We start from the raw sequence: 72,089 nt of genomic DNA on the forward strand, positions 1-72,089 counted from the left end.
AAATATTACTGTGTCCATCAGTTATTAGATATATCAAACTGAAATGGCTGCTGCAAACACCAAAATATTTAGAACTAAAAATGATTAAGATTAATAGGGGTGCCCAAACTTTTTCATAGGACTGTATATATATATATATATATATATATATATATATATATATATATATATATATATATATATATCAGAGTTGGAGCCCTGGTTTTCTCATACAGAGGCTAAAACACAGGCTTCCCTTCAAACAGCTTTCCTTAAAGTACACCTGTCATTTTGTAAAACATTTGGCACATCATATTGACATAAAAAAAGTTTAGATCACTGAAGGTCCACCCCCACACCAATGGCTAAAACAAAGGAATCAATGTATTCAGACTTCGCTACATCCTCAACGGTCCTAGATGCTTTAGTGTCCTCCTCCACTGCCCAAGTGGAAGGCATTACCGCATACAAATGCATATCAGTACCCTCAATGGTCACAGGAATTTACCTGGGTCTCACATACATCACCGGTAACATCCCAAGTCCTTTCCTGTAAGCAATGTGCTGGGGAACAGTATGTTTTGTTTTGTGTATACATTTCTCAGCAGATAACTATTGTCTGCTGAGGGTTATTTCAGAGTTCTGGTTACTGGGCTGGATTTTTAGGAATGACAGGTAGGTTGGTAGTGGGACCTGTCATTCCACCCCCCTCCAGTCCACACTTTGGGGATGTTCTGGCAGTGACTCCGCTGCAGAGAGTCTGCTCATCAAGGAGGCTTAAGAAGTCAGCTCCAGCAGCAAACTTGGGGCAGAGATTGGCTGGAGAGCCACAGAGAGAGGTCATATTTGTGGAGCTGTGTCTTGAATGATTCAACTGGCTTTTGGATTTCTGTTATTCTAGGTGAGGTAACCTATTCTATGTTTAGTTAGAGCCTAGCCGGGCAGGTATTTATTTTTGTATTGTTTCTCTTTGTTGCTGCACTACCTTTTTGAGTGAAAATAAACTCTACCTTTGTTTTGGACCAGACCTGGGCAAAGTCCGGCCCCCGGGCCATATCCGGCCCTCTGACTGATTCAGTCCGGCCCGCACAGCTTTGACTAGGGAGGCGTGTCTAGGGGGGGCGTGTCTAGGGGGCGTGTCTTAGTGCCGGCCGAAGATGGAGATGTGGAGCATGTCAAAGTACTGAGAGATGTAAGGTGAGCTGCAGGGTGGAGAGAGAGAAGAGAGAGTGTGTGTGTGTGTCTATATATGTGTCTGTCTATGTCTGTCTGTCTATCTGTATGTGTGTGTCTCAGCAACCTAGGGGCAGAGATGGAAGGGGAATGTTATACTAGGGCAGAGATGGCAGATGGAGGGGGGGACATGAAACTGGGGGGGACATGAAACTGGGGGGGACATGAAACTGGGGGGGACATGAGACTGGGGGAGAGATGGAGGGGGGGCATGAAATGGGGAAAATAAAGGGGGATATGAAACTGAGGGAGAAATGGAGGGGGGGACATGAAACTGGGGGTAGATGAAGAGGGCACTTAGACTGGGGGGACATTAAACCGTGAAGGAAGCTGTAGGGGGACCTGTCTGCCTCTAGTTGCCCCCAGTTTAATGTCACCCTCCATCTAACCTTACGGTTTAATGTCTGCTTCCCGATTTTAATGTCCCCCTCTAGTTGCCCCCAGTTTCATGTTCCGCTCCAGCTGTCAATTTATTGCCCCCCTCCAACTACCCCCACTGTTCAATGTCCCCCTCCAGCTGCTCCAGTTTCATGTCCCCTCTAGTTTCCCCCAGTTTATACTGGTGCACCAGGTGAGGGACTTAATACTGTGGGGCAGTTGGAAGGGAACATTATAATGTGGGGGCATATAATGTACGGGTGACTGTAGGAGGATTGTACTGTGTGGGGGCACATGGAAAGATGATTGGGAATGGGCGGAGTCAACGTAGAAATGGGTGGAGCTAAATTTGCCGTGGCGCGGCCCTCTAGCATAGTTTCAATTTCTTATGCGGCCCCATGGCAAAATTAATTGCCCATCCCTGTTTTGGACTAAAGAATCTGGACTTTTGTGTCTATGCCACCCCACCTAGCAACCCCAGACCCTGACAAGATATATATATATATATATATATATATATATATATATATATATATATACACCTTCCCTGACCTCCTGCCCCAGTTCTGAATTTCCTGGACAACCCCTTTAAAGGGAATCAGTGAACAGGAAAATCTGTATCAAACTGTTGACAGCATCTTGTAGGTGGGCTTCTACGCTGCACTGCATTGTAGCTCCATTTTCATGAAAATTGTTTATTTATTCTTATTTAAATTACCTGAAGGGGCTTTAGGACATTTCTTCTCCTGCTGAGGCCTCACTCTCTCCTCTAGATAACCTGCTCTAACTGCTGCTCGACACTGCCCCTTATTACTTGTGTGTACCTGCCTTCATCACATACAGTATGGCTGTATAGCAAATGATATACAATGTTCTTTAAACAGGACCTGTTACCAAGTAGAAAATGCTAAATAACCTGCATTATTTCATTCTTGACTTTCCACTTGACGATTTGGCATTTTCCTATTTTAATATGCGTCCAACCATTCAAAAGATGCGGCTCCTGGAATATTACATGTAAACTAGCTCTGATTTTCCAAGTGGGCGGTAACCTTATATCTATAAGAAAAAAAAGGGTCCCATCCACATGGAATAGCAAAGGTAGTTTACATAATGTAAGATCTTTTAGGGGCCGTATCTTTTGAACAGGTGGACATATTTTAAAAAGAAAAACACCAAATTGCCGAGGGAAAGGTAAGAATCAAATAACGTATGGCATTTTGCATTTTCTATTTGGAGACAGGTCCTCTGTAACTAAAAGTGTATGCCTTTCCATTAAAACATCCTTTTCATGGTGTATATGGCATGGCAGGTTATATGTTGTTTATTTTATACCTATAATAGGGAAGCATAATATTAACAATTTACACTAATGTTCATACTGCATGTTGTGACTAGAAATGAGCGACTTGATTCGTACTGATCTGCGATCGACCCAAAATATTTCAAATTGTTTTTTTTTTTTTTTTTTAAGAAACTGAACAAAAGGAGATTTGTCTGAGGTGAACTTGAATGGCTGCCGCCTTCACTTCAGACCTGAGTAATAGGTGGAGACCTTTTCTTACTTCTTTTGGGCCTCCTATGACATCATTATAACATTAGCCCAGGCTCACCGCTTTGATGTTACTGATTTTGTTTCTACAGTATTTACTTTGAGTCAGTATGATCACAGCAATACTAGCGAAATGCCACAAGAAAAATGGCCGTTTACACAGTAAGAGGCCATTTTCTTGTGGCCTGTGGGCATGCGCAGTCGGCTCTGCCCGATGCCTACAAGTTTGACTGCCTGTGCCAAAAGAAGACACATGAAGAGAACGTTCCTGAAGAAGATGGATGCGTCGCTGGAGAGAGTTCTCTTGCAGCATTGGGGATGCCTCCAGTGCTGTTAGAGCACTGGGGCCCGCCCCCAGTGCTGCAAGAGAACTCATTTGCATACCGAAGAAAAGCGGGATTTCTACGGAACGGCGGCTCGGAGAAGACAGCTAAAGGTAAGAGAAGAATAGCCTTTCTTAAGGCTATTCCTACGTGTCAACCAGAAAAAATTGTGTTTTAATGAAAGGATCCCTTTAAATTCTGCCACTGGCAGAATCTAATAGGCTACATTCAGATGGTTATTAAAGGGCTTTCAACAGGCCGCTTGTCATCATAACAACACATTCGCAACCCGTCTGACTGGTGGGTTTCAGACAAACATACAAACCCCTTAGATGTTGCAGTCACTATCGCCAGGAACACCAAAGTTAAGTGGTCACAATCGCTATGCCTATTGCCCATTACAGCTGAAATCCTTTGCTGATGTTCTGGCTCAGCTCCTAAGCAGGCCGCATCATGCTATAATCATATGACAAATAGTGCAAACCATTACCCATCCTTAATTCAATAGTATGTCACAGGGCAGGAAATGGTTAATGTATCGTACATTCTTCTTACACTTCCTTATCCACTATTTTTGTTTTTTCAAAAGTTTCAGAGCAGTTCCACTGAAGCAGAACTGTTTTCTCAGCTTCCTGACATTTGAAGATGGATGGGCAGTTTTCCCAGTTAGTCCACTAAGGATTGAACCTTCTTTAAGACGTGTGATTATTTCACATTGCTGCAAAATTAATGGGGTCAGATGTTACCAAATATTTGCTAGAACATCTTGTCATGTCCACAATGCAGATTTGGAAGCATACATTAGTTGTCCACAGGTTATTTCTTTTAGTTAACAACAGAAATGAACAGGTAAATGGAAAATGAGGATTTTTTTCCTCTAAACATGGAGACTAAACAGAACGGAATGTATACATGTTTTCCCCCTTTTTATTCCTGTATTGTTTACTGCCAAGATGATGAATTGTTGGTGCTTTATTCATATGTAGACAGGTATTTATATAGTCCTCAAAGTCCCTCATGTGCTCATCCAGTCAAAAATAAAATAAAAAATTCTATATATATATATATATATATATATATATATATAGAGGCCGTCACACAGCCAATTTGAAGAACAGATTTTCTACCTTACCTTTGGTTTACATGACCGAGTTTCACCACTGAATCAAGTCTTACCCTTGAATGGGCAATGCAGTAATTGCACAATTGTATAGCAAATCCAAAATCATTTTATTGACGGTGTTGTCTCTTGTCTCAAATTTATTTTTTTACCGATAACCTAGTCAAAGTATAAGTTACCAGATCAGCTGTCTCGGGAGGGCCAGGAGCTATAGCAAAGGATGGGAAGAAATAGAGTAGTACAACATCACTGTCCACTGTATAGCGGTCCTATTATTTAAATAGAAGAACCTGCACGTCCTCTTCTATAGCCTCTGGCATCCATACATTGCCAGAGGCTGAGGATAAATCATCAATATAAAAAATATAAATAAATAAATTTAGAGTTAGACAACTCCTTTAAGTTTCAATTTTTTTGTATCCACTTCAGAAGTGACGTACAACTAGTTAAATGATTTAAAAAATTATGCCACTTGTCTTCAACTTTCTTTCGCATGGCATGTTTAGAGCTGAGATTTGGCTATAAAAACACTGCCAAGACACAGAAGTCTATGATAAAAAAAAAAAAGCTGCATGTGAAAAAAATCCAACAGTCTTGGATTATCTTCAAATGTTACATCACAGTCACAAGATGTCACAAATCCCTTTCAAAATTTTGTAATATGCCATATGTCACCGTATAGCCCTAGCCTAAGGCTGCAACTTGCATTTGATATGTTTCTAACTTGACTGCGTTTCTACAGCCAAATCACAACTCTAAAAAGTTGCACCCCAGTGAGTTCCTGACAAGTGGAACAGCATGTGACTGTGTAGCCCAAGCCTAATTATAATAAAAGAAGCAGTGTAGAAGACTTGGTCTTCTATATGAGACTTGGAGAGACCTTTGAGACACAAATCATTTCATCTGTGACAATCTCACCATTCACCTCTTTCAACTACACAATGTAATACAAATCACATTTGAGCCGCCATGCCATATTCAATGTCTTTTAACTTGGTCCCTTTACACAGTAGCCAAAAACACCAACAGTTAACATTACTTAACTTCAAGAAAAAATAATTCCCTATGAGAATCTGAAAATTATAAAAAAAATAAAATAAAACTTTAACAGTACATAAATCTGAAAGCATTATACACAACATAGACATGGACTTCTCTTATGCCTAACCAAGGGGATACTAGTTATGTGTGCTGGACAATAGTGTATAGGTTTAGTGTTCCCTACCCCTCTGATCAGCGCTGCACCTCTAATGAGGCGAGGTGAGGCGGCCGCATCGGGTGGCGGACCAGAGGAGGGCGGCAGCCCGAGCGATTTTTTTTACGTCTGGGCATTACCATATAGACCGAAGGCTTATAGGATTAACATCGGATCCCGGAGAGGTAACACTATTTATTATGTTCCCTCATCTCCCCTGGGGCTCCGATTATTATACTCAGGGATCTGAAAAGACCCCTGAGTATAATAATAGTTCATGGGTGGGTAACTGTGGGGCATAATAGAGCTTGAAGGGTCCACTGTGGCCCCTGTAACCTCTATTATGCCCCACAGTGGCCCCCCTGCAACCTCTATTATGCCGCACAGTCTATTGTGCCACTGTGGGGCATAATATAAGCTGCAGGGGACGCAGTGGGATATACAGTGTGTATATATATATATATATATATATATATATATATATATATATATTTAGGGGTTGAGTGCGTGGAGAAGTGAGTAGACAAAGATGTCTGTGTTTCAAACTTTACAGAGTCAAGTCACAGCTGGAAGAAGTGGTCATGGCGGTCCAAAGGGAAGAGACGGGAAATGTGGGAAGACGTCTCCTGTGAGTATTACTGCGCAAAATATTACTGCATTGTATTTATTGTAATGTTACCGCTAACACCCCTTCCCCCCTCACTGTCAGAGGCGGACAATCAAAAGATGAACCACCCCCCCCCCGGACTCAGTACGTGGGGAAGGGGGGCGTCTTTTGATCGTCCGCCTCAGGCAGCAGAGAGGCAAGGTTCTCCACTGCCTCTGATAAAGGTAAAAATAGTATCCTACCCTATGCAGAAAGATATCCCAGTACATATGGCTCTCACACTGTAAGATATTAGGAAACAGCTACATAACCAAAACCATTGTGGGCACAGTACTGCCAATCCCATTATGCGCGGATCATCACAGTAAGGAAATATGCAGATGACCAGTATGATCAGTATAATGGTCACATCTTCAACCATAAGAGAGTATAAATCAAGTTTTATTGGTTAAACCTCCCAATGCTAAAAAAAAGTTTTCAGAAGTTAAAAAAAAAAATCTGAATTGACTGTTCCAATTTATTATGCTCAACGGAGATTCTAAGCATTTTATAGGTTGTAAAGAACTGAAAATGGTCATTTGTTCAATTTGCAGCATTAAGAGGTCACATTTACTGAAAGCAAAAGCTCTTTCAATTAAAGACATCTTAACAGACCAAGTTACATGTTAACATAGGATGCCCTTCTTTGACATCACCTTCACAATTCTTGCATCCATTAAAAATTGAGTTTTTGGATAGTTTCTGGTTAAATATCTTTGGAGGATGCCAGAATAGTCTCCCAGAGGCTGTTTTTATGTGAACTGTCTCCTTCTCTCATAGATGTTTTACTTGAGGATACTCCAAGGTTCTCAATAGGGTTGAGGTCAAGGGAGGATGGTGGCCACATCATGAGTTTCTCTTCTTTTATGCCCATAGCAACCAATGACTCAGAGGTATTCTATGCAGCATGCAAAGGTGCACAGCCATGCGTGAAGATGATTTTACTACAGAAGGCACAGTTCTTCTTTTTGTACCATGGAAGAAAGTGGTCAGTCAGAAACTCTAAATACTTTGCAGAGGCCTTTCTCCTAAAGGAGACTTACAGCTCTATAGCCAGAATTCCAGCCCCAAATATGGCTTTGCCTCCTCCTTACTGACATCGCAGCCTTGTTGGGACATGGTGGCTTTCACTACTTCATCCATCTGGACCATAAAGGGTTGCACGGTACTCATCAGAAAGACAGTTTTAAAAATTAGTCTTCATGTATATCTGGGCCCACTGCAACCCTCGTTCTTTAATAGTGGCTAAATAGTAGGTTTATCTACAACTGCAAGCCTCTGGTGGAGCCTATATCTTGAGGTTTGTGGAACTTGAGAGGCACCAGCAGCTTCACATACCTGTTTGCTGCTTTGTAATGACATTTTAGCAGCTGCCCTCTTAATCCAATCAATTTGTCTGGCAGAAAACTTCCTCATTATGCCTTTATCTGCACGAACCCAACTGTGCTCTGAATTTGTCACAAATCTCTACACAGTACAACAATCACGCTTAAGTTTTCATGAAATATCTAACGTTTTCATACCTTGTCCAAGGGATTGTACTATTTGATGCTTTTTGGCAGTACAGAGATCCTCCCCCCCCCCCCCCATATTGCTTGAAACTAGGTCAAAAAGGTCAACCACTCCAGCTGTAGTACAGTTAACAGTCTATTAGTGAAACACCTGTCCCATGGTAATACTTGTAAACTCCTTCCAAGTGTTGCATCTACCACATCTAAACAAACTCACAGAATGACTGTCAAGCCACATACCTGGCCCAATATAGGTTCTATGTAACTATGGATCAGTCTGTCCTGAATTTTCTTACCCAGTCATTAAATGGTCTAGAAGACAACAGAGGAATGGTGTGTTAGAACCTGCTTGGCCTGTCTAGAATCAAAAGCACCTAGCTTAGTCTCACCTTTCTTTGCATGCATATTTATTTTTAGATGTACGAAGAGAAATTCTCAGTGACCTTTGCCCTCTTGTATGCATTTCTGACTATTTGAGAATTTAGAAGTATTACCATGAGATGTGTACCGCTCTAGAGACTTTGTCAACTGTACTACAGCTGGAGTGGTTAACCTTTTGACCAGGCTAGAATTCAGGCTATTGAATGTCCCTTTACACAAATTGCTTATGTATTGAATGTCCCTGCCAAAAAAGGAGGGGACTGGGACAACTTGATACTGAAGAAGGAGGACCAATGAATCTATAGATTAAGGATAGTCAGTCCAGAAGGGCTCAATGAACATATGGACTCTTCATGTTTTAGGGACTATTCTGTATGCCTTTTGCATGCTTTGTCTGATTGGTCCCATAGAAGTCCCTGACCATTCTGTATCCTTATGTGTCGTGGAATCCAGTTTTTACCATGTAAGCATTTAGTTAGCTGTTTGGGAATTATTTTTTTAATCTTGTATGATGAGCTTGTGTTATGGTTGACATGAATGATCCCTCGCATTGTAAGAGGAATGTTATGAATTGCTGTACCCACAATTAGTTGTGATCAACAGACTAATCAGTAATGACTGTTTTTAGTACAGAGTACATAATGTTTTTCTGACTTTTTCATATAGTTATTAGATCAGCACTTTTTTCTAACGGTATTCTCTGACTTTCAGGATCCTGGATTGGGAAGCAATAGTGCTCTGTAATCGAGATAGCATAATCTCTTATTCTATCAGTGTCTTGATATAAAACAGATGTCTGATTTTTGATACCACAATGTGTTTTTTTTTTTTTTTTATATCCCTCCACTGTACTGCTCTAGTGTATCTTTATGTAATTGAGCCATGTGGGCCTTTTCACAGCTGGTGTTCTTAGTTCCTGTGACAGTAGATAACACCCTTGATTCCTCATTGGCTGGTACAGTCATGTGATCATGAAGCAGCTAGTGACGCCCGATATCATGTGATGACAGGTTATGACCTGGCACGGTGCAATGGGCTAGGTCAGAATCAGCTAGAGGGGCTTGTTAGGAATTTAAGTGTGGCATGTTCCAGTGTTATCAAGTGCAGCCATGCTGCGTTACAGACGTGCACTGCCATTGAGAATAAATAGCAGTCTTCACTGCTTAATCTACATTGAACACCTGATATTTAATCTATTTAAAGAAACACATTAGGTCCTTTTATTTTGGTCTGGAGACTAAGCACTATGAGTTCACAGTGTTATTTCTCCTGGCACTTTCAGTGGGAATCTTTGGGGTCTTATCCTGTTGGTGTGGCAATAGGCCAGCAACCTCGGGGTTCCCATCTTAACATTTATTTCCTTACTGTGACGATGCATGCATATAAGGGTTAGCAGCACTATGCCTGCAATGTTTTAAGTAGCCGTTTCCCTTCAGATAAATCCTGACACCAATATCTTAAAGCGAGAGTCACTTGTATTTATTCCTCTGGTTTATATAGATGGCGGGATATCTTTCTGCTCAGGGTAGGATATGGTTGCTTTTATATTTATTGATTAAAGGTTAACATTTACCTTTCTTTATTTGATTTTTCTCGAATTCTCTCACAGTGAATTTTGGTAGCTCGACTACTACTTAAATGGCTGACAGCCATAGGCAAACAGAAGCAACAGAACTGCTTATTAAAAAAACTCATATGCAAGTAAATATGTAACATTCTGTAGCATCCCATTCTAAAATATCAATAACAATGATATATAAAAAACAAATAAAATTTATTTCCCCGACTCCAGCTTCACCCAAACAGGCACTGACTGACTCCCCAGTCCTGGAAGTTACAGTTCAGAAAAGCCTCCAACTACAAGTGGTTTGTGCGGGGTGACCCTAGATAGAAGGACCAACACAGTGAAAAGAAGGATCCATTACACAAAGGCGTATGACATTTCTGTGGAGTAGTCCCTCCCAGCAGCAGATGCTTGAAAACAATCTTTGTTTTGGAGCTCAGTATGAACCATTATTGCTAGAGAAGAATTTCCATAAAGCTTAGGTCAGAGATCAAAATGCATCTGAAGACAATTTATACCAATGTATATTACATCAGTAGTACATTTGACAAAGATTATTTTTTGTTGCAGACTCCGCGCTGTCATGAACATGTAAAACATTACAAAGGCCTAAGGGTATAGGACCCTGGGTTCTGTAACAACAGATATAGTAAGAAAAGGATGCATTTACCAATATGTATACTTTACAAAATAAAATAGAAAATATGTGACTAAAAACAAGCAAAAGGGTTTCAACTTCTTCATTTGGCATATCAAAAAAAAAAAATAAACTAATACTTTTACTATACATTAAACAGCCATAAATCAAGAAATAAGAAATGGCAGAACAGTTCTTTGCAACAGTTTTAGAGCTGACTATACATAGTCATTAAGAAACACAAACTTCTGGCTGTTTATTTGCAACAGTAAGTTTGCAGTCATCCGTCTTCTCCTGACTTAAGCCAGTCCTCTTTTTGAAAAGACGCAAGCTCAGCCTTAGCAGTTCACTGTCCACAAGTGGAGGATTCGTGTAAGTCTGCTTCACAGTGCCCTGGAGAAATAAGGATTTCCACTTTAACAAGGTGTATAATAAGCAGTAATGTAAAAGATACCTTATCATTTTAAAAATCTATGCAGGTCAGAAGTAGTGATCAGTGCGGTGCCATATGGCCACTCTATACTGTGTGCAGAAGTGCTCAGGGTCGGTCCTGCTCACCTGAGAGCAGGCTGTATGGGATATATACTCATATGCTCTATGAGCTTGTACACCGCATGTCAAGAAGAACTGAACAAAAGAGACTCATGCTCAACTGAGTGCTTCAGCCACCTCATTTTAGTAACTGGTGAGTAACAAAGGGGTGCAAGTACTTTCTATAAGCCTGGTCAACCACTTAGCCCTCGTTCACATTTGTGTTTGGATTCCGTCTGGGGAAGTCCGCATGAGGACCTTCCCCCCCCAAACGGAATACTGAACGCAACTGCAAGTGGTGTGCCAGTGAAAGCACACGGACCCCATAGACTATAATGGGGTCCATGTGCTTGCCACTAGATCACCGCAGGGATCATGCGGACAGGAAAGTAGTTCACAATCTACTTTCCTGCCCAGGTGATTCATGCAGGCAGCGCGCGGCAAGCACACAGACCCCATTATAGTCTATGGGGTCCGTGTGCTTTCACTGCACAGTACTTGCAGTTGCGTTCTGTATTCCGTTTGGTGGGTCCCCATGCGGACTCCCCAAACAGAATACCGAACACAGATGTGAATGAAGGGTTGCTCTGCTCTCCAGAAGCTCTGACATGTTAGCATTTTGCAAATGAATTTTTTTTTTTTTTTTTAAACCTCTCAACACAAAGAATAGAAAGGGATAATCTAATGTCACAAACCATTTCATAAATAAACCAAGGATCATTGAGAACTAGCAACTAGGGTGCACCATGGATCTCAGATTGTCACTGCTTACCTTCTCATTTTGTACTAGTTGCTTGCGAATGACCAGATCCCGTCGAGAACACAAAGCTTTACAACAAGGTCCAAGGTTACTTAGCAAGCCAGCTCGCTCTTGCCTCCTCAACAGTGCAGACATGTTGAGAGCCCCCAGTTCATGCTCGAATAGGTTTTCAGCTTCTAAAGAACAAATTTATAAATCAGTGACATACACATAAAAAAAATAACTAAAAAAAAAATCAGATATATTGAAGCTATTCTTTAATATGTTGAGCTATGATTTGCTCAGATTAAATTAACCATTGGAAGACATTAAACTGCAAGCTCTGTGATCAATAGTCGATACAGTGTATGATGCGAGAACCATACAATTATTCGGCACAATTTCAAGTGCAGTTACAAGATCTATAAAAGGACTTTATTTTGTGGAATCTTTTTTGCATATACACCTTAAAGACTCACTTAAAAAGGTCTTCTACATAAGTTGCCTAGACAACACTCCGGTCGTCAAGATCCTCTATGAATGGGGCGAATGAATAGCAACTTCAAAGAAAACTACAAACAGTAGAAAAAGCAGCTACCGCAGCTCAGTCATGGAAAGTCATGTTCAGGAAACTACTATTTTGCTTGACAGACTATAAAAAGTGATATTGTCCAGAGAATTAAGTAAACTCTGTGTTGAAGGCTTAACTGACCCATACGGTTCACCCTTTGACAAGTAAAACATATAAAGATTTGCTGCACAAAGAGCTTGTCAACAACTAAAGGCCAGAACGCAAAATGTCAATAAGTCTTACTAAACCGTTAAGGTCAACACCTTGGGGTTAACTCCTCTTTACATACTTAAAAATCCCCAGGTCTACGCACAGTACCACCATTTCCTTCTATTTATCTGAATTCTATACCCTAAATCAAGCATGTGTCCACCTAAGGCTGAGGCCCCACGTTGCGGAAACTCAGCTTTTAGTTGCAGATTTTGCTGTGTTTTTTTGAGCCAAAGTCAGGAATGGATTGAGCAGAAGATAGAAGTACAAGAACTTCATATATATTTCCCATTCCTTTTGTAGTCATTCTTGGCTTTGGCTCAAAAAAATCTGCGTTTCCGTGGAGTCTTTTTTTTTTTTTTAATGTAGATTGTAGACCCCATATAGGGATCACAATGTACATTTGTTTTTGCTATGAGTATGTCTTTTGTAAAATGGGAGGAAATCAACACAAACACGGGGAGAACATACAAACTCCTTGCAGATGTTGTTCCTGGCGGGATTTGAACCCAGGACACCAGCGCTGCAAGGCTGCAGTGCTAACCACTGAGCCACCGTGTTGACCCCGATCAGGAGTCATTTTTGTGTAACCCTTCCCAATTTCATGAGAACAGTTCAGTTCACACATCATTTGAGTGTTTGGAAGGATCTGTGAAAATGGCTAAAAATAGCACGTGACTTGTATTTTGACAACGGACAGTCACAATAACGGTCATGTGAGTAGCCCCCGTTCACTGACATTAGATGTAATGCTGCCATGTGATTTCCGTAACACCCCCCCCCCCCCAAAAAAAAAAAAAAAAAAAAAAAACAGATGTCACTCAGCCATTAATAACTGTTGTATGAATGTAGCTGAACTGTGAAGTTTTGTGATCCTGTGGGGAGTAATGAGAAATAGCCTGTACAAATCTGTGTTTCACTTACATGAAAGTACCCGTGACCCCAGAATTGAATACAGTTAAGGTGGTGAGACACAAGTTACCTGATGCAGTTATACAGAAAGCACCAGCTAATAAGCTAATATCTGCTGGATATAAGTACTGACCATGGGGTAATGGCAAAATCACACAGTCGGTAACTAAATACAATTGTAAGTATAGCTTAACTTAGAGAAGTGAAAGCACCAGTGATCTCGGAATGGATGTGGCTACAACTGCATCAGGCACCAGGTAAGTCACCTCGCTTATAACTGCATTTGGAACACTGGATGGCATCACCCTTAGTATAGCAGACACAGGTATGGCACTCTTTTAGTAAGAAAGCAGCCATGTTTTTGACCACCATAAATCTGTTAATTATTTGTAGAATCTTTAGAGATGTCACGTGTTGTAATCTGAAAGCTGCAGATGGGAGAAAAGACTACAATGTCATTACAACTTGGCCTATAGATGTACCGTTTACAGCAAAACGTATCGGTTTAGTCAAAATCATAACACTGGCATATGTCACAATTGTTTGTGTAAAATGTAGGGGTTGTATAAAATATACATATTACAACCTTTTTACACGCTTCCCAGAAAAGGGAAATCACCTACCATTAGGCTTTTCTATTGCTTGCTGGCAAGTGTCTTTAACCTTGCTAAATAGATCAGGTCCTGCCAATCGCTTAGAAATACCAACGCGCAGCAAAACAGCAGCAGGTGTAAATTTTAACAGAGCAGCACCAGATTCTCGCGGTTCCTTTGGCTGCTTGGGCATTAAACTAGACCAGTCCACATCAATCACATCCAGAGGATCTGCAGGGAAAAAAAAAAGAAAAAAAAGAAAAGAAAATTTATAAACAGCCTACAGCATAATGAAAAATACAAAGTTTTCATGACTACGATTTTTATCATTCTAGAGTGCCTTTCTGAAACAGACTCTGCAAACATGAACAAGGAGAGTAACATCACCGGAGTCCTGAATTATGACCACATATACTCACAACTGAAGTTATCACTGACGTATCACTAACCAAACTGTGCTAATCTAGATGTATCTAGACTAGGACACTAGTACCTATTGGGGGGAACATCCAGCCAGAAAAGAAATAGGTAAGCATTTTCACAAACCTGTTTTTAGTTATTTAAAGAGGACTTTTTATCACTTGGGGCACATGCGGTTTTATATACTGCTAGAAAGCTGACACTGTGCTGAATTCAGTGCACTGTCGGCTTTCACTATCTGTGCCCCAGGTGAACAGCTATCGGTGCCAGTACCGTAACTCTTCACTGTCAGAAGGGCGTTCCTGCCTGACTGAACGCCTCCTCTCTCTCCTCACAATATTCGTCCATAGAAGAGTACTGGAGGAGGCGTTCCCCCCCTTCCCCCCGCACAGCGCTATAGACACTGCTGTGAGGAAGAGCGTTCCTGACTGACTGCCAGTAATGCCCTTCTGATGGTAAAGAGCTACGGTACCGGCACTGATAGTTCTTCACCTGGGGCACAGAACATGAAAGCTGAAATTCAGCGCACTGTCGACTCCCTATCGGTATATAAAACCGCATGTGCCCCAGGTGATGAAAGGTCCTCTTTAAAAAAAGGTAATATCAGTTTTATGGCTGCCTTCAATGGGCTAAAAATGTAATAAGCCTAACTAACACAGCTACATTTATACAGTCACAGCATTACTAACAGCCCTTTGAAGCCAACCATAAGGCCAATGTGGTCCTTGGCGGAAAAGCACTTGACACCCCTGATCTAATGCATAAAAGCAGATGGGCTACAGTAAACAAACTGACACTGCTTTCATATGTGGTACGGTGGTGTGAAGGTCATGCACAATAAATCATCCCAATTGTATAGTCGACTGAACTGCCTAATCTCTTTGTAATAAGACACTTTACAACAGGGCTGTGGAGTCAGTAGGCCAAACCACAGACTTGAACTCCTATTTTAGCACAGTCTGACTCCTGTTCCGAATAAACGGCTGACAGCCATGGCCAGAAGCAGTAAAGATCCTCTAATTCATTAAAAAGCAAGCGATTGAATTCCTGTGAAAACAAATATGCAACAAACTATACATCTCATTATACAATATTAATAAATGTATGATTAAAAATTATCATTTTCTTTCCGAGCCAGAGTCTATGCATCTTCAACTCTACAGCCCCGCTTTACAAAGAGTGCATTACAGTATCTCACTCAGCTGATCACATACTTTCTAATACCAGAGCAGATAGTCAGTCACATAGATTACTATACAAGAGTCAATGACAGATCCTTACCAGACATCTTTTCATCATCATGCTGATCTTCCTTCTTTTCTGCATCATCTGCTAGAATCTCTTCCAGCTCTCCATCACTGATGGGCTCATACTCCTCTCCAGCCACAGAATCCCCTGACTGGTCATCGTCGATCTTGGAATACTCTTCATCAGCACCTACAGAGACATTTCAACCAACCTTACTCAAAAAATGTCATATACTCTGACACGCACCACATAATCGATATTACTTCTGGGCAGGCAAAGTTTACAAGGCTAAATGAATAAAATCTATGACTATATAGCGCCTGCTGTACTATTCTCCAGTGCTGGATACCAAACAATAGGAGCACTTTGGATTCAAGACACACATTTATACCACTGTACAGGAGCCAACAACTAAAAGCTTATGGCGATTCTCAATTTTAATCTCAAAATTCTTGTTTTTATGTAAGGAAACTAAAAATTCAATGACCTGGCACAGCATGATGCAGGCTCTACCACCCAACTATTGCCTACAGCGGAGAAACTGATGATCATAGTTTGCATTGGGAGGAGATAAAAGCTATTTTAGGATAGTGTGGACATACACGCACATGAGGATACTAAACTCATTGAAAAGGTGCTGGGCAAGCATGCGTCCCTCTGTTCACTTGTATAGGAGCTACAGAGATGCTGCCTGCAAGAGGTGGCACCTGAATCTATCAGAAATTTATAGCATATCCTATGGATGTAATTCTGAGATAGAAACGTCTCTAAACTTATAAATCAAAATACAGCAAAGACCCACAAGACAACTAGTAGTTTGTACTTTAGCATACCATCAAAGCTCTCAGCCTTTTCTGTTTTGCGACTACTGACAAGATCTTGGAGATTTTCTGGATCTTTTTCTGCTCTTTCCAGGGTAGAAGCGTTCCGACTTGTGGAGTCATAACTCTTTTCCCCTTCTCTCTCCTTTGTATCATTACGTTTTTGGTCGGCTACAGAGGAGACATCAGGAATTCGACCTCTCTCTTTCTCTGCATTATCAGGAATTAATTTCTCTCTTTCAAGGTCTCTCCTCCGGTCTCTTTCGCGCAGTCGTTCTCGCTCTCGATTTCTTGGCCATTCTTTATCAGCGTCTCTGTCCCAATCTCTCTGCCTTGTATCCCGCCTATCACGGTCTCTTTCCTTTTCACGATCTCTTTCCCGATCATGTTCGTACCTCTCTCTTTCAGGTGCTCTCTCTCGGCTGTCAAATGACCCAGACCTGGAATGAACTTGGCGGTCAGAATCAGGTGAACTTCTTCTTGAACTGTGACTTCTGGAGTCCCTACGATCTGTAGAGAAAGGAAATTTGGAAATTACATTAATGAAATATAGCGCTTGCCCAAGATATGTACTACGCTTTACAAGTACTCAGACAGTGGAGGTGTCTTACAAGAAACAACAGGAGTGTGAATGAATAAATTCTCTAGATAAAGCCATTTTTTTCTTAATTGTTTAAACTTTAACATTTCACATTACCCATCACCAGATTTTCAACACAAGTGGGAAAGGAACAGGACAGGAGCAAGAATTGCATAAGAAACACTACAGAAGACACAAACATTCTAAATAATGCAAAATAGATTTAAGGCTCCATTGAGGTTTTTTTTTTTACATCCGTGTGATGGATGCAAAAGACCAGACACGAACAGATGTCCATCCATTTCCATAGACAATCAATGTTGTTACGACCCCCCCCCCCCCTTCCAAAAAAAAAAGCAATATACCAATTTCCATATCCATTGATTTTTTTTATTTTTTTTTTTAAATTCATGTCTACGTAAATGGATGGCCTTCCATTTTCATGTTTTTTTGCATACATTAAACAGATGTAAAAAAAATGATCAGAATAGAGCCTTAGGCCGCTTGTTATCATATTCTGAGTGTGAGCAATGGCCCTTTAATCATTTTAAGCTAGTCAACCAAAAAAATTAAAGCAGAATTCTACATTTATTTCTACAACCTACCCACTTCTGCACAGGGCTCGAACATAAATCACTTAAAAATGTGCAAAGCGCTCCCTAGTGGCCTAGTCAGTAACTACACACCTGTATGCCGTGCTGAGATGTGTGTCTGCATGCCGACTGGGTGTCCTGTATGTGGAATGCACAGATTAGAGCTTTACAGATGAATAATGGACATAACGCAATATTTAATTAGTATATTCTAAAAAGCAATAGTTTCTTTATACACCGCCATCACCACCGGACATTGTAGATTTTCAGTGAGATCCCTGGAAGCAGGGCTGGGCAATCTGAACAAAAGTAGATTCGTTATCAAGCTTACGGACGGTTCTCATATTTCTTTCTTAAAGTTCAGTGAGCAGGCACAGGGAGAAGTCTTCAGATATATTTGATGCAGGCTTCCTTGTCCTACCACCCAATTGTGGACTACTACAGAAGCAGTTTAGCATAGTTTGCAGTGCAGAAGAGACTGCATGGAATGTATTACACTGTGGGGCAGGGCTAAAAGTGATTTCATGATTCTGTTGAAAATCAGAAACACAATTTTTGGAATTCTTGCTGGTTGGAACCAAGAATCAAAAGTCCTAAGTTAATAACAGTAAACAAAGGGGATCCCTACAAGTGACTCAGAACTCAAAACCCAAGAAGCAGTGAAAAATAATAAAAAGGTGGTGGTGGGTAATACTTACCTTGTCCTCCTTTTCCCCTCTTGGCAATGTAGACTGAACCAGGAACATAGGAAAGTCCAAATAACGGATGTGACATTTCTCCATTAACTAGGCTATAACCTGGGCTGCTTCCATTTGGCCGTGATCAGTCCAGGAAACAGACTTGTGAAAACCAAGCTCAGTGATTTAGGACAATGCGAGTTCCAGAATGAATGTGGCTCTATTGCTCTGTACTCGCACCAGAATAAGATACATTGAGTTAGTTTAAACAAGCCATAGCCAAACCCAGAAATAATAACTTTAGTTATATAGCGCCAACATATTCCACAAGAAATACGCCTGCCAAATGCACAGTGTTTCCATGATATTTGTGAAAGCAGCATAGTAATAGACCCAGTACAGTCTATGAAAGCAGTTTGTTTCTGACTGCCCCTATGTGTCACCCAGGATCGCAGTGGTATAATCTCAGACTATCACTTGTAATAGCAGCCACAGACAATATTTGCCATCTATTATGGAAACCTTTTGAATGAGGACAATTTGTTACATTAAAAAAAAAAAAAAAAAAAAAAAAAAATCAGTACCTGATGAAGTGCTGCGGCCAGGCTCTGCCCTTTTCAGCTGATCAATTCTGGATTTACGCTCTCCAGAATGCTCAATGGTTCTACTTCGATCTCTGTCTCTAGAACTGCCATGCAATAGTCTTCTCCTGACCGCCTGGTCATCCCCACCACGATGAACAGAGTCAATAGATGGTGAACGTAGGCGGCTTGATGTCCGGCTCTGGTTACTGGATATGCTGCTGCTGCGTTTCTGCTCAGCAGACTTTCGAGTTGTGGGTTCATCCACACATGAAGGTCGCTGATCATCTTTGTCAGCCTTGACCTTGATTGGCTTTTTGATGGGTTCTTCTGCAGTTCTCTCTGGAACTATAGGTTCTGTTCTTTCAGGAACATCTTCATCTGACCAGTCACTAAATGTGGAGTCTTTTGATTGGACTGTTTCAACCACCATCTTGTCTGGTATCACCTCTGGAATCTCCTCCTTGGGAGCTGCTGGGACTGGCACTGCTGTGGCTATTACTGGGGGTGTTCTAGGTCCTTTCTTCTTTTTGCTGTGCTGGACATTTTCTTCGTCAGAAATATCAGACTCTCCCTTCTTTCGCTTTTTCTCCAAATTTTTCTTTTTTTGGCCCTTTTTAGGAGAAAACACTTTAGCTTCTTCTGGTGGTGGCTCTGTGGTAGTTTTATCAACTGCGGCTTCCTCCTCTTTCTTTTTCTTTCCAGTTTTCTTCAGTGCTTTCTTCTTGGTTTTGTCTTCATGCAGTTTGTCAGTAACCTCCCTTTCCTCAGTTTTATGTTGTATAGTGCTCTCTGTATCTTTTGTCTTTGAGTTTTCAGCATCTATTAAGTGTTCCCGCTGTTTTTCAGTAGAGGATACCCGCTCTTTAGTCTCCATCTCTTCATGACGCCTGGATCCCTCTTTCCTGTCAGGTTTACGTTCCTCCTCCTTCCAACGAGATGTCCTTTCCTCAGTTATAAGAGTAGGGCTAAGAGAACGTGTGTCCTGAGGTCTGACAACTTGACTTAGGAGCCTGTGCTTCTCATCTGAAAACAATTCAATGAGAAAACAAAAGGTGAAATACAATTAAGCTACAGAATTCACTTTACAGGATTTTTATATCAATTACAGTAGACGGGTTTTACCTAAAACATATTGCACAAAGCCATATTGCCATACTCATCTTGGATGACATTTTAGATTATTCTAAAATTTAAAGACAATCGATTGACATTTTATAACTAATCACTACCTTTGATACTTGGCTTGAAAAGGTTAAAGGGGCTCCATCACTAGATTTACGTGTTATGATCTAAAGATATGCCTGAATAGCTTTTAAAAAGGATATTCAGGTGCTGCTATTAGTTTGTAAAAAGACCCCCCCCCCCAGTTTTTGTTAATTACAGTGGAAATCGATATGCAAATTAGTTCGATCGGACACGATGGGCATTCCGTGCACCCCTTAGCGTCATAGCTTCTGGATGCCCACCGCTCTTTCTTGTGCCTCCAAGTCTTCCTCCTTCTTATTTACCGCCTCCATCGCGGCTGTTTCTATTGAAATCGGGTGCATGCGCAGCAACGCTCCCTCTGGCGCTCTACTGCGTATGCTCCACCACCAGCTCACAATGTTCTCTAGGGAAAAATGGCACTGGAGCGTGCGCTACTGTGCACACGCGTGATTTCAATAGAAACCGTCGACGATGGAGGCGGTGAATAAGCAGGAGGAGGAGAGCTTAAAGGAACAAGGAAGAGCGGTGGGCGTGCAGCGCCCGAATAGCCTTTTTAAAGGCTTTGCAGGCATATCTTTAGCTCATAACACGTAAATCTAGTGATAGAGCCCCTTTAAGAAACTGTGCTCTAGAACATCAAATAAAAGCAACTATGCAAAGAGCTCCTAACCAAATCTATGTGACTCCATGGTAACAGACGACCAGATAACCTGTAGTCATCCTCTAGTCTCATTCCTATGTCCCTTGTTGTCTGTTATCAAAAGAGCTGTAATAGCAAAATAGGAAAATTATAATCAAAACTCACTGACCATTTTCAAATTCATTGGGATGCTTATTCAGTTTTATAAGCATTATATATATATATATATATATATATATATATATATATAGTTTATTACTAATTGGACATTCCACTCATTCCACATCTATTGACTGCTTCCTTCACAACATCAAAAAAAATTCCCAAAAGGAAAGAGAAAAAGTATAACAAGCCTGAAGGCACGACTAATAAATGACCTCTCCACAGATTATTGCTGCTGGCTACGGCACACACTGCTTGCTAGCAAGTAATAATTAATAATGGCCCCATCAAGGATGTTGGTTATACACATTAGTAAACATTATTAAAAATACTGTTGCCAGGGACTATTAATTCTTACTCTTCTCATCACCACTGTTGTAGGCATCGCTCTCTGGAGAATGCTCTCTACGACGCTTCGGGGATTGACGTGGACTAGGACTGTTATCAGTTCTATGTCGTTTCCTGTAGGAAAAAAAAATACAAGAGGCCAAAGGTTTAATGCTACACTGGCATTCATTTAACAGATTTATACAGCTACAGATGCCCCAGAAAAGGGTGCACCGGTCACCAAATAACAGCATGTAAATGCCAAATACATTCCTGTGTGTCAAGACATGGACACAACAAAAAACAGCATGCAGTAGCCATAAGACAACTCTCTTATGGTAATTCTGCTCCATGACAGTTGTAATAGGTTTCCATTACCAACAGAAAACTTCAGAGAAAACTGGGCTTCAGGTGACCAGATGGTGACTGGAATCTAAAAGATGTGGTTGATCCTGCCTAACTTTTTATACTTATAAACTATCAGTAAAGTAAAGTAATAGGGGTTGGAACCCAAAGGAAAGCTGATGAGTTGCTAATCAATGGGTGACCCGTGAGTGTCACATATAGAAACGGAGCAGCAGTTTATGCAGGCGCATCACCACTCCATTCATACTTTAGGGAACCCTTGGAAATAGTGAAGCACTTTAGCCAAGCACTGTACTCTGATTTCTACTTTTCCCTACTGTCAGATCCAGTTCTGGTTTGGGTGTAAAAAAAAACCTCACCAAGGCTGTGTATGACGCCACCCTTAAAGTGTTCAATAGTGTCCATTAGAATGAATGTACTGTCCTGTTAATACATGGACTTGTCAGGTTCTCCAGTTGCCTCTTTCTGTAGTTAGAGGCTTTAAACTTAGAATTCACGTATATTATAACTTTGAGAAAAATACATTTTAAGTAGATGTGTTTGACTGCAGCATGATACTCACTTGGCTTTTCTATCTTCATGCAGTTCTTTTTGAATCCTTTCCTCCCGCACATCCTCCCTTTTGTCTCTGCGATCTTCTCTTCCTTTATCTTTTTCTTCCCAATCTCTATTGCGTTCTCTCTCTCTCTCCCTACCTCGTTCACGATCTCTTTCCCTTTCATGGTTCCTTTCGCGCTCACGCTCTCGTTCCCTTTCACGTTCTCTCTCTCTCTCCCTCTCTTCTCGCTCTCTCTCCCTTTCCCTTTCTCTTTCACGCTCTCGTTCTCTTTCTTTCTCTCTCTCCCGCTCACGAGCCCTCTCCCTTTCAGACTCTCGTTCCTTTTCTCGCTCTCTTTCCCGCTCTCTCTCTCGCTCCCTTTCGCGTTCACGCTCCCTGGCCCGATCATCTCTCCTATCATCTGATCGGTCTACTCTACGCTCATCTCTCCTTTCTTCTCGGTCATCATCATTCCTTCCTCGGTGTTGTGCTGGGGATGACGCCCTTTGATCTGCAATTAAACAAAACCGATACTGAATATGTTGCTTCTATACAAAACAGAAGTTGACCGTGACTCTGTAAACAGAAAGCACTAATAATTAGCTGCTCTCATTATCGCAGGCACCATCGCAGAAACTGTTTATTTCAATAGCTGCCATGTTAAGACTCCATTGCCAATGCTGCAGCAGGGAACAGGCATGGGTGATTGTATATTCTCGCCCTAAGGCTGGGGCCCCATGGGACAAACACCGCGGAAACGCTACTGGAAAAATTGCGGCCGTTTTACAGAACAGGCAAAGTGGATGGGATTCTAGTGAATCCCATGCCCACTTTGCGGGAAAAACCGATGTATGCACACACTGCGATTTCCAACACCTACACAGTTTTGGAAATCTCAGCATGTCAATTATACCTATGGGAATGGGGCAACATGGTGGCTCAGTGGTTAGCACTGCAACCATGCAGCACTGGAGTCCTGGATTCGAATCTTGCCAGGAACAACATCTGCAAAGAGTTTGTATGTTCTCCCCGTGTTTGTGTGGATTTCCTCCCATTCTACAAAAGCATACTGATAGGCAAATAAATAAATAAATAAATAAAACGTACATTGTGATCCCTATATGGGGCTCATGTTCTACATTTAAAAAAAAAAAAAAAATTATACCTACTGAAAGCTAGTGGTTTCCCCATAGTTGTAATTGTAACAGAAATTAAGCAGAGGAAAACTGCAAACTCTGTTTAAAGCTCTGCAGGACAAACCACGATGTGTTCCCGCTGCACCTTATTGCTGTGGGACATCCCATGGAGCCATAGCCTGAAATGGTTTTAGAAGACTCCCAGCACCAGCATAATTGCAAACACAAGACTGTTCCAATGAGAAAACTTTCTAAAGCTAAGCCTGTCATAGGGGACCGCAGCCAAAAAGCGCTGTGGGAAAAAATGCGTCGGAAATATAGCACTTTTCACATTTTACTTTTTTCCCAGTGTATATAAAGAAAAAAAAAGAAGCACAAAGCAGTCCAAGGTCATGTGATGTGACTATAATGAGCTGTGCACCAGTGTGTCCATCACATCACCATGGACTGATTTTTATGCACTGGGAGTAAGCAGAGTGAATGACCGCAAGTAGAGGTCTAGAAATGAGGAACTGATAAAGAAAGTATATTGGAAAATTGTACAACTTTTACAAATTTTATTAAACAAACAAAATTGGCCTCTCAATATTTGCCTCTTTAATTTTTGCAGGAGAAGAAAAAAAAAATTAGAATGGGATGGAATTGAACAAAAACTGTTTTTGCACGACCTTCTGAGGGCTCATTCACACGGGAACAGAGGGGGGCGGATTATGATGCGGAATCCACCCCCTCACAATGGTGGTCTATGGAGAACGCTCGTAATCTTTTTTCCGTGAGTGGCATGTTGCCGCTCACGAAAAAAAGAAGCAAGCTGCCCTTTCTTCAGGCGGATTCCACGTCTCACTGAGCCGCGGCGTCCGCCTCGCGGCAGCACCCTCCGGGCTAGGCCCATTCATTTTGGGCCTATTCCGGAGTGGGAAGCCGCGACTGAGATCGTGGCAAGCGTATTTTGGTCCTGATTTTGACGCGGCTTCCCGTGTCAAAATCAGGACCAAAACATGCTATTCCACGCCCGTGTGAACGAAGCCTTAGGGGATTTGTTTTTAAAACGTTCACTGTGCAGCCAAAATTATATGTTACCTGACTGTCAAGGCAATAGATCACTACGGTGACCCATCCCAAAATGGCGTCGCCCATGCTCTGCCAGTAAAAATGGTGCCTCAACCACCTTTGGCAGAGGCACCAGGGGGTTAATAACATATATTATACAGCAGAAACCCAGTGGCTATGTTTGGCATATTTTTATACCCAACATCCGCCATACCACTACAGCAGATATCTGGAAAGGGTTAAGAGACTTAAATGATGCTGGAAAAAGAAAATACATTTAAGAGCGTCTCATCGATCAGGTAAGATATGCTCTGTTTACTGGTGGAATTAGTATTTTTACCTCTCTCTCTTTCGCGTCGCTCTCTGTCCCCATGTCTACGATCAAATGAAGAATCTCTCCCCTGTTCGCGGTTGTCATATCTGTCGCGTTCTGTATAACCGCTCCTTGAATCCCAGTTATCGTGGTAACTGCTGCTGCTATGGCTCTCCACCTGAGAGCTTCTATTTCCCCGACCACCTAAAATGTAAGGATCACTCAGTTAGGGATGTAAAAAATAAAAACTAAGGGTTTATCCATTTCTCTCTTATATTGTTGGCTATCCTTAGGTCATCAATAATAGATCTGCGATGGTACGACAGTTGAGTCTCCGCAGATTATGCCAAGAGCTGCTCTGCCCACTTGCCATATGATTTGTAACAGTTCTGATGTCAATGGGGCAGCGCTCCAGTTCCTAAATCCGTGGCTACAAATGGAACAGTGAGTGAGTAGCATGGCTCCGGCCACGTAAATGTCACCGGGAGCCATGCTGTCCTCGGCTGCAGATCTGCAGTGGTCACAACTGTCAGACCACTGCAGATCTAATACTGGTGACCTATCTGAAGGCTATGAGTATTATAATCTGGATAACCCTTTTAATTTCTGCTGGTGATTAAACATTATTCAATTTGGGAGTGAATTAAATTAGAAATTCACTAGATATTTAAGAAAATACCTTTCTCAGGTGGGTCTGGTGCACGGCCTCGTGCTCGGCCATTACGATCACTTCTGGCATCGCTTCTGGACTCATTGCGCGTGTCATTCCGAGAATCATTTCTTGTTTCAGATCTTGAAGATTCATCTCTCCCATGACTTCTTCTGTAGCTGCGTTCATCATATTGATCATCTTTCCGGTGAGACTCACGATTGTCCCTTTCTCTATAATCATGAGTATCACGAGCAGAGCGCGAATCCTTCTGCTCTCTGCTTTCTTTAGTGTCTCTATAGTCACGTGTTTCTCTAGTTTCACGGGACTCCCTGGTGTCCCTAATCTCTCTCCTGTCACGATTATCTCTGATGTCTCTACGATCACGACCATCACGAGATTCTCTTTCATCTCTGTGGTCTCTAGAGCCACTTGGCTCCCGGTCATCTCGTTCTCTTTCCTTATCCTTTCTTCCTCTGCTATCTAAAATGATAAAGAACGCAACAATTGATAATTAATTTCACAAAGAGGGCAAAGTTATGGAATCAGGAAGATTAAGTCAACATCACTCTCTTGAAAAACCGGTTTCTCCATCTTTATAAAAGAACTACGGTACTTTAAAAACTAATATTAACAAGCCGATATATTGGCCACTTTTGAGCCTTGTTTTTCTTTATACGTATACTATGTCTTGCCTTTGTATTGCCTTGCTTTGTATGTTTTGAAATTTTTTTATAAAAACTGATTACACTTTAAACTAATATTATTGTCCAGTCAGACAAAACAGAAAACCAGACTGTGTGCAGGATAATGCTGTGAAGCTATGTGCTTCCCTCTGCAGCATTTACCTCCACTCTGATGCACACAGATATATAAACAGCAGCGGACGATGGATAATAAATCTGTCACGTTTAGACAGACTAGTCTAATTTTACAGAACCCTTTGTATCTCTAAATACTACGCCAACATTTTGGAGCGATTTGTTGCATTTAAGCCACACATGCCTATAGCTCAAACTATATACTCCGCATCATCAAGATCTAATTGAAACCACAACAGTAAAGTCAAACTTGCTGAGCATTTGACCCCTGTTCACACCAGGGCTGTAGAATCAGCTCAGGGCTGTTGAATCGGAATCAACTCTTTCATAAATGACTGACACCCATGGCCAGGCAGAAGCTACAAAGTTTCCCTAAAAATCCTGTAATTGTATTCCTATTAGCGTTAATATGCAACAAATGATGTATCCATTTGATTATACAATGTCTAAAATTGTACATCATTAAAGAAAAAAAAAAAAAAGTTTCCCTTTCTGTTATGGATGACGCACACAAAAGGTATACCAGCTGTATTCGTCATCATATTGCACCACTTAGACTTTAAAAGTGATCCTAAAATTAGGAGACTTTAAATAAATAGGTCAAACTCATATTAAAGAGGACCTTTCATGTCCTCTTGCACATGCGGTTCTATATTCCGCTAGGACTTCCTGTTATTTTCCCCCAGGCTGGAGATATCGGTGCTGGAAGTTTCAGCACCGATCTCTGCCCACTGTCAGAAGGGCATTCCTGACAATCTAGCTGGGCTATGAGGAACGCTCCTCCTGACAATACTTGTCCATAGACCTGTAGTGTCAGAGGGGGCATTCCTTACCGCTAAGCTGTGAGGAAATCCCCCTATGTACAAGTCTATGGAAGAGGACTGTCAGGAGGGGCGTTCCTCATAGCCCAGCTAGACTGTTAGGAACACCCTTCTGACAGTGGGCAAAGAATTCAGCACACTGTTGGCTTTCTAGCGGTATATAAAACCAGATGTACAAGAGGACATGAAAGGTCCTCTTCAAGCAGAAATATTGAGCACTTACCATCCCGCCTGTCTCTACGCCTGTCTTGCGAACCAGATGCTCTCTCTCTTTCATGCCTTCCTTTTTCCCTGACTGGTGACCGATGCTTAGATGGACTCCTCCTCCTCTGTGGTGATGACGTATGGGTAGCATATGGAGAGGAGGATGATCGTCTGGCAGATGGAGAGGCTCTCTGATAGTGAGGGGATGGAGATCTCCTACGACGAGGAGAGGGAGAGTGCCTTTGAATAGATGAGCCTGACTGTGAAGATGGAGAGTGGTGTCTGGAGGATACAGGAGAATGATGACGTGCAGGAGAAATAGACCTGTTGAGAGAAAAAATAAAGGTAAATAATAAATGGCAATGTTCAAATTCACATGGTAACTTCCACTAGAAATGGACAAGATAATGGAAAGAATATTAGAATATACAAAGAAATGAACCTGTACATGTCCATCATTTTTAATTATAGAATTATTAAAGGGGTTGTCCAGGATAAACTGATAAATAACCCCTAAACTAAACTCCCTCCCCCCACCTAACTTCTAATTTACCTCAATTAAAATAAAATCTATAATTACCCATATCCCTGGAGAGGTCATGTGACCATCCCAGGGACACTTTCTGATAATCTGGTGATGTTTCGTTTTACCACTTCCGAAACGACACGTCACTATCACTCTCCCACCTCCCCTATCCCCTGCACTAATTACCAAGCCTTCCTGTGTCCAGGGAATGAGTCCTCCCCCTCTTCTTACCTTCTGGTAGTAGGTGGAAAGCTTAGACAGGAAGACAGGAAGGAGTGGGAGGGGCTAGTAATGGCCGGGATCAATAGACTTGGTGAGCTAGCGAGGGTGGGAGGGGCTATTAAATGGGCAGCCTGTAAAAGTGGGAGGGGCTAGGCTCAGTGACAGTCAGGGGGGAGGGATTAGGTTAAGATAAGATAATCCTTTAATAGTCCCACAGTGGGGAAATTTCAGTATGTTACAGCAGCATAGTAATACAGGTACAGGATAATACACAGTAAAATAATACAGACGTAGACACACATAAACTGAGAAGAGAAGATATACTAGGAGTCCATAGCAGCTAAGGAACGGAAGAGAAAGAAGGAAGACTTCATAGTCATCGTCATAATCATAAGTTCTCTGTGCGGAGTGATCTTCGCTTCGTGTGATGTAGATTATACAGCCTGGTCGCGGTTGGAAGGAAGGACCTGCGATAGCGCTCCTTCTCACACTTGGGGTGAAGCAGACAGTCACTTACAGTGTTGCCAAGTCCCATCAAGGTCCCATACATGGGGTGGGATTTGTTCTCCCGCATGGAGGTCACCACAGACAGTATCCTTCTGTCACCCACCATCTGCACTGGGTCCAGGGGGCTCCCCAGGACAGAGCTGGCCCTCCTGATCAGCCTGTCAAGTCTATTTCTGTCCCTGGTTGATATACTGCTCCCCCAGAAGGCCACACCAAAAAAGATGGCTGAAGCAACCACAGAGTTGAAAAAGGCCCTAAGAAGTGTCCTCTGGACTCCAGAGGCCCTGAGCCTCCTGAGCAGGTAGAGCCTGCTGTGGCCCTTTCTATGCAGCGCCTCCAGGTGATCAGCCCAGTCTAGTTTATTATTGAGTAGCACGCCCAGATACTTATAGGTCCTGACTATCTCAATACATGTTCCTTGGATCTCCACCGGGGTCGGGGCACTTCTCCGTTTACTAAAGTCCACCACCATCTCCTTGGTCTTCCCAGCATTAATCCTGAGCTGGTTTCACTGGCACCATTCAACAAAATCCCGGTTTAAGTCTCTGTATTCCCTATCGTCACCATCAGTGATGAGGCCTACTATAGCAGAGTCATCGGAGTACTTCTGTAAGTAACAGCTGGATGAGTTGTGTCTAAAATCTGCAGTGTACAGTGTGAAGAGAAAGGTTAATGACACAGAGTTTTGTAATGGAGTGAGAGAGGAGGGAGGGGCTGAGTGAGAGGAAGTTAGTGCAGCAGCTTACACATGAAGCTGCAAGCAGCTTGTAAACAAACACAGACGATGCAGAAGCAACCAGACACACCCAGAAATCACTCCAATAACTGCTAAAAGTACAAGAGTGTACTTATCAACCCATCAGTAGCACTAATACATCTATATATATTAGAGAGAGAGAGAGAGAGAGAGAAAAAGAAAAAAAAAAGATTTTCTGCCTGGAAAACCCCTTTGGATGAGTTCACACTGAGTTTTTTGGCCAGGAATTTGAGGCGGAATCTGCCTCAAAATCCTCCTCCAAAAAATGCCTCAGCATACAGTCAGAATAAAGAAGTAACACGTCCATTAATCAGGTGTTTTCCGCTTGAAAAAAATCAATGCAAGTCAAAGCGAGGCAGAAAAACTTCTAGCGTTTTTTTGATGCGAAATTGACAAAAAACACCTCAGAAAACACCACACAAATTTTACTGAGCGGATTTTTCCTGACCAAAAAACTCTGTGAACTCAGCCCTCAAGTCAAAATGTAACCCAAAAGAATTTTGGTTTGTACCTGCGGGAGGGCGAGATTGTATGCTTGTGAGAAGATGATTTCACCGGTGTCGGAGAAGATGTATGTCGTCTCCGTGAAGGAACAGGCGAATACTCCCTTGAATGGGAAGAATTGCTGCGAGAGTGCTCAGCTGGACTTGGCGACCTCTTCTGCCTGTGAGATCCCTCAGACAGATCCCTACTTAGAAAACAAGATAAATAAATATAAACTAATTAAGTAAAATGTTACACAGAACTGCTAAAGAATTCTGGGTCAAAATGAAAAGCCATTTACAACTTTGACATATAAAGTGGATTATTTAGTCACAGGATGTGGAGTTCTGTCCATTCCTAAGCCTATTATCTTCACTATACCTCATGAGTCAACACATTTTTAGTCCTGTCTGTCATGATTTCTCTCTCCCCCTGTACACTGATACACCACCTGTATGATTCAAACAATAACCCTGTGCTTTCCCCCTCCCAAGCAGCCATCTATAACACTAAGAATATTAAGGAATGAGCAGAAACCGCTCACACAGTCAATTTTCACATTTATGTCTCATTCACATACGAAGTATGAAAAACCTGCCTCCTGAACTGAAGGAGAATCATAGGGTTCACCAACGTGCGTGGCTCCTATGGAATATCTTTCATCACTCTGCTGATTTCCAGTCCGCCTTTGCCCTCCTCCCTAAACTTTTTGCCTTTGCTTTTGGCGTCTTCCCTTTTCTACAAAAAAATGTAAAAGAATAAAACGGAAGGTTTTTCTTTTTACTTTGCTCTTTTCCTCACTCCATGGTACTTCCATGTGATCTCCTCCTCCCCCATATCCCTCCATCCTTTTCCTTCTATATTTGTGCTTCTGAATTCACAGTGTTCAACCTCTATAAGTTTGTTACATTTTAGGGCTAGTTCACACATAGTTCTATGGTCCAGATTTTGACACAGAATACGTGTCAAAATCCAGGTCAGAAAAACCAACTCCCATTGAATTCAATGGGAGCCAGTCTTTTCCTTTTTCCGTGAGCGGTATTTTACCGCTCGCGGAAAAAAGAAGTGATCTGCCCTATCTTGACGCGGATTCTGCGACGTCCGCGGTAAGACTATCCCTCCAGACTAGGCCCATTCATTTGGGTGTAATCCGGAGTGGAAAGCCTCGACTGTTGAAAGCCAAGTCAGGCGCATTTTGGTCTGTATTCTGACGCGGATTCCCGCGTCAAAATCCAGAGCAAAAAACTATGTGTGAACTAACCCTTACTGCTTGACACTGTAGCATCAGAGTATTTACTTGTTTCCTGCCTCTCCCCCTGCCTTCCCCCATGCCCCTAACTGAAAAACTTCAATAAAAGATTTCATAAAAAATAAACAATGTGGCCTGGGGCCACATTGTGAATGTTTGTGGTGGAACTAATTGATTGTAACTACTGAACTACAGCTGCAGTCCATATGAATGCAATGACTTGTATGCAATCTTGTGGGCTGCATCAGTCACTCAATTCAAAGTCAATAAGTAGCGATAAGTCACAGTGTAGCCCTGGTCTTATTCCAATCTGCAGCAAACTTCTAGCTTACCAAAAGTAATTAGGGATCTCCCCAGCAAGAGGCAGTATCTGCAGTGAAAGTCCCGCTTCAGAAATCCATAGGCAGAACAAATCACCCTGCTGCTTCTGAAAGTACTTAGCGAAGTTCACCCCTGCACAAATCACTCAACAGCCTTCTAGGAAATACTGACCTCTGTCTATCTTTTTTGTCCCTGTGTTTTTCAACCTCTCTGCCTCTTTCCTTTATGTCTTTCACTCTTTCTTCAGTACGATCCTTTACTTTGTGTTTATCTTTGTGCTTCTTTGAGAGTGAAATTTCTTCTGGAGCAGGTGGAGGAGGACTTGGTGTGCGAGGTCCTTTCTTCTTGCTTTGTGCAACTTTGGAATGTCTGTAACAGAGAGACGAGATTCATAAGAACAATATTCAACAGTTCCTAAACAGATGCAGCACCTTACAATCTTTTTTTTTTTTTTTTTTAATGTAGATTGTGAGCCCCACATAGAGATCACAATGTACATTTTTTTTCCTATCAGTATGTCTTTGGAATATGGGACGGAATCCATGCAAACACAGGGAGAACATACAAACTCCTTGCAGATGTTTTTTTGCCCTTGGCGAGATTTGAACACCAGGACTCCAGCGCTGCAAGGCTGCAGTGCTAAGCACTGAGCCACTGTTGGCCCTCAGCACCTTACAATCTATGAATGCATATAGATGAAAAATTACACAGTCTCATTTTTCAACAGTGTTAACAGAACCTGCAACCTATATTCACCCCACCATGTAGATATAATATTCCTAAAGGAACAGAACACTAAACTCCCTTTACACATCTTAAAATGGACTGAAAAGATGCATTTATGTTATACTAGCTGGTACCCGCGACTTCGTCTGTGGTGATTGTAGAAGTGGGTAAGCAGGCGCGGGTAAGGTTTTCGTACTGTGTATAAGGTATGGGATATGAAATGTAACTTTGTTTCTTGTTTTTGCTGTAATTCTGAGAGCACATGAGACTTTTGTGTTGAAGGTAACTTGTATTTCAGCTGCTATACGGTGTTGTTATAAACTGTACATAGGGTCTTTGGGACAGAGGTATTACAAGTGAATATACTTCGATATACGACATTGTATGATTTGTTATTTTCCGCCAGTACATGTAAGTTTTGGGCACAGGATACTCTTGAGCAAGCAACATAAAGTCTGGCCCTGTGCATGACAGTTTAGTAACTCCATGCGCCTCTTATTAATAGCAATTAACCCCATCATGTCCCTCACATTAACCCTTGTGTAAGAGTTACTGATATGTGAGAGACTTGGAGGTAATAATTAAGTATCTTCATTATTAAGGTCTTTTATTAGTACCTCCATGTCTCACATAGTAGTAACCTTTATATGAGGCACACAGGGGTTAATATGAGAGACATGATGGGGTTTATTCCTATTAATGTGAGTCACACAGGGGTTAATATGAGGGACATGATGGGGGTTATTTCTATTAATGTGAGGCACATGGAGTTACTAACGCTAAACTAATAACCCCAAATGCCTGACATTAATGAGAACAGTAATCCTATGTACCTGTGTGTTTCTTACTTGCACTTTGCTAGCAGGTTTCTGTCCTCCTCGGGGAATCTTTGCAGGGTGCAGACGGCAGGAGCTATCACTATAGCAGGCACAGACCTGAGTGATTAAGCTCCACCCCCTGTGTTTCCTGCACCCCTCTCAAAGGGGAGTGTCCTTATGCCTCAGCTCTAGCAGAGCACTGAAGGGACCTCGGACTTCATTTAACTCTTGCAGGTCCTGTGCTGCTGGTGTGCCAGTGAAATATGGCAGGAGTGCCACTCTTGGCACGTGTGCCAGGGGTTGCTGACCTCTGCTGTAGAGGGTAATATGAATTGTGTGGCTTGCTATGGTCCAAAGTGTGTGAGATTGTAGAGATAGTGATGTGAGTTTGGGTTTTGTGGAGGTCCTGGGAAAAACGTATGTGCGCTATTGTGACGAAAAGTAGCCTATTGTGCAATTGAGTGTAGTAACTATGTTTGTGGAAAATTTCAGCCAAATCGGTGGAGCGGGTTTTGTGTGATTGAGGAACAAACATCCAAACACACAAACCCACAATCACCTTTATAATATTAATAGGATGTCTGGGCAAAAGGAAGACCACTGGCCTTAAATAAGCTACTATTTATAGGAGAAGGTGTAACTGGCAGATTAGGGAGGGTCCATCAGCGCAGACCCACACTGGTGAAGGAGAATGGGGGAAAATAGGAGTGCCAGAGATATTGAAAGTAGTGTGCTTGGATATCTCTGACACACCATTTGAAGTGATTGGAGTGATACGTATGCTGGTACAGGGAATTACAGTCCTTCATTCTCCTGTTTATTAGGGGTCTGAATCCTTTAAAGGCCCTATTAGATTGACCAATAATCACAGCAATCATAATTAACAAGCGTTCTTATTAAAGGCAATGGCATGCACAGGTGCAGCCTGGCAATTAGCAAATGTGTTCATCAATTGTGTGCTGTACTGGCCATTGCTTCGAATAGAAAATCACGGGTTTTCCTATCAATTAGCAATAAACAAATGCAACCAGGAGCACAATGTGAAAGCACCCTCGGGCCTTATTCACATGTCAGTGTTTTGGTCACCATGAACGAGAGTCAAAAGCAATAGTGTAAACTACAAAGAGGTCAGGTCAGATGAAAAGATCTGCACCTGTTCTGTATATTCAACCTGGCTCCTGGTTTTTGGCACAAAATCACTGCTGCAAAACACTGCACAAAACCGGGATTTGTGAATAAGACCCAGTTGTGCTGCCGATCAACCAGCTGATTGAGTCTTCTACACAAGATTTTGTCTGCACATCGACCTGCAACAGTAGTGGACTGTTCCTTCACCATTCACTTTGCATCAATCTGTGTGAACAGGTCGATTAAAAGCAGAGCAGGTCAGTGCTCATCCTGGCCAAGATCAGTCAGTGTAATAGAAACCTTACACGAACCTCACGGGAAGTTCAGATGGGGGAGGCGATGTCCCTGCAGCCACTTTCTTTTCTTTCTTGCTTGTAGGATTGCCAGCTTTTGGACTGGACTTTCGTTTAGGAGATTTGCTGGACTTGCTTGGTGAAGGAGACATTTTGGCTATGACTTCAGGTGAAATCTACAAAACACAAGTGGTTACACTGTTAAATTAAGATTTGCTTGCATACAGGCTGGGTTTAAATCCACAACGAAAGAGACTATGTTGTCTTTGGTAAAAAAAAAATAAATAAATAAAAATTGTCAGATTTTAGGGAATGAAAAAGTTTTTTGCAGGCGGATTTTGACGCGGAATCCGCCTCAAAATCTGCCTGCAAAAGGGCTGTTAAGAGGAGCAGTCAGTACTTTGCAAATGTATTTGTAAGGGCGGGTTCACACCTGTGCCCGGACTCCACTTTGTGGGTTTCTGTCTTCTGCTGACAGGAGACAGAAACCCGGCATTCAGTGTCAGCCCGTGAGCGTCTTCTGTCGTCCGTGGCGAAACCGTTTTTTTTTTTTTTTTTTTTTAACCGGACACAAAGTCCTGTATGTTCAACTTTGTGTCTGGTTAAAAAAAACTGGTTTCGCCGCGAAGGACAGGAAATGCTCACGGACGGTCACTTTGCAAACCCATTCAAATGAATGGGTTGGAAAACTGTCTGCCAGGTTTCCGTCTCCTGTCCGATTTCTCAGGCAGAAGACGGAAACCTGAAAGCGGAGACTGGGCGCAGGTGTGAAAGCACCCTTAGCCAAAACCAGAAGTAGAACCTATACAGAGAAAACATAACGGGATAGAGCTGCACAACTTGTGTGTTTTGGCTTATAAATACTAATGGAAAATACTGACCATGTGAAAGTGGCCTATATCCATACCACCCTCTGTATAGGAGTAGTGATACATCAGCTCATGCTTAACGTTTTTATCCAATTTCTAATACTGATTGAATATATAATATCAGTGATGTTCTGACAGATAGGTAGCAATACTGTCCTGGAACAGCTGTTCAGTAATGTTCATACTTTTCCATATCTATGGGATAGCACTGCAGTACCTAAAACTGCCGCTACACATTGGACGGCAAGTGTGCAGCGGGGCTTCTGGCATGTAAATATTACTGGGAGCCGGGCTGTCCCTTCCTGCAGCTATAATACAGATAGGCCATCGATATTAGAAAGTGGATAACCCCTTTACTACTGTGACACATGCAAACAAAGGAGCATTTACTTATCTGGGAGAGAGATGTTATATATTTTATACTTTGTTTTACCTCTTTTTTTATCACAATCTCTTCACGTTTTTCCATGTTTTCCTGCTCCAATTTCATTAACTCACGCTGTATCTTCTGACGTTTCATTTCCAAAGACAATTCGTGGTCATAGTCATAATTTACATCACCATTTTCTGAATCTATGGCAGAAATTGCAAGAATTGGTGCACAATACTTTTATTAAATAGAAATTTATTAATAGAAATGTTTCTACAGACTAAGCCCAAGACTAGATGCAAAGCAAGGTAAAGACATCCTACATTATGGGGTTATTTCACCCTTCCTGGAAGATGGAGCAGCAGGTGTGGTTTGATACAAACATCTGATTTTCCAAGGGTAGGGAGTAGCTTTCTCTAGCCATGGTATATGTAGTATTACATTCCTGCCATTCAGTTCTTCCTCACAGATGGACCCAAACCATCTATGATGCTCAAATACACCATATGGGAATGGGTCTTATTAATAATGAGACAACCCATTTAATAAACTTTTTATCAGCATGTACATCAATCCAGTAACCACTTCCTTATGCATGTACAAACAGCAAACTCTAATGCAGTGAATGGGAAATACGCATTTCCTATAGTCCACAGGGACAAATAACTCTGAAAGTAAGATCATGGCCAAGTCTAAAGCGGAGGGCTGGATTGACCACAATAAGTTTAATTCATACCTCCTGATAATAAGTCTGATGATATGTGGGATAGACATAAGTAATAGAAAGGTATGCGTTACAACTAGAGATGAACGAGTTGTATTCGAAACGGCCGTTTCGAATAGCACGCACCCATAGGAAAGAATGGACGCAGCCGGCACGCAGACTTTGCCGGTGGCCAGTGTGCCGGCTGCGTCCATTCATTCCCATGGGTGCGTGCTATTCGAAACGGGAGTTTCGAATAGTACTCGCTCATCTCTATATTAGGTCATAAATATAGGAATAAAACTTTTTCCCACAATGAATGAGTAGGTAGGAGTTTACTATTCTCACTCTTTAGGTCACAGACGCTGTGCACAACATACATATGGATTTGTAGGCTCATTAGAAGTGATCACAGCAGGCACCGCACAGCACCCTCGAATTAGCCCATGGGCTAACAACTAAGCTCGTCATTATGTTCGGAACGTACGGCTTGCATGCTCTAATTCAGACAGTGAGTACAGATCTACCTACTGTGCAAAAGTGCTTGTGGCCAACTACATTCAAATGCAAAAATAGAAATGTTAATTGACGCAGTATTAATGATTTAGAAAGATGAGAATTATAACGTAGAAGCACCTCAGCTATAGAGGATGCAGATTTACAGCCAGCTACAAATCAGTGGAGGAAAAAGGCTATAAGGTGCAAAGTACCATTAGGAGAATACAATAATCTGCAGAAGCAATGAAGTCTCTAGTCCCCAGAGAAGTTTCACAACTTTTTTGCCATACTTTTAAGCCATTAGACTTAACTTTTATTCAATTATTTTCCAGATTTACTTTCTGGACTACGATTTAACAAAAAGCCTAAAAAATAGCATCCGTGCAACGGAGAACTAAAGCTGAAAATGAATCACATGATCAGGGGATGACAACATAGTATTCTAGTATGTTCACATGTTGTCATCCTTGGCTTTCTGCATCAGATCTAGTAGTAAAATACAGTCCTATGACAAAGTTTGGGCACCCCTATTAATCTTAATCATTTTTAGTTCTAAATATTTTGGTGTTTATAACAGCCATTTCAGTTTGATATATCTAATAACTGATGGACACAGTAATATTTCAGGATTGAAATGAGGTTTATTGTACTAACAGAAAATGTGCAATATGCATTAAACCAAAATTTGACCGGTGCAAAAGTATGGGCACCTCAACAGAAAAGTGACATTAATATTTAGTAGATCCTCCTTTTGCAAAGATAACAGCCTCTAGTCGCTTCCTGTAGCTTTTAATCAGTTCCTGGATCCTGGATGAAGGGATTTTGGACCATTCCTCTTTACAAAACAATTCAAGTTCAGTTAAGTTTGATGGTTGCCGAGCATGGACAGCCCGCTTCAAATCATCCCACAGATGTTCAATGATATTCAGGTCTGGGGACAGGGATGGCCATTCCAGAACATTGTAATTGTTCCTCTGCATGAATGCCTGAGGTGATTTGGAGCGGTGTTTTGGATCATTGTCTTGCTGAAATATCCATCCCCGGCGTAACTTCAACTTCATCACTGATTCTTGAACATTATTCTCAAGAATCTGCTGATACTGAGTGGAATCCATGCGACCCTCAACTTTAACAAGATTCCTGGTGCTGGCATTGGCCACACAGCCCCAAAGCATGATGGAACCCCCACCAAATTTTACAGTGGGTAGCAAGTGTTTTTCTTGGATCCTGGGTTTTTTTGGACGCCATGCATAACGCCTTTTTGTATGACAAAACAACTCAATCTTTGTTTCACCAGTCCACAGGACCTTCTTCCAAAATGAAGCTGGCTTGTCCAAATGTGCTTTAGCATACCTCAGGCGACTCTGTTTGTGGTGTGCTTGCAGAAACGGCTTCTCTCTCATCACTCTCCCATACAGCTTCTCCTTGTGCAAAGTGCGCTGTATTGTTGACCGATGCACAGTGACACCATCTGCAGCAAGATGATGCTGCAGCTCTTTGGAGGTGGTCTGTGGATTGTCCTTGACTGTTCTCACCATACTTCTTCTCTGCCTTTCTGATATTTTTCTTGGCCTGCGACTTCTGGACTTAACAAGAACTGTCCCTGTGGTCTTCCATTTCCTTACTATGTTCCTCACAGTGGAAACTGACAGGTTAAATCTCTGAGACAACGTTTTGTATCCTTCCCCTGAACAACTATGTTGAACAATCTTTGTTTTCAGATCATTTGAGAGCGGGCTGTCCATGCTCGGCGACCATCAAACTTAACTGAACTTGAATTGTTTTGTAAAGAGGAATGGTCCAAAATATCTTCATCCAGGATCCGGGAACTGATTAAAAGCTACAGGAAGCGACTAGAGGTTGTTATCTTTGCAATAGGACGATCTACTAAATATTAATGTCACTTTTCTGTTGAGGTGCCCATACTTTCGCACCGGTCAAATTTTGGTTTAATGCATATTGCACATTTTCTGTTAGTACAATAAACCTCATTTCAATCCTGAAATATTACTGTGTCCATCAGTTATTAGATATATCAAACTGAAATGGCTGTTGCAAACACCAAAATATTTAGAACTAAAAATGATTAAGATTAATAGGGGTGCCCAAACTTTTTCATAGGACTGTACATGCTGGAATATGCAAACTTGACATGTGAACATAACCCAAGGTTAACTTCTATTAAAAAACAAAACACAAACTCTATATGCAGCAAGTATCTATGCTCCCTCTAGTGACAGGTACTAAGAACATTATGCTTTAAACAGGAATTGCTTAACCCTTAAGTATTATCATGGTGTCTATCAGACACCACTACCATAGACATATTATGATAGAAACCATGATTTAAGGGTTAAGGCCCAGTTCACATCTGTGTTCGGTATTCCATTCAGGGAGTCTGCTTGTGGACCCCCCGAATGGAAACCTATACGCATTAAAAAGAGGTTAGCTAAGAAACCACACGGACCCCATAGAATATAATGGGAGCGTGTGGTTTCTGCTCTTTGTCCGCATGAATCATGCGGAGAGAAAAGTAATGCAAACACCACTTTTTTCTCTGCATGATTCGTGTGAACACCGAGCGAAAACCACAGGGTTTATGGGGTCCGTGTGGTTTCTTAGGTAACCGCTTTTTAATTCATATAGGTTTTAGTTCGGGACAAGTGGACTCCCCGAACACGGATGTGACCCAGGTCTAAGAAGTTAAAAGGGTTGCACCAATAAAGACAATTATAACCTATTGACACCCTCCAGTGTTCAGAACATGGGACTGATAATCTGCCTGTGAATGAAACACCAGTGCGTATGCATGACCATAACTGGTTTTAATGGGACAATGGAATTCCGAAATAAACAGGAAAAAAAACAAAAAACAACCACCACACAAGAGCAATCACTTGTAAAATACTGCGTCTCTCCAAGGCCAATGTTTTACAGATTGCAGCTGTCTTTATGATGTTATGCTGTACTAACATGTGACTGCTGCAGCCACTCGCTGGCCTCAGCAGTCATATACTGTACATACAGGCGTTGGTTTTGTGGATGTACAGCACATAAGCACTTCAAAAAAGTAGACACCGTAATAGCAAGGAGGTAACTGGAGAGTTATGGTAGTTTCACATACCTACTCTCAGACAACCCCTTTAAATCTATGGTTCTGTATTGAAGAGACATATCCAAAACATTGTGTCACAGTATCTAAATCATTAAAGGAGTTTTCCAGAAGCACAACATGTGACAAACATTGTGATAAATAGCTGAGAAAACACTCAACACAGTGCTATTGGCATTATGAAGAATTTTAACACATGCCGTAGTAGAATCTAAACACATAACAGAATGGGACGTAGAAAACCTTAAAGAGGAGGACTAACCCATTCCTCATACAAGCAAGTATGAACAGGTCCCTTGGTACTGGGACTTCCTTGAAGATCTTGTAGCTTCAGGAGTGGGAAGATGGCTGTCAATGACAGCCGAACTCTTAAAGAGAAAGCAGGGACCGTTTATTACAATGAGCTTTGTATATAGAACTCAGGAAGCCGCCATATTGGTTCCCGCCTCAGTCCCAGCAGTTACATGACCACCAGGTAGTTGCAGGGGCTACTGGGTGCTAGCAGACCCAGATCAGCTCTGCAGTGAATGTTTACGCGTAAACGCGTGTCAGAGTAAGCGGAGTAAAACAGAATCCCATTGACTTCAATGGGTTTGGTCTTACGCGCGCTACACATTGAAGTCAATGGGAGGCTTTTTTACCTATTGCTTTCAATGTGATACGCGCATGTTTACGTGTCAGAATGAGCGGAGCCTTACTCCTTGTGAAGGCAGCCTAAGACAAATAATAAGGAAGAATGCCAGAATGACCCCCCCCCCCCCCTTCCAAAATAAACCTGAAAATGAATCTGATCATATCCCAAGTAATATGGCCTGAGAATGAAGTGGTTAATCTGTACCTGGAAAACCCCTTTAACTCAAAGCAACAACTGTGTACCAATTCTAAAGAGGACATTTTAAACACTAGTTATTTGCTTATTTCTAAGTACCTAAACAGGGAGGAGGTTTTCTGCTATCCTTTGGTTTGTACTCACACATTTTTCCACATTGGTCAACTGTATCAAAAGAAAATCAACAATTTGCACATGAAAAAAAGATCTGAGCATTTCTATAAACTAGAAGGGAGACACTTCAGTACGGGCATGTTCACACAGCAATTTAAGCAAAAAAAAAAAAAAAAAACTGTTTCAGAAATCTGAAGAGGATTTTGTTACTAATTCTGAAAATCTGCTTTTAAAGAAAAAAAAACAAACAAAAAACTCCAGAACTTGTCTCCCATTCATTACAATGGGAATTTCATTCAGAATCTACCTGATGCTGCTTTTTTTAATGCTATTTGGGGAAGAAAAAAAAAAGCTAGCAGGAAAAGTTTGCATTTGTCTTCCAATTAAGATGAAAGGCAGATTTCTGGTGCAATTTGGAGCTTATTTTTATGCAGAATCTGCCTCAATATCAGCTCTGAATTGGTTTTTGTGAACATCCCATAAAGTAGTGTACAGATGTAGATTGATAGTCTCACCGTCACGAGCAGTCTCCCATTCAGCAGTTTCTTCGTCACTTTCTGGAGTTCTCTCCTTAGTAATTTTAATATCTTCCTTTTCTCTGTGTCTTCCCCTAGAGGACTCTTTCTAGAATGAAAACCATTGGCCAACATAAATATAGATAGAGAAAAGTTAACCCAACCAAGTCTAGCACTTTATACTTTTACCATAGCGTACCTATTCGATTTGCACAACACAGATCTCAATCACTGTATATTGGAATGGGTACAACATAGAAATAGTATAGAGATGCATTATGTGCCCATATTAATAACACAGGGTGCCCATATTTTGTGTTGCTACACCTGTATAAGTAGATATTTCACACACATAATGAAAGTAACAAAATGTCATATACAGAGAACCTTTATATTTTGAATTTATGGGTTAAAATGGATAAGCAGTTTCGAAAGAGTTCATAACAGAGATGACAAAATTCCCCCACCCAAAGTTCCTATTTGCATTATGTAACATGTTTTATATGGGCTAGGTTAAGCATTGGCTTCAACTTTTAGTCTAGAGCAGGAGGAGGCAACTTAGTGTGTATGATGTACCCCTAAATTCTATGATGTGCCAATTTATTTATTTTTTAAGTCATAGATGAGGTATTGCGTGCGCTGTGCAAGAATAGTAAGGATGTCAACCCTAACATGAAAGTATATAACACAAACCATACCCACAGACAGTTAACTGGTTGACGAAACTTCCATTTCAATGTGATTCTTGTCTCTGACTTTTTTTTGTACAAAGATGACTCTTCTCTGTTAGGACTTTTGGCTGAGCAAAGTACTCAGAGTGATCTGCAGTAAGTCAGCTTTGTGGGGGAGGGAGGATGCCCCTCACACAACCCAATCTTTTCGTTGAATAAACCCATACAAATCTGACCAGCCTTGTTGAAATGAATAAACACCTACTTTAGCAGGTTCATCTGCCATATTATATTACAGAATTACAGAATAAAGGGAATCTGCAGCAGGATTCCTCATCGCAGTGAACTACACTTTACTCTAAATAGGACAATAAATAGTGAAATATAGAGAGAAGTGTCCACTGGTGGCTACTAAGGCTTCTTCCCACTTGGTGCAGTATGATTGAAAGGTCTCTCCTGTACACTGACTGGGAAGGTCTCATCAATTAAGCTGAATGGGAATCAGTGTGACAAATCAGGAGTCATTTTAGCTCTCTGGATTACCATCTCTTCATCAAGATGGTTGGCACAATAAATTCTCACCCCAACACAACCAGCTTTATTACCTTTTCAAAGCAAACAACAAGCGCATCATGGCTCAAATATCAATCCTTAACTAGTCGTTCAATGTGACTATAAGATTCTGGGCCCACTACTCTGTATCTCCACAAACACAGCAGTTCATACCAGCTTGTGTGTTTCTGGCTTATATAGGTCTGTTTCTTCCCCGGGCAGGGAGCATTATGGGAACGGTGACCACCTGTAGAACCTCCACCTGCCTGCTAATTAACCCTCATTAACAATCCACTTGTCTGCAAATCCAAATAAAACACCCAACTTTCCCAGATTCTTCTCTTCCACCCTGCTTTCCTACCCTACTTTTTCTGACTCTAGTTGCATAAACATGCCACTCAATATGATCTCAATATGAAATGCACATGCATGAAATCTCATCAACATATCAAACTAAAAATACAACTCTGAAGCCATGGTGCAAGATACAAACAACTGCCTATATTACCAGAGACCTGCGACCGCCCGACATACATTTCGCCCACAAATGGGCTTTGTCAAGGGGCCCTTGACAAAGCCCATATGTGGGCAAAATGTATGTTGGGCCCTTGACAAAGCCCACTCATGGGCAAAACGTACATCGGGCCCTTGACAAAGCACATTTGTGGGCGGTCGCAGGTCCCTATGTCTCTAGTAATATAGGCAATTGTTTGTATCTTGCACCATGTCTTCAGATTTGTATTTTTAGTTTGATATGTTGATGAGATTTCATGCATGTGCATTTCATATTGAGATCATTGCATAGTTCATATCTATTTTTTTATTTATTTATGTTAGTTCATATTGAAATCATGGTATAAGATGTCATTTTCATTAGCCTGTATCTCCATTGCATGAGATTTGGGTATTAGTTGTTCTTCCCCCTTATTTACTGTGAATGTCTTTATATGTTTATCCCTTGTCTTAGTTTTAATGACACTAATAAATGATGGTTTTATTACCTTAGCTGGGTGTTGTTTTTTTGGCTGGCATACTTAGTGTAAATGCACACCAGCATATAAATATCTTGTTTGTGTTCTATCCATAGGTACTCAGAAAGGGAAAAGTGACATAAGCTAAATAAATCGGAAATCGCATACTGCATAGTAAGGTCAGGTATCCAGAGTGGCTCTCCCATCTATGACATAGAGGGTCATACTGACTGAAGCTAGGTTCACATCTGCGATGGAGTCACTGTAGCATGAGGCTGTCTTTATGAAATAACTCCTTCAGGCCTGGGCCCCACGTGCTGTAAACGCCACAGGGAAAAAAAACAAAGTGTTTTATAGTCACTGCATAGTGGATGGGATTCTAGCGAATTCCATCCACACACTGCGGAAAAATACACGGAGTGGACACGCTGCAATTTCCAAAATCATTGCAGTTTTGGAGTATCACCCATGAAACTCAATAAGTGTATTTGCCTCCTAGTGAAATGTTGTTCTGTACTATGATCACTACGGGAAATCCGGGAAACACACGGACCAAGTTTCATTGGTGAAACTCGGTTGGATGAATGTGGCTTTAACAGGAATCAGTAATGTAATCCAGTAAATGAACCCATGTACTGTGCACCAATGCATCTAGAACCAACCATTTTACCATCAATATGTAAAACAGCTCAGGGTATTATTTGTTATAGCTCTAGACTTACAGAATTTGATTCTGACCTTAATAAAACAGCAAAAAAATTAAAAAATAAATAACTATTGTTTATTTATCTCTCTGTACCCTGGAAGGAGAAGTCTGTTCTTCGGCTGTACGTTTCTGTGGCTCTGTTTCTACCTCCTGGCGCTTATTTTTCATTCTATCACGCAAATCTATAGTGGGTCTCTCTGGTGACCTGAAATCAGAAATGTTTCACTCAAGAGAATTGCAAGGTAAAAAAAAATAGCAATACAATGCAAGAATATACATAGCATTAATATTTATTCTATTATTATTATTATAGTATTTGATTTGATACAAATAAACTACTATGGTAACTCATACTTTATTATAAAGTCTGGTGATTGTTTCTCAATGGAATAATTTTCCAAAAGATTATTTATAAATGTATGAAAAACAGCATAGCGCCATCCACTGTTACAGAACTGCAAATAGTAACATTTCAGTCTATTAACTTTTCTCAAACCGGATCTGTGTAAATCCAGTGGCAAAGGATCCGCTAGCCACTGGACCTTCACAGATATGACATGAGAAAAGTCCTTTGACAGACCAAATGTCACCATTAGTAGATCTGGAACTCTTCCCTGTCTCACTACTGAGTGAAGGTACTTATGCTGTTTTTCAAGCACTTATAGTAGCTATATGCTGCATTTATAAATAAACTTTCTTCTGCTTGCAGAATATATAAAACGGTGTCCAATTCAGAAACTAAAGGGTTGAAATCACTTTTGGAAATTAAAAATAAGGAATTGTATAGTGAACCTCCAGAAATAGCCCACCTGCCAAACCAGCTTATACGCTGCAGTAGGGATCACCTCCCCAAAAACAAACTAGGGTTAAGGATACATTGCTTTTTTATGAAGTACTAAAGCCAAAACCCATGTGTCCTTTATATGTTCTTACTCTTCATGCCCCAAAGCTGGTTTTGAATCTGAACGAAGGCCCTTAAAGGGATTCTACCATTAAAACTTTTTTTTTTTTTGTGGATAAGACGTCGGAATAGCCTTTAGAAATGCAACTCATTTGCATACCGGTAAAAACCGGTATTTCTAAGGAACGGCGCGGCGGAGACCACGTCTAAAGGTAAGAGACGAATAGCCTTTCTAAAGGCTATTCCGACGTCTTATCCACAAAAATTTTTTTTTAAGGGTAGAATCCCTTTAACCTACAGATTTATCAAAGGGCAACCAGATTTCTCATTTGAGTGATGCCCTTTGGAAAATGAACTGTGACCTTTATAGGTTGTTATGGGCAACTGCATCACTTTCTTTCAATTTTTCCTCCTCTTGCTGGTATACAAAGTCAGTTTTGGGAAGAGAGCTTATGGCAGAAATATAACCTAGCAAGGGAACTGAATACAGCAAAGAGCAAGAATGACCTGCAATCCTCCTCTTAGTATATAGAGGAAAGGAGATCTTCAAAAAGTAAGAGAAGAGGGCAAGTGCCACCCATCAAACAAGTAAAATATTAGAAGTAATGTGTGCATGAGGTTACTTACCTTCTATAAGTACTGCTATAACCTTTTCCCCTTGGTGATGGGCCATGAACATATCTACAGGTATTACCATACACACAGTTACCAGTTTTCATCCAGTTACGACACTGAGTCTGAAACAAGAAAACGCATCAAATTATTTAACATTTCTGTGACTAGGAGCAAAATTACTAGAAAGTTCTAATTCTGAATGCTAGATAATAAAGCTCTATCCACACAGGCTTAAGTTGTGGCGCTGTTCTGTACATGTAGCCATTTACCTACTTAGAAAGGCAGCAGGGATGCAGTCTGACTATGAACCAACCTACTGTGTTAGTGTTATATACTGTATATATCTTATGCCATAAACCTAGAAATTGACCATTCACACATAAGTAAAACCTATGACCACACATCCAGCCCGTGGATAAGCGGTGACCACTGTTCAGCCACTGTTTGGCTGTATCGCTGATGTGTCGGCCAAAGATCAGGAATACTGGGAACCCAAATAGAAAGTCTCTGCTGGATCCTCAGCTGAACAGAAAAGGTGTGGAACACCCACTTAAATTTTTTTTTTAAAATGTGCAATATATTTTACTTTTTTTAAACTTAGAAGCCTATGGGTGAGGTGTCCTCCTGTCATATACTACAAATGCAATGTGAACGCACCCTAACTCAGCCTTGCTCTTTGGCCATAAGCCTTTTTATTGTAACATTCTGCATAGGAAAGGATCAGTCTGCTCTTACCTCTGCACTAGTCCCTGTGCTAGGTCCAAGCCTCTCAAAAACACTGGGTCTACGAGATGTGCTATCCGAAATAGTCTTGGTATTTTCTACTGTGACCTTCCGTCGGATTTTTGACATCTTGTTCTTTTTCTTTCCTATTAAAAAGGTAAAGATTTTTTTCCTTTAATACTGTGCATCCGTTCACCTTTCAACACCATTTCACAGTTTACATAAGAAGTTGAGAACTGTGCAGACATATTGGACTGCACTGATCTGCAAGTCATAGCCTGGATCCTAGTCCCTACTCACAGTTCTCTAGGCTTCAGAGCTGAAATCTGCTAGTATCCTCCCTCAGCTAAGCAGTTAGGTTGCAATACCAAGCTTCAGTTTCCAACAGTAACCACAAGGTTTGTAAATGGGGCTCAGGGATATAATACAGGTTGTAACTCAGGACTGGTACAAGAATGAACCAATACATTGTCAAATTGTATGGAAATCTTAAGATAGTATTTAGATATGGGCAAGCCTGTTCTGGGGGAGTATATGAATTTATCCTTTTGAAAACTGCTCCGTAAGTGTCTGTTCAGACTGTCCGTGGTTCCAGGAACTATGAAATATTATGGGTTATATTTTCAGTGAGTCCCTTAGACTCATAATGGGTAGGTTAGGCTTTTTCTGTTGAAGAGTTATTCTGGCTATCAGAAATTTGCGTGAAAAAACAGAGTAGGAGAAATGTATAAAGAGAGGTGCCCTGTACTCCAGTGCTGGCACAAGATGTGTCAGAATATTAAGAAGTTCTACCATTTAATTCTGCCACATCTTGAGAAGTCCAACCACGAAAATAGTCCAAGAACGCTGTCAGTCCAACACATACAAGGGCAGGCTGTTTTATGACAGCACCACGGACAGTGTACAAGTTGTGTTATGTGACATAAAGATTCCTAAAGCAATGTCTTTGCAGGTAATAATGGCTGGATTGGTGTGTGTGTGTGTGTGTGTGTGTGTGGGGGGGGGGGGTGTCACATGTCACTTTCTGAAAGAAGGAAAATCAGGTTCAGATATAAGTGCGAGATGTGCAATTGCCTTGTCCATGACACGCTGTGAGCTGTAGTGCAGCGACAAGTGAATTCGGGTACAAGAGAAAAATATGCTTGTAATGTGTGAATGGAGGTCACTGTACTATAGAGAGTTCTGATGCTAGTGATCGGCTGATCACTATACAGCTCTATACAGATTTATGTCAGGTCACTACTCAAGTGCTCCGGCCTAAAGATATTCCCTACTATATCACTATGGCCATTCAGGCCGCTGCATCATAACTTACTATAGTGTAGTGACTTCCATTCACACATCTGTGGTCAGTCTGGGAAATACATATATGGCCAGACGATAAGACCCTATTCACATTACTGCACTGTACTATGTAAATATAAATATGGAATAATTTGGCACTGCTTATCAGGACTGCTGGGATTTTTCCAGCCCTGGTTGTTTGAATCTATGAAGTAGCAAGTTTTCCACCTTATAACTGAGTAAGGCTCTGTTCACACTAACATTTTATTATTCATTTTCTTTACATAGTGTTCATGACCGGTCCAATCATTTTTTATTTCTCCATTGCCATATATACACAAATATCAGACCGCTCCATAACAATGATTTTACACTGCGGCATGATTATGTAAAGTGCCCTGAGTTCAGCCCACTGTCTGTGTTGTAGCAGTATATAATACTGCCTGTGTCTGAGGACATGGGGTAAAGTGCCGGATTAGTTGGAGGCGGCAAAAGATCCTCTAAATGGCAGAAAAATGGAATGGATACCTGATAAACTGTACCAGCACAAGTGTGAACAAAACCCAACATAGCGATTACGGTTATATATCTAAGCACAACTGGAGGTGTCACTGCAGAGAAGCTACATCATACCAATCCGTGCACCAGTCTGCCCTTCATCAGAACACCATGCTGGGACTTGTAGTTCCACAACGAGGAACCACGAGACGTATACAAGTCTCTGGCCTCAAGTCACCGGGTGGCACTACAAGTCCCAGCACATGCCCGGGGAGGGCACTACAAGTCCCAGCACATGCCCGGGGAGGGCACTACAAGTCCCAGCACATGCCCGGGGCGCAGGCGCAGTCCCTCCTAGCGAGCACTTTTCTCCTCACCGATTTTTCTTTGATTGCGGCGGCCTAAGCCGCCTGCACCAGAGTCCCGGGCCGTGACCGCTGTGTATCTGGCGGCCGCTACTGGGAGCTCAGCGGCGTCTCCCAGTGCCGCGGACCGACCGAGCGCCCGAGCACTGCGAAGCCGCCCGCCGTCTCTAGCCGCCTTCCTAGCAGGCAGCTGCCGCCTCGGCTCCTCCTTCCCCCTCCTCCTCTTTTTCTTCTTCTTCCACCACTGCGGCCACCCCTGCTGCCGCCACCGGTCCCGGGCTCCGGGAGCGATCGTGACGCAGCTCCGGCTACTAACAACCAGGCGAGGGGGCAAGCAGAACACAGGCCAGACTCTGGTAGTGCCGCTGAGCCTGCTGGGAAACACAGGAGCCGGAACACGGCGGCCCCTCTGGCTGCAGCGCCTGCGCATGCGCCTGGTTGTTCGCAAAGCATTCGGGGAAGGGGCGACTACATCTTTGGAAGCTGCACTTAGTCCTGTGGGTAGGAGAGCTGGGACTTGTGCACTGCATGGCCTTACATCACCTGCCAGCTACTGCTATATGTAGTAAGGGCACAGCTCCCAAGGACTACAGCACGCCATCATAATGGGCAGAGCCTTTAATGCTGTGTCTCCATTACTACGTGTTACCTGGTATAAGGAAACTGTTTTTGTACAGTGTTAGCCAGTGGGTATGAAATATAAATATATTAATTAATAATAATAAATATATATATCTGAAGAAGAAGCCAGGAAGCTTTGAAACGTTATATTCTGTCATCATTATGAGTTAGCCATTAAAAAAAGGTATCACCTACTGAAGACTTGCAAGTTTTTAGGTTTTTTTTTATACGTGTTACCTGGTTTAGGGACATTATGGGAATAAGGAGCAGTATAGTGTAATGTGTGTAGGGTTGTATATGGAATAAAAGGAAATTCAATCTTTAGAAGCAGTAATATATGTTGCACTGGAGACAGGGGTGCTGCTGCCTGTATCTCAAAATCGGGAATGATGTAAGACTGTAACCAGTGGTGACCCTAGCCTTTCTGCTGCCTGAGGCGGCCGATCAAAAGACACACACCCCCCATGGGACTGAATAGTGAAGGGGAGAGGGCGTCATCTTTTGATTGTCAACCTCAGGCAGAACAGAGGCAGCTATGGCGGCCACAATAGTTTGACACCCGGCATCCGCAGTACTATTACCCACTTCCCAATATCCGCCGTACGGATGTCAGGAAGTGGTTAATAGGAGCAGTGCAATTCAGTGCACTGTCGTCTTTCTAGTGGTATATAATACCACCCATCTCTGAGGACATGAAAGGTTCGCTTTAGGCCAGGCATGTCAAACTCAGGGTACCCCGAGGGCCACATGAGTAACAAGAGGTTGTTGCGAGGGCCGCACACAGCAGCTAATGTCACACACGTATTTTAACAGCAGTCATGAAAACAAGATATGAAGTAGTAATATGTAACAGCAACATATACCGTATTTTACGGACTATAAGGCGCACTGGACTATAAGCCGCATTGCCCATGAGCGCCTTATAGTCCGTCTCGGTTCATATATAAGGCGCACCGGACTATAAGCCGCAGTCCGGTACGCATTATATGTTATTGAAAGCGGCGGCAGGCAGACTTTGCCAGCGGCCGCTTAACCCCCCACGTGCCAGCCGCTTCTATTGGAAGCGCTCGGCAGGCGAGGAGGGGCTCTATCAGCAAAATCATGCTGATAGAGCCCAACCGTAAAAGTTAGATTAAACTACCCCCCCCCCGTTTTAAAATAAAAGCCTGAAACAGAATGTGAAACTTACCGAGCGGTGCAGGGTGGGCGGGCATTCAGGCCTCCTCTTCCTCCGATGTTCCGTCCTCCTCCTCCGCCGCTCGCTGATAATGGCCTGGGCGCATGCGCAGTAGTAGAAGCATTATGATATTGCGCAAGCGCCCAGGCCATTAGTTCGCGAGCGCCGGAGGAAGTGGTCAGGACATCGGAGGAAGAGGAGGCCTGAATGCCCGCCCGCCCGCCCTGCACCGCTCGGTAAGTTTCACGTTCTGTTTCAGGCCGGCGTGACAGCAGGGTTGCCGGGCACTTCCCATTCATTTCTATGGGAGCCGGCATGCGAGCGCTCCCCATAGAAATGAATAGACTGCTTTTTTCCATTCATTTCTATGGGGAGCGCTCGCATGCCGGCTCCCATAGAAATGAATGGGAAGTGTCTGTCCATTCATTTCTATGGGGAGCGCTCGCATGCCGGCTCCCATAGAAATGAATGGGAAGTGTCTGTCCATTCATTTCTATGGGGAGCGCTCGCATGCCGGCTCCCATAGAAATGAATGGGAAGTGTCCGGCAGCCCTGCTGTAACGCTCCCGTGTACGGCTGTGATACACGCCGGCGTTCCGTAGTGTGAATGCACCCTTACGGTGCCTTTTATGTATGTATGTATGGAAGCGGCACGCAGACTTTGCCGCCGCTTCCATCCATATATAAGGCGCACCGGACTATAAGCCGCACTTACGATTTCTGAGGAAATCGTAGGTTTTTATGTGCGCCTTATAGTCCGGAAAATACGGTATTTGCAGTGTGCAACAGCAACTAATATATTTAACAAAAATACAGCAATTAAAAACTAAACATTTATTTGCTATCATTTTTTTCAATCTTTTTTAGTGTTTTGTCCTGAGGCTTGACACCTCTTTGTGCTAACAATTGTTGGTATATCAGGCTGAAATCACAACGCAGTGCCTACTTTGATCAAAGATGATGAGTGGTGATCAGTCAGCCTTGTTCTCTGAGAAGATTTTGTTAGTTTCATAAAAGAAAATTATCTGTTTACATATACACCCTTCATCTGCCCCCAGTTTCATGTTCCCCCTCCATCTCTGCCCCCAGTTTCATGTCCCCTCCATCTCTGCCCCCAGATTCATGTCCCTCCCATCTCTGCCCCCAGATTCATGTCCCCCATCTCTGCCCCCAGATTCATGCCCCCTCCATCTCTGCCCCCAGATTCATGTCCCTCCATCTCTGCCCCCAGATTCATGTCCTCTCCATCTCTGCCCCCAGTGTCATGCCCCCATCTCTGCCCCCAGTGTCATGCCCCCCATCTCTGCCCCCAGATTCATGCCCCCTCCATCTCTGCCCCCAGATTCATGTCCCCTCCATCTCTGCCCCCAGATTCATGTCCTCTCCATCTCTGCCCCCAGTGTCATGCCCCCCATCTCCGCCCCCAGTGTCATGCCGTCCCCTCCTTCATCTGCCCCCAGTTTCACGTTCCACCTCTATGTGTACACACATTAAACTTACCTTCTCCGACAACTTCGAGTCCTCGCTCCCCCGCCGCACTCTCTCTCTCTCGCGCGCGCTAACAGTTGTAGACGCGATGTGACGTCATCACATCGCGTCTACACAGCGAGTAGCAGCGTGAGTTTTGTACATCTGCGGCCCGCACAAAAGTCTCAAACTTTGTCTCTAAACTTTAGAGACAAAGTTTGAGACTTTTGTGCGAGCCACAGATATGCCTGTAAATGTTTGACATGCCTGCTTTAGGCTGAAGCTGCACATTGCGGAAACGCAGCTTTTTTTGTTGTAGATTTTTTTTTTTTTTATAAAAACCCAGGAGTGGCTACAATAGAAATGGGAAATATATAGGAAGTCGTTATACTTCTACCTCCTGCTCAATCCACTCCTGGCTTTGGCTCAGAAAACCTCAGCAAAATCTGCAACAAAAAAAAGTTGCTTTTTTTTTTCTTAGGCAGAACCCTACATTGCAGAAACACAATGTTTTTGTCTACTACAGAAAAAAAAAGTGTTTTACAGAACCAGCAAACTGAATGAAATATAATCAATTTACCGCATCCTCACATTGCAGGAAAAAAAACATGTGGAAGATGCTGCAAATTGTAAGATGCGTGCGCTTAAACTATGGCGGGGTGATTCTAGCTGTGCAATCATGAGCATTTCCACATATAGTGCAGGGAAAATACATCAAAAGCTCAAAAAAAAATACTGTGGGAAAAAAACTGTGATTCACCGCTATTTTTTTCCACAGTGTTTTTTTAGCTATGTCTCGGTGTTGGACCTAATCCTTATCATCTGTACATCACACTATAGGGATAAAGTCTCACATAGCGGCCACTGCAAAAAAAAGGGCTGCGGGAAAAACCGCAGCGACATCGCATCATAGGTTTTCCTGCAGCGCTTTTCACAGAAAGTTAGTAGAGGTTTCCTCTGCAGACTTTCTGCTTCCATTATACCTATAGGGAAACCAATGGTGTTTCTGTAGGTATAATTGACATGAAGCAATTTCCAAAACTGGTATACTGTATATACTCATACATACCACACACATCATACCATATATACCTACACAGTCATACATATACCATATATACTCACACATATACATTATTACAGCATATATACTCACACCTATACATTATTACAGCATATATACTCACACCTATACATTCTTACAGTATATATACTCACACATAACTGTATACACTGATAGTACCAAGAAGGTGGCGGGAGCATTAATAAATAAAATGTAACATGGCAGTGTAAGGCTGTGTGTGTGAGACATATACAGTACTGTCCTAATGATTATACATTTTTTCAATAGTGGTTACAGCTCTGCCTTACATGAGGCCAGCTAAAAAGTACCTAAGCAGAAAGCTCAGGGAAAAGTAAATAACCCACTGATGGTATTAAGTTCATGACTCACTTTCAGTTTCCAACTTCAGTCAGTAAAGCTATGTGGTGTGACATGGCACCTCAAAACTATTCCAGCAACATGTGCCCACCAAAAGCCAAATAGCGCTCTTTCCACTCTGAGCCCCACCATGTACCCATACAGCAGATTATGGCTACATATGGGGTATTGCCATGTTCAGGAGAAATTGTGTCACAAACTGTGGGGGGCTTTTAATTCTTTAACTACTTGCAAAAAATTTAAATATGGCGCTAAATGGACAATTTATTGGTAAAAAAGTAATTAAAAGTAATTTTTCATGTTTACGTCCCAATGTTAATAAAATCTGTGAAACAGCTGTGAGGTCAAAATGCTCACTCTACCCCTAGATAAATTCTATGAGGGGTATAGTTTCCAAAATGGGGTTATTTTGGGGAGGGGGGGTTCTACTGTTCTGGCACTTCAGGGGCTCTCCAAATGCAATATGGTGCCTGAAACAGATTCCAGCTAAATTTGCCCTCCAAAATCCCAATAGCGCTCCCATAGATCATTTTACATCCACATATGGGGCATTTCTGTAGTTGGGAGAAAATGCTTCACAATTTGTGGGGTGTATTTTCTCTTTTAACCCCTTGTGGAAATGCAAAATTTGGGGTTAAAGCAACATTTTATAGCAAAAAATTTCTCCTTTGCTGGGCCAATTCTGCTACACTCCTGTAGGGTCCAAGTGCTCACTATACCCCTTGATAAATTCCTTGAGGGGTGCCTGAAAAGTATTCTAGCAAAATCTGGCCTACAAAATCCAATTAACACTCCATCCGTTCTGAGAGCGACCGTGCGCCCGAGCATTAGGGTACCAGCACATATGGGGTATTGTCGTGTTCGGGAGAAATTGTGTAACAAAATGTGGGGTGCAATGTTTCCTTTATTCCCTTGTGAAGATGAAATATTTGGGTCTACAGTGACATTTTATTATAAAAAAGTAATTTTTCATTTTCACATCTCAATGGTAAAAAATATCTGTGAAACACCTGTAGGGTCCAAGTGCTCACTATACCCCTTGATAAATTCCATGAGGGGTCTAGTTCCCAAAATGGGGTCTTTTTTTTTTTTTCTTGGAGAGGTATGGGTCTCCTCATAAATTAAGCTCACCCTCCGCCAGCGGAGGGGTTGTGAAGACTGGTGTTAGTAATGCCAGCCTTCATACATTTGTCTCATGACATCTAACCCGTTTGGATATAGATGAAACTAAAACAGTATGCGATGATGCTGTGTGATGACTATTCTTATCTCCTATCACTATTTAGCTCTACAGTATCTTAATATTTGAGCTAGAGGCGTAACATTAAGCTCCTTGACCCCCTTGACTCCCACTTATCATGTGTCATCTTTAGGGCCCCTGAATCTCCGGGGCCTGGTAACGATCGCTACCACTACACCACCTATAGCGGCGTCCCTGGTTAGAACAGTGTAACGTTCCATACAAGTTCACTTTAAAGAGATTTTCCAATCTTACAGAGTGATGACATATTGCATATTGTATGGCCAATGCTCATTTTGTAGTCACAATGGTGTCCTGACCTACTTAACCATTAACTTTAATAGAGCTAAGCTGCAATACCACAGACTGTTTCTGGGAGAAAGCAGACATTTCTTATCCTGGGACAAGTACATTAAAGGTAAACATCCTCGAAAAAAAACAGTGCCGCCCACTAAAGTGTACTGTGCCTTCCAGGTGAATAAGCCTCATACACAGAGCTGTGTGCACAGGCACTACATTTCTATTATTTAGAGTATGTATGGTCCTGTAATATGGAGTTAGCACTGCCATATTACACCCGATAAAAGAGCATGCCTTTTTTCAGCAGTATTCATACAGCATTACAGACCAAGGTACAATTTGAGCCCATATACTTATACTGGACCATTATGACAGTTCTGTACATCAGGGGAATCTACTGTAGCTCTGCAACTTATGCAATAAACTAATAGAAATGATGTCATCAAGTTATGGATTCATCTCCCAGTGGCCTCAATGAAAAGAAAAAGTATATCATGACAGAAATATTTAAAACAGAGAAAAGGTAAAAATGTACATTGACACCAGTTTTATTAATATAAAAATTAATAGCATATGTGTGAACTGAACCTCACAATATCTTTTATTCTTAAAGGGGCTCTATCAGCTAAATCATGTTGATAGAGCCCCACATATGCGTGAATAGCCTTTAAAAAGGCTATTCAGGCACCGTAAATGTTATATTAAACTACCCCCCAGTTTTAAAATAATAACCTAAAAAAGAATGTGCTCTACTTACCGACCGTGCATGCTGGGCGGGCATTCAGGGTGTGTCTTCATCTTCATCCACGCCTCTTCTTCCTCCGATGTCCTCGGGTCCTGTCCTCCTCCGGCGCTCGCGAACGGACACTGATATAAAAAAAATAGCCTGGGCGCATGCGCAGTAGCATGCAGGTTCTTCTACAGCTACTGCGCATGCGCCCAGGCTATTTTTTTATCAATGTCCGTTCGCGAGCGCCGGAGTAGGACGGGACCTGAAGACATCGGAGGAAGAAGAGTCGTGGAAGAAGAAGACGGCGCACCCTGAATGCCCGCCCAGCGTGCACATTCGGTAAGTTGATCACATTCTTTTTTAGGTTATTATTTTAAAACGGGGGGGGGGGGGGGTAGTTTAATATAACATTTACGGTGCCTGAATAGCCTTTTTAAAGGCTATTCACGCATATGTGGGGCTCTATCAGCATGATTTTGCTGATAGAGCCCCTTTAATTCTCATCCTGTTCTGTGGTCTTGTAAGATTCCACATGACAGGCCACATGAATGAAGTTTCTCCACCTCTCGAGTATACATTGTAGATTTTTTCTTACAGTAAGATATGTAATCATTACACATGTTAAAGAGCACCTTTCACCATTTGGGGCACATGTGGTTTAATACACGAATAGAAAACCGACAGTGCGCTGAATTCAGCACAGTATCGGCTTTCCTGTATTGTGCCCCCAGTGAAGAGCTATCAGTGCCGGTACGGTAGCTCTGCACTGTCAGAAGGGCGTTTCTGACAGTCAGTCAAAAATGCCCTTCCTCACAGTAGCGCCTATAGCACTGTACAGTGAGAACGGGGAGGAATGCCTCCCTCCCCTCCTGATAGTACTCGTCCATAGACGAGCGTCATCACTGGGCGGTAAGGAAACGCCCCCTGTCACAGTACAGTGCAATAGACGCTACTGTGAGGAAGGGCGCTCCTGACTGTCAGAAACGCCCTTCTGACAGTGAAGAGCTACGTTACCAACACCGATAGCTCTTCACCGGGGGCACAGAGCATGAAAGCCGATAGTGTGCTGAATTCAGTGCACTGTCGGCTTTCTAGCGGTGTATTAAACCATTAAATACATTGCTTTATTCTTCATTGTATAGTAGATCCTGGGTAACAGGAATTTTTTGGTGATTTTTCTCTGTGACTACATATTTTTCACAATATGTGCACTTATGATTTTGATTCCGGTCAGAGCTTCACTGCATGTTGGTTTTATCAAATTTGGAGGTAGTAGAAATCCATAGGTCCCTTTATCACGAAGTTCGATAGTAAAGGAATACTTGATGCCCAGATCATATGCCCAGTCATCAGATCCTCCTGGAGCCAGATCTGCAAAAATGGAACAGTAGATACAGTTGTTATTCCAGCACTATTTATTTAAAAAAAAAAAAAGTTCTAACATGGAATATAATAGAATATAATAGTAAAAAGCTACTTTTAGATTTGTCCGCCTATCTATTGGCTGCCTTTGCTAGCTGCATCATACTCACTAAATGCAGAAAATACACATTGATAATATTACAGTATATAACTATATAGGCATCAGCTTTTGTGGAAGTGGAATCACTTACAAATAGTTTCTGCTCCAGGACCTGATGTATATCTGCTTCGGCTTTTTGACTTTATTCCATCAGCGACTTTATTTGCAAGCTGCAACTGCAAATAAAAATCAATATGTTTTAATAAAACCTTAAGAAAATATATTTTTTACACGTTTTCAGGCAAAACTAATCAAGTACAAACCTCATGTGTAAAAAATCCTCAAAATATGATAAAAAGAGTTGTAATAAGGATTTGCCCATTCCATTCATATGACTGGCTTAAAATGCATATGTGATATATTGTAGGTTATTGGTTTATTTGTTTGTATGTGTACATATAATGATATGCCTATATTTATGATAATAAAAAAGCTCAAATTGTGCTGTTAGGCCCGGTTGACATCTGTGTTCACGTTTCCATACTCTATCCGCATTAAAAAGCAATTACCTAAGGGTAAGTTCACACAGAGTTTTTTGGTCAGGGTTTTGAGGTGGAAACTGCTCAGGTCTTTTTTCCGGGAGCCGTTTCTTCCAGCTCCTGGAAAAAAGAAGTGAGATGTTCATTCTTCAGGCCGAGTCGCCTCGTGATTCGGCCTGTAAAACTCCCTCCTCCGGTCTAGGTCCATTCGTTGGACCTAATCCGGAGCAGAGTACGCGGCTGGATGCCAGTGCAGTCCACCGGCTTTTAGTCGCAGCTACCTGGTTTTTGGATTGGAGCCTGAGACGGCCTCCCCCTCATGTTCCGATCCAAAAAAAAACCATGTGAACTTACTCTAAGGAAACCCACGGACCCCATAGACTAATGGTGTCCTTATGGTTTCCACACGAAAAATGCAAAGAGAAAACTGCTTCCTGGAGCTTGTTGTTCTTCCATAGTAGGCCCCTGAGGCAAGGTGGGTGACCCTCATGCATGAGCAGCACATGACTCAATACTCTCAATGTACTACATACAGATAATGTGCAGCATCTTGACCTGCCTATGCATCCATATAATAAACTGGATGGATTATAATCACATTACCCAGATTCATAACACGTATTCCCTGGGATTCACATAACAGAGATTAAGGACCTAATGTATAGACCACATGAACCAAGACTAGCTGTGAATGTGACAACAACTGCATCTTGTCTTAACATCTGAACATACTAAATGGTAATTGAGTCTTACCAGTTCATCATGATCCTTTGATTTCTCTTGAGTATATGAATATGGAAAAAGCACCATTTGGGAGTAAGAATGCATTGTTATGTAGCCTTTTATTATATCTTTGTTCTGTCTGATAAAGCTGGTCACTGCGGCCACCTCAGGCTCAGATTCTGGGAAAGCTCCACAATATGTGTCGTGGCAAGGATTTCTGGAGGCCCCAGGTCCTAGGAAATAATGTAATAATGGGCATCATACAGTGGATTTTAGGCTGCATGCACATGGAGTTACGCCGGGCTTGTAAAAATACTCATTCACAGCCGTACACGCGAGCGCAGCGGACGGCTCCCGAACACTTCCCATTCACTTCAATGGGAGCGCTCGTAACGCCGGCGTTACGAGCGCTCCCATTGAAGTGAATGGGAAGTGTTCGGGAGCCGTCCGCTGCGCTCGCGTGTACGGATGTAAATGAGTATTTTTACAAGCCTGGAGTAACTCCGTGTGCATGCAGCCTTAAGTGCAAATAACATTCTGTGTTTTATCAGCTTCTTATCTACATCCTAGCAGTGTTAAAAAGCAAGGAAGAGCAGAGTGTAAGGGGGCGTTCACACTACCGTTGGTGTCCGATTGCAGTGTCCGTTGCTACTGTCCGTTAAAGATTTTAGCAACGGACACTAGCTGTGTCCGTTACAATTTCCATTCATTTCAATGGGATTTCATCTGTTGTCCGTTTGTGTCCTTAAGGGTCCGTTAACAACCATGTTAGTTTTTTCAAGCGGACAGAGAAATCACACATGCAGGATTTTTTTGTCCGTTTGAAAAAACGGACAGAAAGTGTCCGTTTTTTATTTAACATTGAGGTCTATGGGCAACGGACATATAACGGACAGTAACTGATGGCCATCAGTTACAGTCCGTTTTTTTCTGTCCGTTTATTTTCTGCACATGCTCAGAAAGCATAAACAGCAAAAAAGAAAAAAACGGACAGTATGAAAAACGGACACCAACTGATGCTAACTGATACTAATGTGTCCGTTTTTTTTTAACTGTTCCATTAAATGGATCAGTTAAAAAAACGGACACATTAACATCAGTTAGTGTCCGTTAATGTCCGTTATGATAGATGTCCGTTTTTTTTCTTTTAAACGGACACCTTCATAACGGACAACAACGGTAGTGTGAACGCCCCCTAACAGCTGCAATTATTTGAGTTTATTTTGTAATCCTCCTCCTCCCTTCATAGAATAGAATAAAGAAAGTGCCTGAAAAGCGGAGAAGAAAACATATTTCTTTAATAAGGTATTTTACAAAGTTTCCTATTTTCACCTGTTCTATTCATTTATGACTGGAGATCTGCATTAAATATGTTAAAATTTCTATGTTGATTTTCTTCTTAATATATCTTTATAACTGACAAATCTCTAAGTTCCTATCAGTATGTCTTCAGCGTATAGGTGGAAACCTGATGAAAAGATAAACTCAATATGCATTTTAGAGTTACTTTGCTTAGTATTGTTATTACAAATATGTATTCCTGCAAAAATATCACAATTATCTGCTTGTAATAGCAACCCTTGTGTTCAAAATGTATAGGTCTGATCTTGCTCAGTAGATCAGATATATAATTTAGGCTGGACATAGGCTTTCCTTCAGGTTCTGAGATAGAAAGCTTAAAGGGGCTCTATCATTGGAAAAAGTCATTTTTAACTAATCACATACTTGCATAGGCTTTAGAAAGGCTATTCCACACCTACCTTTTGTATGTAAATTCTCTCAGTAATTTTTGAATGAGCCCGTTTTTATCCATATGCTAATTAGCCTCCAGCGAGCACCCGGAAGTCTCAGCGAGCACTGTCTGCTGTGTGTGAGAGCCGGGAGATGAGTCATCATCAGCAGCCTGTGCTGTACATACAGCAGAGAGAATAGCCTTTCTAAAGGCTATGCAAGTATATGTTTAGTTAAAAATGACTTTTCCCAATGATAGAGCCCCTGTAAGATGAATAACAGCATTTATAATGGTAAAAGATAGTCAGTCTAGTTACAGTATTACCAACTGTACTGTATTGGGACTGTATGGGGGACATTAGGCGGCATTGTACTGTCTGGGGTTACTATATGGGGGTGTAAGGGATCATTATATGGAGGTATTGTACTATATGAGGGCATAATGGAGTCATTGTACTGCATGGGGCATAAACGGGTAATTATATGGCGGTATTTTACTGTATGGGGTATGAGAGAGTAAAGTGTATGGTCTGAGAAGACAGGTATGTCCCAGCCAGGCAGCTAAAGGGTATTTGGTAAAGGCCCACAGCAGGGAGGTCAACTGGGTAATCAAGGCCTGATATTAGTCTGTGTCTGAAGACTAGGAGTGTGGCACCACACTGACAGAGGTGACCTCTCCAGACTGAACCTCCAAAGCAGGTACTGTGCCACCCATTGTTGTTGCCAAGGTGGGAGTCTGGTAGCCAGTCTCCTGTGTAGTCAGGGAAAAGTTTCCTTATGTTTAAGTTAGTTCTCAGCCGAGAAGGTTTTTATTTTGGTTATTTGTGCCTTTGCAAAGGCAGTGTATGCACTACAAGTGAATAAAGCCTGAACTTGTGTGCAACCCATTGTCTGTGTCCCTGTTTCCTGCACTGCTACCGAGCATCTACCTGAGCGATTCCCCACAGGGGGCATAAGGAGGAAATTCTAATGTGATGATATAAGAGGGAAATTCTATATTATGGGTGCAGAAGGAGCCATTATACGTGTGGGGGCACATCAATTATAGCTGCAAATTGACTGTGACACATTGTGTTAACACTTTGCATTTGCTATTCCTGTCTTCTGGGATAAGATATCATGTTGCATCAAGTTATCACACTATAGTAGTCAAGTTAAATCTGCCACATAAGAAAAGCAGGACTTTGAGTAAGAAATCAATTACCACACTATCTGACCTAAAATAAGCTAATAAATAATATTAAGAATATAACATACCGCACCATCCAGCATCGAAGTTCCGATTAAGATCAGTTCCATAGCATTTGCTGTTTGGATGCTTAGCTCTATTCTTCCTCCACATTCGATTCTGTCCAAATTGAATTACATAAACCTTACTTTATAGTCACGTATTACCAAATCTCTGATTCTCTTACCCCTTTGTACATTCTTGTTTGTTACATTGGATTCAATCACTTTGATAAATTGTTGCTACAGATACTGTGTAAGACAGTGACATCTGTTCTTGGAGTTTATGTGAACATTTAATATAGAAACTGTTGTTTAACCAATCTCATTTTACTTACTTGATTGACTATTTATATTCACTTGTTATATTACCGCAAAGGGAGCAAGAAAACCAATTCCAATTCTGAATGAGTCATTAAACAGAATATTAAGAAATAATAACCAAAACTGCTTGACAATAGTAAGCTACAGAACAAAAATGTACTTATCTACAAAGTATTCTGCGGCTATGCTACAGTACTATAAGCTATGTCAGAATAAATTGGTATTTAACTGCCCTCTCCTCATGAATGTGATAAGACATTTAGCGGCAATACATTGTAACGTTATATCATTTAAAGACAAGAAGTCTTTATACTGCTCCTGCCATATAGCAGTTTCTATATCTAATGAGGTCAACGTTTGCATACATACACTACACACTGTAGGGTTTTTTGGCTCTGGGTCAATTAAAGGGAGAGCTTGCTGATTTATGGGTGTCTGACCAATTGGACTCTACTTTGACTACTTATGGCTGTACCATATAGTTAAACGGAGCAGGGGAGCGAATTTCCAAACCACCTCTGCATTCAGACTGGGTTACTAAAAAACACAGTTCCCCACTAATAAAAAATGTGTGTGTAACCTGTTATGACTAGAATACCCCTTTAAAAAGGACCCAGTCACTAAAATAGTGGAATCTATGACTATAGTGGGATCCTTTGTGTTTTCATTCTTTAAAACTGAGACTGCCAGACTGAAAAATCAGACTTAGGCCGGGTTCACACCAGTGCCCGTTCTCCGTTTTGCAGGTTTAAGTTTTCTGTCGGCAGAAGACGGAAACCGGCATTTAGTGTCCGCCGGTGAGTGCCCATGAGCGTCTTCTGCTCTCCGCGGCGAAACAGGTTTTTTTTGTTTTTTTTTTAACCGGACACAAAGTCCTGCATGTCCAATGTCCGGTTAAAAAAAAAACGGTTTCACAGGTGGACACTTTTCAAACCATTTTAAATTAATGGCTTTGAACACTCCCTGCCGGTTTCCGTCTCCTGTCCAGTTTTTTTGGGCAGCAAACGGAAACCTACAAAACGGAGATCGGCCGCAGGTGTGAACCCGCCCTTACAGCATTTTTTTCCTGCCAATTGTCAGTGGTTATTGCAACAGATTCTCCAAACAATGTGAACCCAGAACTTGGCTAGATGTAAGTTAACACTCTAGATCAGTTTTTAGAATGCAGGTACTGCAGAGGAAGGATGAGGAGCCTGTCTCTGCATAGAGTACTGACCATACACAATAATACACACTATACTCAATATGTATGACAAAGCTATATAAGAACATTCCTAAGGAGAGATTTTAGAGCGGTGTTTAAGGATAAGGAAGTCAAGTAACTTACTAACGTAGACTACAAAGATGTTTCCAAACATTCCACTCAAGGCTCGTTCACATCTGCGCCCGGTCTCCGTTCTGCAGGTTTCTGTTTCCTGCACAAAACAGAGGCAGGAGACGGAAACCTGCAGGACCCTTTCATACCCAGTCATTTGAATGGGTTTGAAAGATGTCCGGCCGTGAGTGGCAGTGAGCGTTTTATGCTCTCCGCCGCCGGTTTTTTAAAATCGGACACAGAGTCGGTCATGCAGTACTCTGTGTCCGATTTAAAAAAACGGTTTCGCGGCGGAGAGCATAAAACGCTGACCAGCACTCACGGCCGGACCCAGTCTGACAGGTTTCCGTCTTCTGCATGCAGAAGACGGAAACCATAGAACGGAGTGCCGAATGCTGGTGTGAACCTAGCGTAAGTAATAACAGCAGAAAAAAAACACTAAGGAAGACAAACAAAGGTGTGTTTCAAATTTACAATTTCAAATTTAAAATTTACAATAAAACATTTAGGACAATATTCAGCGAGTTTCTTAATAAAAAGCAGAATTCCATAGAAGTCATCTGGTATAAAGTTAATATAGTATTTCACAGTAAGAACACCGTACCAACAGTCAAACATAGTGGGCATGCTTTATCAATTCTAGACCTGGATGACTTGCCGTAATTGTCAGAACCATGAACTATGCTCAATGCCTCAAAATTCTGGTGGATGATGTACAATTGTCATTAGTCTATGATACAAAGATCAAGTGGAATTAGGTTATGTTACCTGATATGCACTAGTTGACTATATAAAAGTATGATGCAACTAGAAATAAACATCAGTTTTCTGCAAAACTTTGAACGCAGTCATGTCTCGGGCAGATATGTAAATGATTACAGGTGTGGTCTGATTAGATAGTGGAATTTGTCACAAGAAGATGTAAAAGATCTTCCTCTGCTGCCCTATGAAAAGCTCTCAGAGGTTACTTTTGGGTAGTGTCCTCCTTGGGGAGAGATCACTGACTACTGGATGTGTCTCTACAATGCATTCTAAGACATTTTGCCCAGTTGGTGAACTTTTAGAGGGAGTGCATCATTGGACTGAGAGAAGCAAGCAGAATATTCTAGGCTGTTTTGACCTGCTTGGAGGTGTTGAGAGCAGAGGTTACGTACATGGCAAGCAAGCTCTGGATGGTCCTGACAGACCACCAGTAGAAAGGATTGTTTATCTGCCAACAAGCATAAGCAGCTCTCACAGTTTTCTTGCCCACCATTCAGACTCAGAGAGTTCCTTCAATACACAGCCCGGTCTCTGCCTGGACCATTTCCAGGTATTTAGCAGAAGTAAATTTGGTTTAATAGCATCCATAATGTGTCTTGTCATTGCGTTAATTTGACCTATGACCTGGAACCATATCATCTTTATCAACAAATCCAGATTCTATTTGGGATCTGACAATGGTCGAGTTCCAGAATGGAGGCTTCATGGGAGGGCTTCAGTTCTGCCTCTGCTGTGGAGCAATACAGTGCCCCGACTGCTGGTGTGATGATTTAGGGTGCTGCATTAATATTAGCTTGAGAATGTCTCCATCAGATTGCAACACCTCCTTGGCCTGTCTAGTCACCAGATTCATCACAATCACACTTTTATAGGATCAGCTGATATGCCAGTCTCAGCTGCCTATGAGTGTTCAGGATCTACAGGCTCAGTTGCAACATCTGTGGGCAAAATGTCACAAAGTTCCATAGGCAACCGTATCTCATTGTTTTCCAGGCTAGACACCTCCTTTTAATTGTACGGTTTTCCCCTATAAACTTAAACTTTCGCTCAAATATGGTAATTACTTCCATATATCATCACTCCATTCACATATATAAAGTTTCAAATTGCTAATTTTTTTTTACTTTTTTCTCACTACTAATTTCTATACAAATGACATACTTACTGTGTTCCATGTATAGTGATATCCATCTACATTCATCACTGGTAAGATATAGAAGTTAATGTATTTCAATAGATTTGTCATGTACTGGTCTGTACCATAGAATCCCACTGCCTAGACAGTAAGCAACAGAGTGCAATGTCAGATAAATGGTCATATAAAGTAGTATAGTAGTATATATAGTGTGTAGTAGGAAAGTAGTATACATCTGGAATTTTAAAGTATAATGATAGAACAGAATTTTGGAAAAGTTGTGAAAAGATGAATATAACAGAAAAAGGATGATGATGATAATAATAATATAATAATAATAATAATAATTAATAATAATAATAATAATAATAAATAATAATAATAATAATAATAATAATATTTAATCCTTTCCAATCTTTACAGCAAGGCTAAAAAGAAAAAAAAAAAAAAAGCACAATATCTGTCCCAGTAGTGAGTGTAAATGATGGAATATTTCAAGAGTTAAAATAAATATATGTTTGTAATAAAAAAAAAACAGATATCAATATGACGTCATATCCTTACTATGTATTCCCTTTAACCAATTAAAGGGATTGTCCTACTAAAGACTCTAATCAGTGGGGGTGCCAGCATCCTCCACTGAGAATGGTGCCCAAATCTCTCTTCATGAATGATACAAAGAATGACCACTGCTCTCCTTTCATCTCCAGGACTAACTCAGAAATAACTGAGCGCTGTTAGGATATGTTCTCACAGTGGAAAATGAAGAGGAATTCCTCTTAATTTTCTGCCAATAGAATTTTCGCCCAAGGTCAGCCGAGACAATTGCGTTCCATTGCGGCTTCCAGCTTAGCTCCTATTGGCTTCACTGTGCATAGTACATTTGTCGGAAATGGCCCCATATTGCTGATCGTTGTGGGGGCCAGCAGAGGGCCCCCCACTGATCATGTATTTATCGCCTTCACCACCTTCTAAAAATCTATTTCTTTTATTTCAGCGCACATGATATCATTTAATGTGCCATATAATTCACTGAGAAACGAAAAGAAAATCTTTATGGATTATCTGAATGTGGTTATTTAATTCTATGTCTAAATGGTATTCCAAACTTAAAGTGTATTCTTAATTTACAATGTCATGTCATATGGAGCTTATTGCATTGTGTATGGTGTGTGTATATTATAATGTGATGTGACATTGGTATGCTATTATAATGTAGTACGATCACTTCTAGTAATAAGCTATTTCTGAGACATTTTATAAGATAACTCAAAGATTACTCACATGTCCAACAAACCACAAACAGAAAGCTGGAGAAATCCATTCCCGGGCATGTATGCCACAGTCAATCCATATGGCGTTTGTTGCGGTTTTCTCCTTTCCTGTCATCTAGCAAACAATCAGTAGTGAAAACTTTCTTACTTGTCAAAGCAATTTATTTTTAGGAATCTTAATTAATTTTCTTAATATATATGATATTACACACACTAATATATAGTGGTTTAGGAATTCTATACAATTTAGTATACCTTCAGGACGTAGAGAGGTCGCTTTTCATATGAACTCCCGATGTTAATTCTCTCCAGCATATCAGGATGTGTCTCCACCATTTGTTCTATCCAATAGTTTATCTAGTAAGTAATTACAGATTGCAAATGACCTTGTTGAAAGGATATAACACTTATTAAAGAGGTAATCCCATAAGAGACATGCATGGCGTATCCTATGGATATGTTTATGACCTGCAATACATTTATATGTATTTCATATTTCTAGTACCTAGATCGCTATATCCATGTGATAATAAAACTTTTATAGATATCCTAACTTAAAATAATTTCAGACATTGATATTATATACAGCATTGCACTTAATGTGACCCTTAACCTTTTCGCTGCCAAGGGTCTCTGGAAATTTTGCACCTCCAGTAGCCAGAGCAATTTTCACAGTTTTGAGATGGATAAATCAAAGCTAAATTGCAACATTAAAAAAGCATCCAACCCCCCCATACCTATATATTTTCTTAAAGTAGACACCTGCAGCATTGTCTCAATGCAACTTGGTACTGTATACGAACAGGCACCTTCATGCAATTTTGATTTAAAGTGAATGTTTTATGAAAAAATGCAACTAAATTTATATTAGCTGTTAAAAGTGGAAACCAAACAATAAATTATATGCACCAAATCTCCTAAAAATAAGAATTCAACATGTGCAGAGTTCATACATATCACTATGGCCTGCACCCGCATGCACATGTCTTCAGAAAATTGCTAGAACTGGAAGGAACAAAAATCTGCTTTGAAGCTGGAAATGCTAAAAAAGTATCATCCTATAAAATGTAGGGATTACACACCATGAAAAGCAAGTGAACCCCTAAACCCTATATATTTTTTGAAAGTAGACAACCTGAAGATTACATATATCTCAATGGGTCATCAATAGCCACATCCACCTTTATGCAACTTAGTGACAAACACAAAACATTTTTTTTTAAATGCACTAAAACACATATTTGCACCTAAAACTCATGTTCAATCTCACATTCATATACAAAATACATTTAAAATAATAAGTTAAGGTGTATACAATGTGTATATATACTATACACTCACCGGCCACTTTATTAGGTACACCTGTCCAACTGCTCGTTAACACTTAATTTCTAATCAGCCAATCACATGGCGGCAACTCAGTGCATTTAGGCATGTAGACATGGTCAAGACAATCTCCTGCAGTTCAAACCGAGCATCAGTATGGGGAAGAAAGGTGATTTGAGTGCCTTTGAACGTGGCATGGTTGTTGGTGCCAGAAGGGCTGGTCTGAGTATTTCAGAAACTGCTGATCTACTGGGATTTTCACGCACAACCATCTCTAGGGTTTACAGAGAATGGTCCGAAAAAGAAAAAACATCCAGTGAGCGGCAGTTCTGTGGGCGGAAATGCGTTGTTGATGCCAGAGGTCAGAGGAGAATGGCCAGACTGGTTCGAGCTGATAGAAAGGCAACAGTGACTCAAATAGCCACCCGTTACAACCAAGGTAGCCAGAAGAGCATCTCTGAACGCACAGTACGTCGAACTTTGAGGCAGATGGGCTACAGCAGCAGAAGACCACACCGGGTGCCACTCCTTTCAGCTAAGAACAGGAAACTGAGGCTACAATTTGCACAAGCTCATCGAAATTGGACAATTGAAGATTGGAAAAACGTTGCCTGGTCTGATGAGTCTCGATTTCTGCTGCGACATTCGGATGGTAGGGTCAGAATTTGGCGTCAACAACATGAAAGCATGGATCCATCCTGCCTTGTATCAACGGTTCAGGCTGGTGGTGGTGGTGTCATGGTGTGGGGAATATTTTCTTGGCACTCTTTGGGCCCCTTGGTACCAATTGAGCATCGTTGCAACGCCAAAGCCTACCTGAGTATTGTTGCTGACCATGTCCATCCCTTTATGACCACAATGTACCCAACATCTGATGGCTACTTTCAGCAGGATAATGCGCCATGTCATAAAGCTGGAATCATGAGACAATGAGTTCACTGTACTCCAATGGCCTCCACAGTCACCAGATCTCAATCCAATAGAGCATCTTTGGGATGTGGTGGAACGGGAGATTCGCATCATGGATTTGCAGCCGACAAATCTGCGGCAACTGTGTGATGCCATCATGTCAATATGGACCAAAATCTCTGAGGAATGCTTCCAGCACCTTGTTGAATCTATGCCACGAAGAATTGAGGCAGTTCTGAAGGCAAAAGGGGGTCCAACCCATTACTAGCATGGTGTACCTAATAAAGTGGCCGGTGAGTGTATGTACCGCAAACATCAACTACAACAAGAGCTCGGACTCACAAAAACCATAATACAGAAGATAGGCAGGATTTTGCTGTTATTCACTAATATGTTATAAAGCTATACTGCACCTACCAAACTGTGACTGTGATACCAAAATCTAACTTTTTTGAGATTGTACAGCATACGGTATATAAAAACACAATTTAAGAGTTCATATATACAACCACCTTCATGCAATGTTGCGGCAAACAGAGATTGCAAGCAAAAATTGCACAAAAATTCAAATTTGCCACTAAAGTGCGGCTCAAGCAATCCCTTTCTGCAAACATAATGTACTTTCCAAAAAACTGCAATATGTGAGGAGTTCATACATACCACACATGTATATATTTACAGGGGTGGGTGTTAAAGAAACGCCAAAATCGCAGAAATGCGACATTCCATTTTGTGCATGCAAATTAAATAGGACTTTACATAAAAATATTATTTTCCATCCCCCTATAAAAATTTTAGCAAACTATACATTCATCTCTAGTGATAATAGTTTTTACTATTATTTTAGCATGTAACGGATATCGCTTGAGGCGTATTTTACTCTAGAAAGCTCAGGTATAGACAGGACAGGGATTGGGTGAAATGTAAACTTTATTCATGACTTTGTATGTGTTGTGTAAGTGTTTGGTGCGACTTTTTTTTGGCACTGCGACCTGGACAATAGTAAATGTCTGGGTCACAGCGCCAATAACCTTCCTGGTTGTGTTCAGGAGGTATAACATAAGAATACCCCACTAGTAAAGCTCAGGGGGAATTATATTATACCTGTATGTGACAATCAGACAGCAAATCAGTATGCTATCTGATTGACAGGAGGGGGGAAATAGGGACTAAATCCCTCCTCCCCCCTCCTCCTAGGGTCACATAGAGGTTGTCTACAAAGATTAGAGAAAATGCTTCTCTATCTCTGTGTCTCCGTGCAAGCTGCTGCAGCTGCAAGTCCTTCTCCCCTTCCTGTTTCACTAATACTTCCCGAGACAGGAGGGGGGGGACAATTTAAAGTCCTGTATCTCAGGACTTGTTTGGCCTATGAAGATAATTTTAGATTCATTTTAAGATGAGAATCTCATCTTTAAAATAACACCAAGATCTTCATAATAGCCCTTACAGATTTTTAGCGAATTGCTGTTAAAAAAGCAGTCGGGAATTGAGATCTTCACTGAGATCTAAATCCCCAATAGCGTTTTCAACAGTGAATCGCTTTGGCACAGTAAGGGTTAACAAGAAGATCTTGGTGTCATTTTAAAGATGAGATTCTCATCTTTAAAATGAATCTAAAATTATCTTCATAGGCCAAACTAATCCTGAGATATGGGCATCAGAAGTTAAGCACGTACCTCTACGTCCTCGGCTATGCAAGTGACACCCTGGGAGGACGTAGAGCTACGTGATTGGCAGTGAAAGGGTTAAAGGGACAAAATTTGACTATACATTAGACATGCATATAGCATTAGCATGAAAAATACATTTTTGTGTCCACTGTACTGTACAGTTACCTGCAAATAGAATTTGATTGGGAAATTCCTAAAATTATGCTGACATGTATTTTTCAGTATATTCTTGCTGTATAGTCCTTGCCCTGTACTCTTTCTGTCCCGGGGTCCTGTCAATAGTCTGTTAACTGGTTCTTGCCTTGAACTAGGGCCATCTTTGCGATGAGGGTACTTTCCTTCAAGATTAGTTACTTAGTATACAGATTTCGGTTAAGACATGCTTGAATCTGATTGAGAGCTTGCTCAGAAGGATTCAGGCAGTGTTGAAAACAAAGGTGGATTTAAAAAATAATAAAAATTACAATTTTGATTTTTAGGAGCAAAACAGTAACAATGTTGTTACATGACAAGAGCCTGCATAACTAATGCTAAATAGTTGCAAATCAGATTTATGTATGAGATAGCCAAGATTATTGTCTATAACAGGATGCTAGTCTCACGTTCTAAGCTGTAGTGGATGGTGAGATAAGGAGGCTGAGAGTCAAAAGTACACAAAAGGGACAATAATTTTGGTATATAGTGAGTTAATGAGGTCTTAGGATACAATTGGCTAACATAATGTTAACACATGATATGAACAAAGCCTTACTGACATAGACAGTAATATAATGAGATTACTTAGAGTATTAGTTTTTGTAACATTTGGATCGTACATTTACTCTACGTAATACTAAAAACAAGAATATGACCTACATCTTCTAGGGAGTGATACTGCTCGTAGTAAGAGGCGGAGCTTCGTTGGCCAATAGTATCATTGTGTGTTTGCTGATCAATAAGGTTTTGAGTATTCTCAACCAATATGCTAAGTAAAAGAGAAAGACATACAATTAGAAGCGATATCCCAATAAATGTGAACTCAAGGTCCTGTTTTACTCACCTATGTGTTATGCCATGTGACTTCAGCTTAGCCTTAACCTCATCTACTAAAGTAGCATTTACATAGAAGTGAACGTCTTTATTCTTCTGTATATGTTCAGGTGAGTCTGGCTTCCAAAGAACAATCTAATATTTAGGAAAATGTACAAATATTAATTATATGCAAAATACCCAACTTATTAAATTCTGTCCATCAGGCCCAAAATAGACACTTTAGGGGACTTCAGAACCAAACATTACAATTCATGTCTTGTCGTCTGTATGCTGCCAGGAAATGGCTGAGCATGTGCAGTCACTCGCCATGTAACCTTTATGAAGTACTGTATCATGCTTCACAGTTCTCCACAGCACCTACTGTTCCCTGTCCCCCATTTTAATGCTTTAATATCAATTATGTAAATTGCATTGGATATCCCCCTTTCTAATAATGTTGCCTATCCTTAGGAAAGGCCCATCAATATTACATCTCCAGGGATCCGACACATGGGACCCCTGTAGATCAGATGCTCTGGGATAGTGTGGCCCCCGGTAATGTTAACATGCCAGAAGTTGCACTGATCACACACACTGTACAATGTGTAGCTATACCTAACGTAATGCTACATATTCTATGACAAGTAAGCAGCATTGCTACTGGTATGTTATCACCATTGGTTACTGTGCTGATCGATTTACAGGGGTCCTTGGCTGTTATGAACTGCTGCGACCATTCTGTATGACAGCTTAGGTCAGTTGCTGTCATATCCTATGGCAGAAGACAGCAACGGACTTTAGTAAAGATAGTGTGAACGCCCCTTAAGTTACATAATTACATTGGACAATATCTACTGACAGTATCTTCCACAAATGTGAATAAACCATTGGGTTAGTATCACACATGCAGTGTTTGATCTAGATTTTTGAGCCAAAGTGAGAAGTGGACAAAAAAAGAACACAAATTTTAAAGGTAGGTTTAATCTCAGCTTGGGGACCCGCTGAATGGAAACGTAATCCGCTTAAAAAAGCGGTTACCTTCCGGACGAAAAGGGTGAAAAATTCTGAGAGAAAAGCATATTCAAGCGGAAAAGGGAATGGAATCCCCGAACGGAGGGCCAACCCTGATGTGAACCCAGAATGATTCT

At 41.4% G+C, this 72,089-nt stretch overlaps 2 protein-coding genes across 9 annotated transcripts in view; both read right to left on the reverse strand.

The window, feature by feature from the left end:
* Positions 1-10,073: 10,073 nt before the first annotated feature.
* ZC3H13 (zinc finger CCCH-type containing 13) lies at positions 10,074-48,928 on the reverse strand. Of its 8 annotated transcripts, none has more exons than XM_075265487.1 (22): positions 48,570-48,928; positions 46,423-46,556; positions 45,700-45,809; positions 44,265-44,376; positions 41,272-41,380; positions 40,787-40,807; positions 35,564-35,703; positions 34,280-34,437; positions 31,468-31,665; positions 29,755-29,934; positions 27,251-27,555; positions 25,416-25,868; positions 24,764-24,940; positions 22,262-22,748; positions 21,365-21,468; positions 18,999-20,021; positions 17,831-17,875; positions 16,577-17,074; positions 15,777-15,932; positions 14,106-14,306; positions 11,823-11,986; positions 10,074-10,912 (listed from the first exon to the last, which is right to left on the reverse strand). In XM_075265487.1, exons 2-22 carry the CDS (start codon positions 46,537-46,539, stop codon positions 10,751-10,753), a joined length of 4,920 nt encoding a protein of 1,639 aa, XP_075121588.1. In that variant the 5' UTR covers positions 46,540-46,556; positions 48,570-48,928; the 3' UTR covers positions 10,074-10,750. The 8 variants fall into 8 exon arrangements, with proteins under 8 accessions (XP_075121588.1, XP_075121587.1, XP_075121586.1 ...); XM_075265486.1 differs by having other exon boundaries at positions 29,755-29,931; positions 40,742-40,807; XM_075265485.1 differs by having other exon boundaries at positions 40,742-40,807.
* Positions 48,929-56,719: 7,791 nt separating this feature from the next.
* CPB2 (carboxypeptidase B2) overlaps positions 56,720-72,089 on the reverse strand; it is a 23,370-nt gene continuing 8,000 nt past the window's right edge. Inside the window, exons 4-12 of the mRNA XM_075265498.1 lie at positions 70,970-71,094; positions 70,786-70,894; positions 66,281-66,382; positions 66,036-66,140; positions 64,782-64,892; positions 61,246-61,336; positions 58,288-58,490; positions 57,147-57,231; positions 56,720-56,904 (exon numbers count right to left, since the gene is read on the reverse strand). Of these exons, the coding sequence (XP_075121599.1) occupies positions 56,720-56,904; positions 57,147-57,231; positions 58,288-58,490; positions 61,246-61,336; positions 64,782-64,892; positions 66,036-66,140; positions 66,281-66,382; positions 70,786-70,894; positions 70,970-71,094 (1,116 nt within the window). The remainder of the gene's footprint in view (positions 56,905-57,146; positions 57,232-58,287; positions 58,491-61,245; positions 61,337-64,781; positions 64,893-66,035; positions 66,141-66,280; positions 66,383-70,785; positions 70,895-70,969; positions 71,095-72,089) is intronic.

The sequence above is a fragment of the Leptodactylus fuscus genome, chromosome 2 (genome assembly GCF_031893055.1).
Source record: "Leptodactylus fuscus isolate aLepFus1 chromosome 2, aLepFus1.hap2, whole genome shotgun sequence".
Lineage (NCBI taxonomy): Eukaryota > Metazoa > Chordata > Amphibia > Anura > Leptodactylidae > Leptodactylus > Leptodactylus fuscus.

Bases quoted from the DNA above. Each gene is read 5' to 3' on its own strand.
- ZC3H13 (XM_075265485.1), bottom strand. From the start codon at position 46,539: ATGTCAAAAATCCGACGGAAGGTCACAGTAGAAAATACCAAGACTATT. The intron at 24,941-25,415 runs GTATTTTCTTAA...CTTACATTTTAG, and splicing joins ACCAGACCCACCTGAGAAAG to GTGGTCGGGGAAATAGAAGC. The intron at 17,075-17,830 runs GTGTGTAGTTAC...CTTTCTCTACAG, and splicing joins CATCTCAGCACGGCATACAG to ATCGTAGGGACTCCAGAAGT.